Source organism: Capricornis sumatraensis, chromosome 16, assembly GCF_032405125.1.
Source record: "Capricornis sumatraensis isolate serow.1 chromosome 16, serow.2, whole genome shotgun sequence".
NCBI lineage: Eukaryota > Metazoa > Chordata > Mammalia > Artiodactyla > Bovidae > Capricornis > Capricornis sumatraensis.
In genome coordinates, this window is record NC_091084.1 from 9,076,217 (window position 1) to 9,148,305 (window position 72,089).

The window sequence follows — 72,089 nt, forward strand, 5'->3', positions numbered from 1 at the left end:
TGGCTCAAGTTATGTGTTCTTTATTGCAAAATTCAGGCTTAAATTGAAGAAAGTAGGGAAAAGCACTAGACCATTAAGATATAATCTAAATCAATCCCTTATGCTCATACAGTGGAAGTGATGAATAGATTCAAAGGATAGAGTACCTGAAGTACTATGAACTTCTGTTCATAAAACTGTACAAGAGGCAGTGACGAAAACCATCCTAGTCAAGTGAGCCTTAGGAAGCATTACTGAGAACAAAGTTAGTGGAAGTGATAGAATGCCAGCTGAGCTATTTTAAATCTTAAAAGATGATGTTGTTAAAGTATGACACTCAATATGCCAGCAAATTTGGAAAGCTCATCAGTGGCCACAGTACTGGAAAAGGTCAGTTTTCATTCAAATCCCAAAGAAGGGCCATGCCAAAGAATGTTTGAACTACCATACAATTGGGCTCATTTCACAGGCTAGTAAGGTAATGCTCAAAATTCTTCAACCTAGGCTTCAACAGTACATGAACCAAAAACTTCTACATGTACAAGCTGGATTTAGATAAGGCAGAGGAATCAAATATCAAATTGCCAACATCCTTTGGATCACAGGAAAAGCAAGGGAATCCCAGATAAACATTTACTTCTGCTTCACTGACTATGCTAAAGCCTTTGACTCTGTGGATCACAACAAACTGTGGAAAATTCTTCAAGAGATGGGAATACCAGACCACCTTACTTGCCTCTTGAGAAACCTGTATGCAGGTCAAGAAGCAACAGTTAGAATGGGACATTGAATTAAGGACTGTTTCCAAATTGGGAAAGGAGTACATCAAGGCTGTATATTGTCATCCTGCTTATTTAACTTAAATGGAGAGTACATCATGTGAAATGCTGGATGGATGAAGAACAAGCTGGAATCAAGATTACTAGCAGAAATATCAATAATCTCAGATATGCAGAAGCAGATGTTACAACCCTTATGGCAGGAAGCACAGAGAAATAAAAGAGCCTCTTGATAAGGGTGAAAGAGGAGAGTGAAGAATTTGGCTTAGAATTCTACATTCAAAAAACTAAGACCATGGCATTCAATCCTATCACTTCATGTCAGAGAGATGGGGAAAAAATGGAAACAGTGACAAACTTTCTTTTCTTGGGCTCCAAAATCACTGAGATTGTGACTCCAGCCATGAAATTAAAACATACTTGCTCTTTGGAAGGAAAGCTTTGATGAGCCTAGACTGCATATTAAAAAGCAGAAACATCACTTTGCTGACAAAGATCTGTATAGTCAAAGCTATGGTTTTTCCAGTAGTCATGTATGGATGTGAGAGTTGGACCATAAAGAACGCTGAACACCAAAGAATTGATTCTTTTGAAATGGTGCTGGAGAAGACTCTTGAGTCCCTTGGACAGCAAGGAGATCAGACCAGTCAATCCTAAAGGAAATCAACCCTGAATATTCATTGGAAGGACTGATGCTGAAGCTTCAATACTTTGGCCACCTGCTGTGATGTCCTGACTCACTGGAAAAGACCCTGATGCTGTGAAAGATTGAGGGCTGGAGAGAAAGGGCAACAGAGGATAAGATGGTAGGTTGGCATCACTGACTCAGTGAACATGAGTTTGAGCAAACTCGGGGATAGTAAAGAACAGGGAAGCCTGGTGTGGTGCAGTCCATAGGGTTGCAAAGAGTCAAACACGACTGAGTGACTCAACTGAATTGAACTTAAATTGGCTGAGAAGGCTTTACAAATAGCTGAGGCTTTACAAATAAATGAGGATACAAATAACTAGGTACAAACAATTTGAGGTAAGCCATATCTAAGGGATGAGTAAGATTTTTGTAGATAAGGAAAATGGAGGAGATTTGATTCCTTACTTCTTTATTTTTATAACAGAGGAAATGGAGACCTGGACAAGGTTAAGCAATTTGCCCAAAGAAGACAGAGGTATCTCTTGTTTTGTGTCTTATTATTATATTGAATTTATTCAATTTAGGTTCTAATTGATTGTTATTGTTTTTTAAAATGAGAATGATCTGGTACAAACTAGAGGAAGAACATTTCTATAAATAATTATACACAGTTTGAGATGACTGAGCGACTGAACTGAACTGAACTGAACTGAGATTTTCATGATTGGAAAGCAGTGTATTTCTCTGATGAAGAGTTGATGTGGCCTTGCTTGAGTCAAGCACTTTTGTGATTCATGTTGCATTGCCCTCTGTTGTAATATAAAGTTGATTCATTCTCAGAGTTCCTAAATGTAGTAACCCAAAGCCAGAAATGATGAAAAATTTTTATTTTAGCATTGTCTTAAAAATAGAAGTAAATATTGTTATTTTTCTGAAGTTTAAAATAGTATGTATGACATTCCAATCCGTGCTAATTATGAAGAATTTGACCATAAAAATCTAGCTATTTATAATTAGCAGACTTAATGATGTAGTCATAGAATTTTAGAGTGAAAGAGACTTAATATATAATTTATACCAGTGGTTCTTACTTCTTTTTAAGATTGTGGGTCACTCTGTATATCAAGATTTTGTACCATATTCTGTTGGATAGATATGCATATATATATATATATATATATATATATATAATATATTTATAGTGTATATATATGTTAAGTTTTAGCCACTTTAAAGATAGCCAAACTTTATTCATAAAAACATCTGATCAGTTTTGACTTTGGAAAATAGCACTTGAAAGACTTTTAAGAAGCAGTTGATTAACATACAGGCAGACCTTTACTTCAGTCATTCAAATAATTATCTTTCTTTACTAATACAAAACAAAGAATACGAGAATAAAAGTCAAAATCAATCGATCCTGTAAATAGCTAGCTATTTGTTCTTGATGTTATCACTTAACTCACTTACTTTCTTGTCAGTAAACTAAAAAACTTGTGTAGCAGGAAGAAATTTGGAAATCAAATTCAAGTGCCTAAAAATAGAGATGTTAATACATAGGAACACCTTCCAAACCTCAAATCTTAATTTACATATGGATTTTTTGATAGCATTTAGTAATTTTCATCATTTTCAGGGTTTTGTCAGACACAAAGTCTATCATTTAGCTAAAAAGACAAAGCTAACATACAAAACAATGCGGAAGGTACTGATTAGTATCAATGCATATATGAGTTCCCTTGTAAAGGCAGAGGAAGTCTACTTGCCTAAGTTCATGAGACTCATTGGTGGCAGATCTGGATGTGAACATAAACAGCTGTGTCTTCACTAAAACATAAACGACTATTAAAGGCAAAGTCATTGTCAACAGAGGTGGCTGGAGAGGCTCTTTGCTCATGCTGATAATTGAGCTGCCTATTAAAGAGGAAGATCTTGTGGGGAAAGTAGACTATCAGGTAATTTGAAGAGCATGGACAGATTTCACAAGGAGCTGAACACTGTTTATATTAATGTAGGCAGTGTAATAATAGATATAGAGTCTTCTTGGCATTCAGTTTTCTCTCATAGAAATCATATTATTTTTAATCATAGAACATTACCCAGATCTGTGCTCTCTCTAAAATATCTTTCCAACAATGGGCTGATACTCCTCCCCTTCTAACACTGCAGCTTAGCATGTCTCAGATGGAACTCTGTGCTCTTTCTGCTCCATGTAGCTCCCAATTTTTTAAAGAGAACTAGTGGAGAAGGCAATGGCACCCCACTCCAGTGCTCTTGCCTGGAAAATCCCATGGATGGAGGAGCCTGATAGACTGCAGTCCATGGGGTCGCTAAGAGTTGGACACGACTGAGCGACTTCACGTTCACTTTTCACTTTCATGCATTGGAGAAGGAAATGGCAACCCACTCCAGTGTTATTGCTTGGAGAATCCCAGGGACAGGGGAGCCATGAAGCGACTTAGCAGCAGCAGCAGCAGCAGTGGAAGAAGATCGTGTCAATAAGACTCTCTTCAGCTCTAAAACACTACAAGAATATAAGATTGGAGAAGGTAATGGCCACAGCATGTCTTTTTGAGTGTGTGTGGTATTCCTTATCCAAAAAATTAATGATAGTGAAATTTTCAAGTTCTTTGCAGCAAACATTACATTCTTATTTCCTTCTCCTATCACTGTGAAAAAGTGTACCTGTAGAGGTTTCCTCTTTGGGTAAATTTTGTGTATGTTATTTAAAAATATCAATTATATTTCTTTTCCTGGTTGCACATAAAACATTTTTTTACATTATGTAAAGTCCACTTATGGAAAACACAAAAACTCATTGCTTTGTCTTACTAAAATTCACAATGGGAATATTAGTACTTTTGTGAGGAATTTTAGATATCATTTCAAACGTCAAGTTCAAAAATAACAAATGAGTGGCAAATGTATGTCAGAAATATAAATAAGTTTAGTAGTTTTTTTTTTATCTGCTCAGACCTTAAGCTCTTTGTTCACATCCTATAATATAATTTTTTTTTCAAATTATGTTACTTTTCTCTGAGTCTCTTCCTCTGGACTGTGAGCCTCCAGGAGCCAGTGAGTTCTTTGTTATCTCAGCCCTTGAAATAGTTACTGCCTATAATAGGGAGGGGGAGAGGGAAGAAGGGGATGGTAGATGAATGGATGGATGGATATATAGATAGATGAACAAATGAGTAAAGGACATGAAGGGTGAGGGGGAAAATTCTGCTTAGCAAAATTTATTTTTAAAGAATCTTATTTTATTAATATGCATCCAAACATGCTGTGCATAAAATAATTTTTCACATTGACTAAAATATTATTTCAATAAATAATTTAAGATGCCTTAGTTTGCAAGATGCAAGGATATACTTGAATTACCTTAAAGATAAGAATGTTTATTTTTAGGATGTGTGTGTGTTAGTTGCCTAGTCATGTCTGACTCTTTGTGATCCCATGAACTGTAGCCTGCCAGGCTCCTCTGTTCATGGAATTCTCCAGGCAAGAATACTGGAGTTGGTTGCCATTCCCTTCTCCAGGGGATCGTCCCAATCTAGGAATTGAATATGGGTCTCTTGCGTCACAGGCAGATTCTTTACCATCTGAACCACCAGGGAAGCCTTTATTTTTAGGAAAGTAAGTGGAAACTTCCAAATTTCTAAAGGGGAAAGTTATAATATGTATTAACTTTAAATTTAAGATTGCCTTAATTAATGGAGTCATAAACCGTAGTTTTACATATTTTACTGATTACTTCCCCAAACCTACTATTTTTTCATCATTTTATCTGGAATAACTTTAAAAATTCTTGAGTTGTTGTTTTCTCATCTAGAGAATAATTATATATTCTAGTCATTGTAAAGTTTAAATAAGAGCTTTTATTAAAAAGAATTAAAGTTCGGTGACTGGGTATTATTGGTCTAAACTATAATGTTAGTTTCTTTCTCCATTTCTCTACTTAAAAAAAAAAGGATAATTATATTTTGACTGTGTCACATCTGATTTGATGTTCTCAATAATAAATTATGTGAATGGATTGTGAAAACTTAACAGTTTCATAAATATTTGCTTGGTACTGATTACTGATACCAAACATTCAAGGTAGTAGCTAAACAAGGACCCAGAAACTTTTGGTAGTGTCCTTTTTTTTTCTTTTTTTAAAATCAAATCAGATTCATCTGAGTGCTCAAAAGTGAAGATTACATGCAAACCAAAATAAAATACAATCTATAGTCAAATATTTAAAACAAATCCCAAAGTGAGTGACATGAAGTCGCTCAGCTGTGTCTGACTCTTTGTGACCCCATGGACTGTAGCCTACCATGCTCTTCCGTCCATGGGATTTTCCAGGCAAGACTACTGGAGTGGGTTGCCATTTCCTTCTCCAAAACAAATCCCAAGTGAACTTTAATTTAAAAATAGGTGAAAAATTGCCATTTATGTTTTTAGGAATTTCTGTAAAAGTTCACTGCGTTTTTGATTTCTCAATAGGAAGTTGTCTTTCATTGCTTACTTCAGATCAAGCAGAAAATTCCATTTCCAATAGTGTGTCATTATGAATAGCTTTATAATTGTTTCCAGTTTATATTAAAAAAAATAACAGCGGGGGTGCAGTACCAGCCCCTACAGACCCAAAGGGGTGAGAGCAGTCCTCAGTATCTGACCAAGCTGTCTCAGGAGGGTATGGATAGCTTCCATGACCAGGAGGTCAACTGATGGATGTGGGAACCCACCCTGCTGTCCTTGGAAGGCGGAGAAAGCTTCTAAGACTGGGAAAGCTGTCAGTGGGTGCTGAAAACTGTGTCTCTGTTCCAGAAGGACATAGATAACTCCCTACAGGGAAATCTTCCAGTGGGGAAACATCTGCCCTGCTCTTGCTGTCGGGAAATTCACCAGTGAGCACCAAAACCTGTCCTGCTGTCCTGGGAAGCTTTAGAAATCTTTCATGACTGAGAAATCTGGCCCTGAGTGCTGGAACCTTGCTGTTCCTGGAGGGTGTGGATTGCTCTCACTACTTGACAATCCACTAGCGGTGCCAGAATCTGCCTTGCTATCCTGGGAGTACACAGAAAACTCTTGCTACTAGGAAATCTGCCAGTGGGTGCCAGAATATGTGCCACTGTCCCAGGGGGGTGCAGATACCCCCACCCCCAACTAGGAAATTCATCCACAGGAAGAGCTGAAACCATAGATGAGCCCCAGGGGCTTTGTGGCCAAGGAAGAAGAGCTGAAATCTCTCCTTGTGGCTGCACAAAGTGTGGAGTTACTCCTGTGCTTATACCTAAATTCAACACCTGCAAAATATCCAAAAGGACATCAGGTGCTGTTATAGCTAAGTCTGGCATTAGTAGCTAGCTGTGGGTCTTGTGGGCATGTGCACTTGGGAGTAGGGCAGATCAGGGCTTGAGTTGCCTCTATAGCTCCTGCAGTGGTGTAGGTGCATACCTCCTGCCATACAGGGACCTAACCTCAGTGTACCTGCACCAGTGGCCCAGTGAAAGCAGTGCTTGAGAGTCACCAGGGCCAATTTCTGGCACATCCACAGTTAAAGTGGGTCTGAGAGCAGTGCCAAAACTGTATACTTTGTGAATCTGTACATCGGGAGAAAGGGGACAGAACAGAGCACATTCACAGGTGAACAGCTTCAAAGGAGGAAAACTCAGTGACTTCTCTCCCAGTGGGAGTGCTCTAATCCTGCTTATCTTGAATGCAGATCAGAATCACAGCTAAAAATAGATCGGGGGGCTTCTACTTCAACAACCAGGGAGCACACTCAATGCCTGATGGAAGTGAAAACCACAGAGCAAAGGGGAAGCCCTGCTCAATATCTAGGGCAGGCTATAATCACCATGCCGTCAATTAAAATCCCCCAACAAGGGGATTCCCATCAAGGGGCTTCCCAGGTGGCACTAGTGGTAAAGAACCTGCCTTCAGTGCCAGAGATATAAGAGACATGGATTTGATCCCTGGATTGGGAAGATGCCCTGAAGGAGGGCATGGCAACCCACTCCAGTATTCTTGCCTGGAGAATCCCATGGACAGAAGAGTCTGGCAGGCTATAGTCCACAGGGTTGCACAGAGTCAGACACAACTGAAGCAACTTAGCATGTATCAAGGAGTATAAGCCTCTGAAAAACTTCATCCACCAGAAGGTAGACACTAGAAGCAAGAGAAATGGTGATCCCACAGCCTGTGGAAAGATCACAACCACAGTAAGTTTGACAAAATGAGATGGCAAAAAAATATGTTGCAGATGAAAGAGCAAGATAAAAATCTAGGAGAATGACTGAAGAGGAGACAAGCAATCTACTTGATAAAGAATTCAGGGTAATGATAGTAAAGATGATCCTTAGATCAATGAAATAGAAAGGAAGCACAGATTGAGAAGATACAAGAAAAGCTTAACAATCACCTAGAAGAACTAAAGAACAAACAAAAAGAGATGAACAAAAGAGTAACTGAAATGAATAATACACTAGAATGAATCAATAGTAGATTAACTGAGACAGAAGAACAGATAAATGAGCTGGAATACAAAATGATGGAAATCACTGCTCTGGGAGAGAGTAAAGAAAAAAGAAAAAAAGAAATAAGGACAGTCTTAGTGACCTCTGGGGCAACATTAAAAGCACAGACATTCAAATTATAGAGGTCCCAGAAGAAGAAGAAAAAGAGCCTGAAAAAATATTTGAACAAACCATAGTCAAAAATTTCCCTATCATGGGAAAGGAAATAGATACTTAAGTCCAGGAAGCACTGAGTTCCACACAGGATAAACCTAAGGAGGAATATGCTGAGATACATATTAATCAAACTATTAAAAATTAAATACAAAGAAGAAATGTTAAAAGCAGCAAGGAAAAAACAACTAATACCCTCTATGAGAAAACCTGAATGAATCTTTTGGCCAACCCAATACAAGATAATCCCCATAAAGGTTATCAGCTGATTTTTCAGCTGAAACTCTGCAGGCCAGAAGGGATGGGCATATTATAAGTGATGAAGGGGAAAAAACCTGCACCTAAGACTATTCTATGCAGCAAGGCTCTCGTTCAAATTTGAGAGAAATCAAAAGCTTTACAGATAAGAAAAAGCTAAGAGAATTCAGCACCACCATGCCAGCTTTACAAGAATTGCTAAAAGCAAGAAACCCAAGAGAAGAGAATGAAAGAGGAAGAGAAGAAAAGAGACCTATAAAAACAAGCTGAAAGCAATTAAGAAAATGGCAATAGAGCATATATATCAATAATTACCTTAAATGTCAATGAATGAAATGCTTTCCAACCAAAAAATAGACTGACTGAATGTATGTAAAAATAAGACCTATTTATATGCTGTTGACAAGAGACCCACATCACACATATAGGCTGAAAGTGAGGGGATGGGAAAAGATATTCCATGCAATTGGAAATCAAAAGAAACCTGGATCAGCAATACTCTTATCACACACAAGATATTTTAAAATAAAGACTGTTACAAGAGACAAAGGACACTACATAATGATCAAGGGATCAGTCCAAGAATAAGATATAACAATTGTAAATATTTATGCAACAACATAGGAGCACCTCAGTATATAAGACAACTGCTAAAAGCCATAAAAGGGGAAACTGTAACAGAATAATTTTGGGAGACTTTAAAACCCCACTTACACCAAGGAAAGATCATCCAGATGGAAAATCAGCAAGGAAACACAAGCTCTAAATAACAGACTAGACCAAATACAATTGATTGCTATTTATAGGACATTCCATCTGAAAGCAGCAGAATACAATTTCAAGTGTACAAAGAACATTCTGCAGGATGGACCACATCTGGGGTCACAAATCAAGCCTTGGTAAATTTAGGAAAATTAAAATAATATCAAGCATCTTTTTCAACCACAATACTATGAGTTTAGAAATCAATTACAGAGAAAAATCTGTTAAAAACTCAAACACACGGAGGCTAAATAATGTTACTAAACAACTGATGAATCACTGAAGAAATCAAAGAGGAAATTAAAAAATACCTAGAAATAGATGACAATATATATAGGACAATGCATGGTATGCAGCTAAAGCAGTTCTAAGAGGGACATTTATAGCAATACAATCTTACTTTAAGAAACAAGAAATATCTCAAGTATACAACCTAACCTTAAACCTAAAGTAATTAGAGGAAGAAGAAAAAACAAAACTCAAAGTTAGCAGAGGGAAAGAAATCACAAAAATCATAGCAGCAGAACTAACTGAAATAGAAACAAAGGAAACAATACAAAACATCAATGAAACAAAATGCTGGTTTTCTTGAGAAGATAAATCAAGAAAAAAGGGAGAGTACTCAAATCAACAAAATTAGAAATGAAAAAGGAAAAGTTACAACTGACACCACAGAAACAGGAAGGATCATAAAAGGCTACTACAAGCAACTATTAATATATGCTAATAAAATGGGTAACCTGGAAGAAAGAGACAAATTCTTAGAAAGGTACAACCTTCCAAGACTGAACCAGGAAGAAATAGAAAATATAAACATACCAATCACAAGTACTGAAATAAAAACTGTGGTAAAAAATCTTCTAACAAATGAAAGTCCAGGACCAGATGGCTTCACAGGTGAATTCTATCAAATACTTAGAGAAGAGTTAACATCTATTTTTCTCAAACTCTTCCAAAAATTTCAGAGAAGAAACACTCCAAAGCTCATTCTATGAGGCCACTATTACCCTGATACCAAGACCAAACAAAGATATCATGCAAAAAAGAAAATTAAAGGCCAGTATCACTGACGGACATAGACACAAATATCCTCAACAAAACACTAGCAAACAGAATCCAACAAAACATTAAAAGGATCATATACCATAGGGAAGTGGGATTTATCCCAGGGATGTAAGGATTCTTCAACATACACAAATCAATCAATATAATACATCATATTAACAAACTGAAGAATTAAAACCATATGAGCATGTTAATCAATGCAGAAAAAGCTTTTGACAAAATTTAATACTTATTTATGATAAAAATTCTCCAAAAAGTGAACAGAGGGAACCTGTGCTGTGCTGTAATTAGTTACTCAGTCGTGTCTGACTGTTTGTGACCCCATGGACTGCAACCTGCTAGACTCCTCTGTCCATGGGGATTCTCCAGGCAAGAATACTGGAGTGGGTTGCCATGCCTCCTCCAGGGGATCTTCCCAATTCAGGAATAAATCCTGGGTCTAATGCATTGCAGGCGGATTCTTCACCAGCTGAGCTGCCAGGGAACCTACCTCAACATAATAAAGGCCATATATGAAAAACCTACAACAGACAGTGTCAAATGGTGAAAAACTGAAATAATTTCCCATAAGATCAAGAACAGGACAAGGATGTCCACTCTCACCACTGTTATTCAACATAGTTTTGAAAGTCCTAGCTATGATAATCAAAGAAGAAAAAGAAATAAAAGCAATCCAAATTGGAAAAGAAGTAAAAGTCAGTTTGCAGTTGACGTGATACTATACATAGAAAATCCTAAAGGTGCTGTGTGAAAACTACTAAAGCTCATCAATGAATTTGGTAAAGTTTCAGGATAGTAAATTAACACATGGAAATCTCTTGCATTCTTATACGACAACAACAAAAGATCAAACATAGAAATTAAGGAAACAATCCCAGTTACCATTGCAATAAAAAGAATAAAATACCTGGGAATAAAGCTACCTAAAGAGGCAAAAGACCTGGACATAGAAAACTATATGACACTGATGAAAGAAATGAAAGAGGGCAGAAGGAGAAGAGGGCATCAGAGGATGAGATAGTTGGATGGCATTACTGATGCAAAGGACATAAACTTGGTCAAACTTCAGGAGATGGTGAGGCAGAGGGATGCCTGGCATGCTGCAGTCCATGGGGTTGCAAAGAGCTGGAGATGACTGGATGACTGAACAACAACAAAACAAATAGATATACCATGTTTCTGGATTGGAAGAATTTTAATATTGTGAAAATGATTATACTATCCAAAGCAGTCCATAGATTCAGTCCAATCGCTCTCAAATTATCAATGGCCTTTTCCACAGAATTAGAACAATATTTTTACAATTTGTATGGAAACACAAAAGACCCTGAAAAAGCCAAAGCAATCTTGAGAAAGAAAAATGGAGTTAGAGGTATCAGGTCCCTTGATTTTAGACAATAGTATAAAGCTACAATAATCAAGACAGAATGGTACTGGCACAAAAATAGAAATACAGACCAATGGAACAGGATAGACAGCCCAAAGAAAAATCTTCATACCTATGGTCACCTAACCTGCAACAATACAAGCAAGAATATAAATGGAGAAAAGAAAATCTCTTCAATAAGTAGTGCTGGGAAAACAGGACAGCTATATGTAAAAGAACAAAATTAGAACACTCCCTAATACCATACACAAAAATAAGCTCAAAATGGATTAAAGATCTAAATGCATGGCCAGATACTATAAAACTTTTAGAGAAAAACATAAATTGCAGCAAGATCTTTTCTGATCCATCCATTTACTAGAGTAGTGAAAATAAGAAAAAAAAAATAAACAAATGGGACCTAATTACACTTAACAGCTTCTGCACAGCCAAGGAAACTAGAAACCAAATGAAAAGACAACCCTCAAACTGAGAGAAAATATTTGCAAATGAAGCAACCAACAAGGTATTAACATCCAAAATACACAAAGAGCTCATTCAACTCAATACCAAAAGAACAAATAATCCAATCAAAAAGTAGGAGGAAGAGCTAAACAGACATTTCTCCAAAGGAGACATACAGATAGTTGAAAAGTACATGAAAAAATGCTCAACATCACTAATTATTTTGAGAAATGAAAATCAAGACTACAATGAAGTATCACCTCACACCAATCAGAATGACCACCATCAAAAAAAATCTACAAACAATAAACACTGGAGAGGGTATGGGAAAAAGGGAACCCTCCTACACTGTTGGTGGGAATGCAAATTGGTACAGCCACTATGGAGGGTCTTTAAAAAACTAAACATAGATCTACCATATGACCCAGCTATCCTACTCCTGGGTATATTCCTGGAAAAAACATAACTCCAGAAGATACAGTCACCCTAATGTTCACTGCAGCATTATTTACAATAGGTAAGAAATGGAAGCAATTTGAATATTCATCATCAGAGGAATGGATAAAGAAGATGTGGTATATATATACAACGGAATATTGTTCAGCTATAGAAAGGATAAAATTAACATCATTTACAGCAACATGGATGGAGTTAGAGATTGTCTTCCTGAGTGAAATAAGACACAGAAAGACAAGTGTCATATGATATCACTAAATGTGGAATCTAAGAAAAGGAGATACAAGTGAATTTGTTTATAAAACAAGAGTCATAGGTGTAGAAAGCAAACATGGCTACCATAGGGTAAGAGGGGACAAAAGAGAAACTGTGAGATTGGGATTGACATACATACACTACTATATATAAAATAGATAACTAATAAGAACCTATTCTGTAGCACTGGAAACTCTACTCAATACTCTGTAATGGCCTATATAGGAAAAGAATCTAAAAAAGAAGTAGATATCTGTATATGTATAAGTACGTCACTTGGATGTATACCTGAAACTAACACAATGTTGTAAATCAACTATGCTCCATTAAAAATTTAAAAAATAAATACATTCACCTTAGGGGGCAAAAATGGCCCACTAGAATAATGTGAATTATTTGTATAGTTGCTTCATGTCTTTGGGCCTTGTGCAAAGAGAAGAATCTCTACTGAGCAAGAAGGGCAAAGATTAAAAAGCTGGAGCCAGAAACAATCTTATGGTTTAGATATTATCTTTTTCAGATTTCTTTTTGAATTATCTTTTCCAAGCAGTTATAGCCAAAGTATTCAAGAAACTAGGATTATTTAAGTAATTAAATTACAAGGACATGGCAGGTATAACATGGAATTATAACTCAGGTGGTAGGACCTAGATCTGAGGCAGTATTTAAATGAGGAAGACACTACTATAAGGATTTTGAGCTTCGTCGGAACTTGGCACGTGTACAACTTAGTGTAGCAGGCTAGCCACTGATGCTTTAGTGTGAAGAAAAAAAATCCACTGTTTAGAAATCCCTCTGTGTTCCTGAGCAGGTTGTAGTTTCCACACTGTAAACAATTGTGCTAGCCATACCTTGATGCTGACTATTTTAGGACAGAGTAACTAAAGGAAATTAAATTTATACCCTTTAATGAGTGAGTATTAGAATATTGACCTTTTCATGAATAGAAGCACTAGCTGCTGGACACCAAATAAAAACAAAATCCCACACTTCTTTTGTTCATATATTTTTAGTAAAAAAAGTGTTGTATCTAGTAGCACCCTAGTAGTGGAAGAGTTTCTTTCAATGAAATAATCTGATTTTCTTTAAAAAGACTGATCAGTTTTGATTTACCCTAGAAACCGGAAAAACAAATTTTTGGTTGCGAAAAATTTTCACTGATGAACTCAGATAATTTTTCCTTATATTTTGTAGACTCAACATTTTTTATCTGGCCCAAACAATTTATTTACATGTGAAAATAAAATTAACTTTTATACAGTTCTCAAATAGCTTCTTTATCTTTTAAGGAATAAAAATTCATAATTATTTAAAATATGAAATTATTTAAATTTTGTTTTTTCACTATGAAACACAAATTATCATAAAAAAGCTGGACAAATAAAGAATTCAGTGATCATTTGTCTCTAGACAGTGAGATTATAGGTTAGTATATTTGTGTTTACTCACTGTCTTTCACATATTCACATACTCATTTTTCCAAAATAGTGATTTAGAACATGATATGGACTTTTAAAAAATGTAATACTATATCTTGAATATCTTTCTGTATCAATTAAAAATTCTTCTATAATATTTAAGTGGCTTATATTAATGTACCACAAGTTTTAAAAGACTGTTATTAGGCTTTATCATTTTTCATTTTCATTTAGGTTTTTTTATTGTTTTAAAAATAAAGACTGCTAAATTTGAAGATATATTCATGCTGATTTCCATCAGCATAAATTCCAAGAAAGGGACTTGCTGGTTCAAAAAATACCTACTTAGACATTTTTGTTTTGGTTTATACAGCCAATTGCCCTCCGGAAATGTTATAGCATGAATTATCTCTAAGTAAAACCATATGAAATATGTCATTTTTATGTGGCGCTGATGGTGGTCTTGTTTAATTAAAAACACCAACAAGAAGTTTCCACTGTAAGAAAGTAGGAAAAAGGGAGGAAAAAGACAATGGTCATAGAGCAAACATTGGAAAGATCGCTTTCAATATCAGGCCAAGACCTACTCTTACAGTTTGGAATAGACTTTCTTAGCAGATGAGGCAAATTATGATAGACCATAGGTGAGATTTTGCTTTGCCTTTTGAAAATCTCATTCTCTCAAAGCCTTTCTTTCCCCTACTTTTCTTTAATTTGCCTCTCTTATTTAGATAGTCTTTCCTCCATAAACGGCACCATTGACATTTGGCTAGTAATCCCTGGAAGGTCTTTCCAATGTGAAGCTCATGAGTACTTCAGGTCACAGGCCAGGGACAATGGTACCTTGGGATGGTAACATGCATTTCACCACTGACCCGTTAGCTGATCAGTTATAGGAATCCTGACATCACCTTGTATTTTAAAAGAGCTAACTTTTTAAATCCACTAATATAGGTCTTTATTCGGAGAAGGCAATGGCACCCCACTCCAGTACTCTTGCCTGGAAAATCCCATTGATGGAGGAACCTGGTAGGCTGCAGTCCATGAGGTCGCTAAGAGTCGGACACGATTGGAAAACTTCACTTTCCCTTTTCAGTTTCATGCACTGGAGAAGGAAATGGCAACCCACTCCAGTGTTCTTACCTGGAGAATCCCAGGGACGGGGGAGCCTGGTGGGAGGCCGTCTATGGGGTCGCACAGAATCGGACACACTGAAGCGACTTAGCAGCAGCAGCAGCAGCAGCAGCAGCAGCAGCAGCAGCAGCAGCAGCAGCAGCAGCAGCAGCAGCAGCAGCAGCAGCAGCAGCAGCATAGATCTTTATTATCATTTCAGGACATAATAGGAGTTATTTCTTTTCACTATTTAACTGCTAACTTCTTACACAAAATTATCAATTTTAGAGAGTACTGTCGTAAATACAGTAGCCTATCATTTATTACCTCTTATAATTCTCAAAATTTGGTATGGGATCGACAGCAACAGGCTCACCTGGGCACTTGTCAGGAATGTAAATTTTCAGACCCTATTCCACTCCTACTGAATCAGAAACTTTGGGTATAGGGTTCCAGCTCTGTTTCAACAAGACTTCCAGGATTCTGATGCAAACTGAAGTTGAAGAACCACAGATTTAAGACAATATTCAGGTTTCCAGGAGTCTTTGTTAGTCAAGATGATTTTGGAAGATGACATTTATTAGTAAGAAAGTCCTCTCTCTCCAGGTATTCAAATTAGTTGCGGCAAACAAAGCTTCAAAGATAACTTTAAAATATATGTAAGATAAAGCACTTCTCACTGGAAGATAATAGGAAAATTGTTACTTCTAAAATTACTGGGGCTGAAAAGTGGTGTTAGGAACATTTTGATGTTATACTCCTCATTTAGCTGAGCACAGCTGAAAGAATGTTTCCCATTAGTTCTCCTTGTTTTCCCAGGGGTTAGCTATACCCTCCCCACCAGGTTTCTGGTTATTATGAGTAAAAGGTTTGACATCATCATTCATTCAATTGCTTTCACTTGCAAAAACATAAAATACCCTGAGAGAAGCTAACCTCATTAGCATCTCCTTAGAAGCATTATCCAGTTAAGACAATAGGATGATTGTTTGATCTGTCAAGGAATCTTTGCTTGGGTTAAGAAACAAGGTTAATATCTCCTTGGAAAAATGAGGTTGCTGCTAATATTTACAGGGAGCTATGTAGCATATCGATTGTAAGACAAAACTGCTAAGGTATGTGTGGCATAAGATATATGTGGCTGCTATGCTGTACTTTTGAATCAGGTGAAAGGGTCCCAGGAAAAATCAGCTATCCAGTGAGAACAAGGACCTCTTTTATCAGTTTTCCTAATCAGAACTTTCCTAAGGACCACAGACGAAACTTTGGGAATGCATAGGTTTTGAGCAGTAGAAGAAGGAAAGCCAGTTAAATGAGTCAAGGGAGGGGTGAAGACTTGTTGCTTGAACACTAGGTCTTGAGACGGTTCTGACAAACTGCCCACACACTTTCAGTTCTCTGGGGTGTGGTCAGAGCTACATCTCGCTACATTTGTGAACTGAGGGCAGGAGGAGCCATGATTACTAAAAGAAAGGGAGAGCAGCAGGTGTATATAATAGCACTTTTTTTGTAGCCGTCACTGAATTTCATTTTAAGCACAATCTGCATTGCGGAAAATGATTGACACAATCTACTGAAATCTACATGATAAAAAGAAGAAATTAAGTATTATACTTAAGAGAATAGAAAATCATATTTGAAAAGAATTTTAAGAGAAAATTATATTTCCGAAGGCACATTAATAACAATATTCAAAATAGATCTTGATACACTGAAACTGGAACTGACTGGGTGATGTAAAATTAGAAATTTCCTGTTTACTGAAGAGTCTCTATTTGCTGAAGAACTGTTTATTTTTATATATTTAAATGCAGATAGAGCTTGATTCTTTTAATTATTCTATCTAAATAACAACTTGTAATAGTTACATAAAGCTTAGGATTGATTTCAGAAATTGTCTATTGGGATTTTTCTGACAAGGAGTGAAGGGAAAAGAAACCAATATTTATTAGCAGAAAAAAGTTTCCCAATAAGTTTTTCACCATATTTAGCTCTTAATATCAATATTTATTGGTATTTGGGAAGTCACCTCATAGGATATATTAAAATTCATAAAATGTTTAAAAAAGAAGATGGGCATTGGGCATTGATTTTTCTTCTGAAAGACGAATGTCAAAATGAGAATTTTGTTCTCAGTGATTCCAAGGTACAACCCTTTCTGTTAAACAATGATTTATGAATAAAAACTTAAAAGTATCCTTGGAGGATAATCATAATATGGTTACATTTTAAGTTGTCATGAAGATAGAAGTGAAAATACAGGTGAAAAGTCCAGAATAATGTCTGAAATATAATAAAATCTTTCCTTTGCACATCTCTAGGGACAAGAACTCCTTCTTTAACTCTGTTCTTGTACATTTTGGACTTTTGATGAATTCTTGCTTATTTATTGACAGTTGTGGCTATTAAAATGGAGTTTTGCATTGTAAGTGGCTCAGAAAGGAATTGGAAGAGCTGAAAGTCATGCAGAGCATGACTGAGTAAAATGATCACAAGTCTAGTTTGGTAACTATTAAACATCTAGTTTCAAGGGATTAGATCAGATAGACAGACAATAGGTTCAAGGTATTAGATCTGATAGACAGAGTGCCTGAAAAACTATGGATGGAGGTTCATAACATTGTACAGGAGGTGGTGATCAAAATAACCCCCAAGAAAAAGAATGCAAGAAGGCAAAATGGTTATCTGAGGAGGCCTTACAAATAGCTGAGAAAAGAATAGAAGTGAAAGGTAAAGGAGAAAAGGAAAGATATATCCACCTGAATGCAGAGTTCCAAAGAATAGCAAGGGGAGATAAGAAAGCCTTCCTAAGTGAACAATCAAAGAAATAGAGGAAAACATTAGAATAGGAAAGACTAGAGATCTCTCCAAGAATATTAGAGATACCAAGGGAACATATCATACAAAGATGGGCATAATAAAGGACAGAAATAGTAAGGGCCTAACAGAAGCAGAAGATATTAAGAGGTGGCAAGAATACACAGAAAAACTGTACAAAAAAGATGTTAATGATCCAGATAACCATGATGGTGTGATCACTTACCTAGAGCCAGACATCTTGGAATGCCTTCGCAAGTGGGCTTTAGGAAGCATCACTGTGAATAAAGCTAGTGGAGGTGATGGAATTCTGGCTAAGTTATTTCAAATATTAAAAAATGATGCTGTGAAGGTGCTGCACTCAATATGCAAGCAAATTTGGAAAACTCAGCAGTGGCCACAGGACTGGAAAATGTCGGTTTTTATTCCAATCCCAAAGAAAGGCAATGCCAAAGAATGTTCAAACTACCACACAACTGCACTCATTTCTCATGCTATCAAGGTATTGTTCAAAATCCTCTAAGCTAGGCTTCAATAGTATGTGAACCAAGAACTTCCAGATATTCAAGTTGGATTTGGAAAAGGCAGAGGAACCAGATATCAAATTGCCAACATCCATTGGATCATAGAAAAAGCAAGAAGGGTTCCAGAAAAACATCTACTTTTGCCTCATTGACTACACTAAATTCTTTGACTATGTGGATCATAACAACCTGTGGAAAATTCTTCAAGAAATGGGAATACCAGACCACCTTACCTGCTTCCTGAGAAGTCTGTATGCAGATCTGGAAGCAACAGTTAGAACTGGACATGGAACAGTGGGCTGGTTCCAAATTGGGACAGGAGTATGTCAAGGCTGTATGTTGTCATCCTGTTATTTAGCTTACATGTATGCATCATGCATGATGAAGCACAAGCTGGAATCAAGATTACTAGGAGAAATATAAGTAACCTCAGATATGCAGATAACACCACCCTTATGGCAGAAAGCTAAGAGGAACTAAAGAACCTCTTGATAAGGATGAAAGAGGAGAGTGAAAAAGCTGGTTTAAAATGCAGCGTTCAAAAAATGAAGATCCGGGCATCAAGTCCCATCACTTCACAACAAATAGATGTGGAAGCAATGGAAACAGTGACAGACTTTATTTTCTTGGGCTCCAAAATCACTGCAGATGGTGACTGTGGCCATAAAATTAAAAGATGCTTGCTCCTTGGAAGAAAAGCTATGACCAACCTAGACAGCATACTAAAAAGCTAAGACATTTCTTTGCCAATAAATGTTTATCTAGTCAAAGCAATGGTTTTTCCGGTAGTCATGTATAGATGTGAGTTGGAATATAAAGAAGGCTGAGCACCGAAGAATTGATGCTTTTAAACTGTAGTGTTGGAGAAGACTCTTGAGACCCCATTGGACTGCAAGGAGAACAAACCAGTCAACCTTAAAAGAAATCAACCCTGAATACTCTTTGGAAGGACTGATGCTGAAGCTCCAATACTTTGGCCACCTCATGAGAAAAACTGACTCATTGGAAAAGACCCTGATGCTTGGAAAGACTGAAGGCAGAAGAAAAAGGGGACAAGAGAGTATGAGATAGTTGGATGGCATCACTGACTTAATGGACATGAGTTTGAGGAAGGTCTGGGAGATAGTGAAGGACAGGCAAGCCTGGCGTGCTGCAGTTTGTGGAGTCGCAAAGAGTCTGACAAAACTGAGAGACTAAACAACAACAAAAGCATCTCAGGCTTTGGCAGAAAGTAAATTGCATAAGCTCATGGGATTTATGTGGTTATGTCAGTTATTTTGGGGGCTGTGAGAACGAAGATTTTTCCCCCAACTCCCTTATGTTTAACAAGTCTCATAATTTTTTGGTTTTGTGTTTTGGCATTTTCTACTGAGAAACTCAACTAATTCACATATCCTGAACACACACATACACAAACAGACTAATATAGACAAAATATATTTATTAATTACATGCATATAAACTAGATTTTACACATATATATAAAATTTGTTGTTGTAGAGTTGCTAAGTCATATACAACTCTTTGCAACCCCATGGACTGAAGCGTATCAGTCTTCCCCTGTCCTTCACTATCTTCTGGAGTTTGTTCAAACTTATGTCCATTGTGTCAATGATGTCATCCAGCCATCTCATCCTTTGTATACAAATAAATACATATAAACTAAACATATAAACTAAATAAAAACTACATATACATATATGAAATTGTATATATAAACTCTAATATATATAAATTAACTAAATATAATGTAAAAACAAACTATGTTGATTCTATGTCCATATCATGTTTATCTACATATTCATTATAACTGGGTGTTTTGGGAAGGTTCTAGGAATTGTGCCAGAGATATAAGATGAATAAAATATAGTTCTGCCCTCATGAAATAAAGAAATGTATAGTATAGTGTTTATATCTGACATAGCAGATGTGTAACAAAGAGAAATAATGGTAGAGAAAAGAGCAGTCCTGCATAATAGGTTTTTGGACACAGTTATATTGCTTTCACTTCTCGGCCTTTTGTCTAAGATCCAGCGTAGTTCGGGGGCTTCCCTTGTGGCTCAGTGGTAAAGAATCTTCCTGCCAATGCAGAAGATGCAAGAGACGCAGTTTCGATCCCTGGGTTGGGAAGATCTGCTGGAGTAGGAAAATGGCAACCTGCTCCAATATTGTTGCCTGAAAAATTCCATAGGCAGAGGAGCCTGGTAGGCTACAATCCATGAGGCTGCAGAGAGTTGAACATGACTGGGTGACTGAGCACACAAGGCTTTATAGGCTAGGTGACAATAAACTTTTATGATGATTAGTAGTTCAACAAAACAAAAAGGATTGGGGAGGGATCAAAAGAATAACATGATAAAAGTCATGATAGTATGACAGCACATGGCTTGCTTTTGGGTGGAGCTGCATGACTATGGCTTGAATAAAGAAATTTGTGTTGAAAGGGTTGTAACAGCAGAAGATGAACCTGAAAATGAACTGAAGAATTGCCTACCCTGAGCTAAAAATGGTTGGTACTATAATCCAGAGGCAAATACGCTGTAGGCAAGGTGAATGAAAAATTGCCTTTCTTTCAGAAATTTAAATTGGAAATTGAAAGGGACATAAACAAGCAGACTTAAGGTTAAGACAGATTGTGAAGAGAAGTCTAAACTGATGCATCTCAAATTGTAATGTGTGTAAGACTGGCCTGGAGACCTTGAAAGAATGCAGATTATGACTTGGTGTGTCTGGGGAAGCCTAGGCTGCTGGCTTGCAGGCCATGATTTGAGCAGTGAGGGATCACCCTAAGAAGACTGCACAGAGAATTCAGTCCTGGTGTGAATGGTCCAGAGTGGGCTAACTGGGAGCTGTGGACCATTAGGCCTTTCTGAACTTGGGAAGAGGAGCTGAATTAGCAGGAGGAATAGACACAGATGTGAGAGAGTGACTAAGATGACCGAGTAGAAAGACCCTGAACTTAGCTCCTATTGTGAGCACACCAAAATTACTACTATCTGTAGACAACCATCTTTGAAAAAGATGGGAACCTACTAGAAAAGATCTTCTACAACTAAAGACACAAAGAAGGAACCACAATGAGACAGGTAGGAGGAGTGGACTTGAGATATAATCAAATCCCATATCCATGGGTAGGCAACCCACAGACGAGAATAATTATTTGCAGAGGTTCTCCCATAAGAGAGTTCTGAGCCCCACATTGGGCTCCTGCACTGGGAAAATAAGACCCCAGAGCATTTGGATTTGAAAGCCAATGGACCTAATTTTGGGAACCCCACAGGATTGGGGGAAATAGAGACTTCAACCTTAAAGGGTGCCCCTAAAATTTCATACACACTGGTATCCATGACAAGAGCAGCAATTTGACAGGAGCCTGGGTCAGACCTACTTGCTGTTCTTAGAAAGACTTGTGGAGTCAGGAATCTTACTCTGGGGACAGACACTGATGTCAGTTATACTAGGCAACATTTTATCATGTGAACACTTCTGCTGGTGGCTACCATCTTAGTTCATTAGTGCCAAGACATGGCCTCACCCAACAGCCTCTAGGTGTCAGTGCTGGGATGTCTCAGGCTGAACAGCTAATTGGGCAGTGATACAGCCCCACCCATCAGCAAACAGGCCTCCTGAGCCCACACATGTCCCTAGACATGGCCCTGCCCACCAGAGGGCCAAACCACAGTTCTACCCTCCAGTGGACAAACACTGACCCTTCCCTCCAGGAAGCCTGAACTAGCTTCTAGACCAATCTCACTCATCAGGTGGAGGACACCAGTTACAAAACAAAACAAAAATATAAGCTTGCAGCTTGCAGACTCAGTACATTCACAGAAGGTCACAACCTACCCTTGAACAAGCTGAGCCCTGGCCTTGTTCTGCAGTAGTAGGTCAATGCAAATTTTGGGACACCCTGGACCCTATACCCAACTGTATCAGAAATCGGCCAATCCCCACCAACAATCTTTGGGATCTCTAGACCCTCCACACAGACTCCAGGATACAGCTCTATCTGCCAGTAGTCCAGGACTAACCCCATGACCTGACGTTGAACTCCCCTGGGCAGAAAACAGCTCTGAAGTCTTCAGGACCCTGACTTTACCCAGCAGTGAGCTAGCGGTAACCCTAGGGCCCGCTACGGTTCTTCAGCCAGCCACCTTGTGACCAGGCCCCATTAAATAGCAGCCAGCAGCATCCACACAAGGCAGAGCTTGTTAACCAATCAGGCTAGGAGCCAACCAAGTCTACCAGATTGCCAATATTGCTAGCTACAACAGAAGGATCCACACAACCCTGCTTAGGGGAAACCCCTAGAGCATATAGCTTGGGTGATGAATGGGGAGGGCACTGCTGGGATGCACAGGATGTCTTCTAGAGAAGGCTACTTCTCTAGGGTTGGGAAATGTAACTAACCTACCACATACATAAAAAGATAAACAGCAATGTAGGCAAAATGAGGCTCCAGATGAACATGTTTCAGATGAAGGAGCAAAATTAAACCCCCAAAGAATTAAGTGAAAGAGAAATAGACAGTCTATTTAAGAAGCAATTCAGAGTAATAATTGTAAAGGTGATCAAAGAACTTGGAAGAAGAATAGATATAAAGGGGGAGAAGTTAAAGGTTTTTAACATACAGTTAGAAAATATAAGAACAACTAAACAGAGATGAAGAACACAAAATCAGAAATAAAAACTATGCTAGATGGAACCAATAGTAGAGTAAATGATACAGGAAAATGGATCAGTGAGCTAGAAGGTAGAGTAGTGAAAATCACTACCAGTAAACAGAAAGATGGCAGAAAGTGAAGAGGAATTTAAAAGCCTCTTGATGAAAGTGAAAGAGGAGAGTGAAAAAGTCGGCTTAAAGCTCAACATTCAGAAAACGAAGATCATGGCATCTGGTCCCATCACTTCTTGGGAAATAGATGAGGAAACAGTGGAAATAGTGTCAGACTTTATTTTTTTTTGGCTCCAAAATCACTGCAGATGGTGATTGCAGCCATAAAATTAAAAGATGCCTACTCCTTGGAAGAAAAGTTATGACCAACCTAGATAGCATATTGAAGAGCAGAGACATTACTTTGCCAACAAAGGTTCATCTAGTCAAGGTTATGGTTTTTCCAGTGGTTATGTATGGATGTGAGAGTTGGACTGTGAGGAAAGCTGAGTGTCAAAGAATTGATGCTTTTGAACTGTGGTGATGGAGAAGACTCTTGAGAGTCCTTTGGACTGTAAGGAGATCCAACCAGTCCATTCTAAAGGAGATCAGTCCTGGGTGTTCATTGGAAGGACTGATGCTGAAGCTGAAACTCCAATACTTTGGCCACCTGATGCAAAGAGTTGACTCATTGGAAAACACCCTGATGCTGGGAGGGATTGGGGGCAGGAGGAGAAGAGGACGACAGAGGATAAGATGGCTGGATGGCATCACCGACTCAATGGACATGAATTTGGGTAAACTCTGGGAGTTGGTGATGGACAGGGAGGCCTGGGGTGCTGCGATTCGTGGGGTTGCAAAGAGTCAGACATGAATGAGCGGCTGAACTGAACTGAACTGAACATAAGAGTACGTAAATGTGAGGCAAATGCTAAATATGAGGCAAATGCTAACAGATATAAAGAACTGACAGTAACACAATAATAGTAGGGGCTACTTTAACGTGTTGCATCAATGGATAGATCATTCAGATGAAATAAAAAAGACACATTAGATCAAATAGACTTAATACACATATATAGATATTTCATCTAAAAGAGGCAGAATGCACATTCTTTTCTAGTGCATATGGAACATTCTCCAGGATAGATCACATGTTAGGCCACAAAACCAATCTCGGTAAATTTAAAATTCAATTAATAATTCAATTGTATCAAGTATCTTTTTACACAATGCCATAATAGTAGAAATTAACTACAAGAAAAAAGAAACTGCAAAAAATACAAATATAGGGACTTCCCTCATGGCCCAGTGGTTGAGAATCTGCTTTGTAATGCAGAGGATGTGGGTTCAATCCCTGGGTGGGAAACCATGATCCCACATACTGTGGAGCAACTAATACTGTGTGCTGCAACTATTGAGCCCACCTGCCACAACTAGGGAGTCTGTGTGCCACAGTGAAAGGCCCCACATAATGAAACATAGATTCTGCATGCCACAACTAAGACCCGACATAGCCAAATAAATACAAACCTGTAAAGCTAATCAGTATGCTTCTAAATAATCAATGGATTACTGAAGAAGTCAAGGAAGAAATTTTAAAAACACGTAGATAATAGTGACAACAAAAACACAATGATCCAAAATGTATAAGATGCAGCAAAGGCATTTCTAAGAGGGAAGTTTATAGCAACACAAGAAAAATCTCAAATAACCAAGCTTATCTTAATCCTAAAACAACTAGAGAAATAAAGAACAAAAAAGTCCAATGTTAGTAGAAGGAAAGAAATAATAAAGATCAGAGCAGAAATAAATGACACAAAGTCTAAAAACTTGCAAAAGATCAGTGGAACTAAAAGCTGCTTTTTTGAAAAGGTAAATTGATAAACCTTTCACCAGACTCATCAAGAATAAAGGAAAGACAGAAATCAATAAAATCAGAAATGAAATAGGAGAAGCTACAACCAACACCAATAAGAAAGCTGAGCACTGAAGAATTGATGTTTTTGAACTGTGGTGTTGGAGAAGTCTCTTGAGAGTCCTGCGGACTACAAGGAGATCCAACCAATCCCTCCTAAAGGAAATTGGTCCTGAATAGTCATTGGAAGGACTGATGCTGAAGCTGAAGCTCCAATACTTTGGCCACCTGATGCGAAGAACTGATTCCTTGGAAAAGACCCTGATGCTGGGAAAGATTGAAAGCGGGAAGAGAAGGGGATGACAGAGGATGAGATGGTTGTATGGCATCACTGACCCAATGAACATGAGTTTGAGCAATCTCCAGGTTTGGTGATGGACAAGGAATCGTGGCATGCTGTAGTCCATGGGGTAGCAAAGAGTGGGACATGACTGAACTACTGAACTGAACTGAATTGAACAACCAACACCACAGAAATGCAAAAGATCATGAGTCTAGTATGAACAACTATATTCCAATAAAGTAGACAACCTAGAATAAATGGACAATGTCTTAAAAATGTATAATCTAATCAGGAAGAAATAGAAAATATGAACAGAGAAATTACCAGTAATAAAATTGAATCAGTAATTAAAAAGCTTTAAATGAACAAAAGTCCAGGACCAAATGGATTCATAGTTGAATTCTACTAAACATTTAGAAAAGCATTGACCCCTAATCTTGTGAACTATTCTAGAAAATTTTCAGAGGAAGGACATCTCCAAAGGCATTCTATGATGTGACCCTAATTCCAAAACCAGACAAAGATATCCAAAAAAAGAAAAGAAAATTGGAGGCCAATATCACTGATGAACATGGATGAAAAATCGTCGATAAAATAATAGCAAACTAAATGTAACAGTACGTTAAAAGGATCATACACCATTGTCATGTGGGATTGGTCCTAGAGATACAAGGATTTTTAAATATACACAAATTAACTAATATGATATACCACATTAACAAATTGAAGAGTAAAACTATATGATCATCTCAGTAGATACAGAAAAAGCTTTTGATAAAATTCAACATCGATTTATGAAAAAAACTCTCCAGAAACTGTGTATAGAGGAAACCTAAGAAAGAAAGAAAGTGAAGTCGCTCAGCTGTGTCTGACTCTTTGAGGACTGTAACCTACCAGGCTTCTCTGTCCATGGGATTTTTTAGGCAAGGATACTGGAGTGGGTTGCCATTTCCTTCTCCAGGGGATCTTCCCAACCCAGGGACTGAATCCAGGTCTCCTGCATTGCAGGCAGATGCTTTACCATATGAACCACCAGGGAAACCTAGAAACCTACCTCAACATAATAAAGGTCACATATGACTGAGCTAGAGCTAACATTATACTCAATGGTGAAAATATGAAAGTATTTTCTCTAAGATCAGGAACAAGAAAAGAATGTCCATTCTTACCATTTTTATTCAACATAGTTTGGAAGTCCTTGCCACTACAATCAGAGAAGAAAACGAAATAAGAGGGATTCACATTGGAAAGAAAGAAGTCAAACTGATACTGTTTTGTAGACAACATGAATCTATAAATAGAAAACTACTAAGCTCATCACTGAATTTGGTAGAACTGCAGGATACAAAAGTAACATACATAAATTTCCTGCATTTCTATACACTAACAATGAATCATCAGAAAGAAAATTAAGGAAACAATCCCATTTACCATTGCATTAAAAATATTAAACGACCTAGGAATAAACTTACTTAAGGCAGCAAAAACCTGTACTCTAAAAACTTTAAAACATTGAAGAAATTGAAGATGACACAAACAGATGGAAAGATACAGTGTTCTTGGATTGGAAGAAACAATGCTGCTAAAATTACCATATTACCTAAGGTGGTCTACATATTAAATGCAATCCCTATCAAGTTACCAATAATGGCACTTTTCACAGAAGTAGAACAAATAATTTAAAAATTTGCATGGAAACACAAACCTCATATAGCAAAAATATTCTTGAGAAAGAAGAACAGAACTGGAGGAAACATACTCTTTGACTTCAGACTATGCTACAAAGCTATGGTAATTAAAATAGTATGGTACTGGCACAAAAACAGACACAGAGACAAATGCAGCAGGATAGAAAGCCCAGAAATAAACACACACTTATGATCAATTAATCTATGTTAAAAGAGGCAAGAATATACAATGGACTCTTTCTAATAAGTGGTGCTGGTGCTGTGAAAACTGGACAGCTACAAGAAAAGGAATGAAATCAGAACAACCCCTAACATATACAAAAAAAAAAAAACTCAAGATGGATCAAAAACCTACATGTAAGATCAACTACTATAAAACTCCTAAAGGAAAACATAGGGAGAACATTCTTTGACAAAAATTGCATCAATATATTTTTGGATCTCTCTCCTAAAGTAAAGAAAATAAAAGCAAAAAATAGATTAATGGGATCTAATTAATCTTAAAACATTTTGCATAGCAAAGGAAACTATTGACAAAATTAAAAGACAGCTTACTGAATGGGAGGAAATATTTGGAAAGATATGACTGATAAGAGATCAATATCCAATGTATATAAATAGCTCATACAATCAGCATCACAAAAATCCCCCCAAAATCTGATTAAAAATGGGCAGAAGAACTGTATAGACATTCTTCCAAAGAGGAAATGCAATCGGCCAACAGGCATATGAAAAGATGCTCAACATCACTGATCTTCTGGGAGATGCAAATCAAAACCACAATGAAGTATCACCTCACATCTGTCAGAACTGCTGTCATCAAAAAGAACACATAGAACAAATGTTGGTGAGAATGTTGATAAAAGGGAACCCTTGTACTCTGTTGGTGGAGATGTAAATTGGTTCAGTCACTATGGAAAACAGTATTGAGGTTGCTCAGAAAATTAAAATTACAGCTACTATATGACTCAACAATTCCACTCCTGGGTATATATGTGAAAAAAACCCCAAAACACTAATTTGAAAAGATACATGTGCCCCAGTGTTCATAGCAGCATTATTTACAATTTCCAAGATGTGGAAGCAACCTAAGTGACCATCAACAGATAAACGTGCAAAAGAGGTCTGGTATACATACACAGTAGAATACTACTCAACCATAAAAAGAATGAAATTTTGCCATTCTCAGCAACATGAATAGACTTGGAGGGCATTATGCTGCATGAAATAAGTTGGACAGAGAAAGACAAAAGTTATCATTTATATATATAATCTAAAAAATCCAACAAATAGTGAATATAACAAAAAGGAAACAGGCTCACGAAACAAACTAGTGGTTACCAGCAGGGAGAACATGGGACAGGCAATATTGAGGGGAGAAAGTGGGAAGTACAAATTATTGGGTGTAAGATAGGCTCAAGGATGTTTTGTACCATGTGGGGAATATAGCCAATACTTTGTAATAACTGTAAATGGAAAGTAACCTTTAAAATTGTATGTATATAAAAAGGAATAGACACAGAGGCAAGCAGGAAATGTTAGAAGAAAAATTAATTATAAAAAATTATTAAAATTTCATGGTGGGAGCAGTCTCATATAATGAATGGTTATTGTTGCTGTGGTTTTAGTTGCTAAGTTGTGTCCAGATCTTTTATGTCCGCGTGGACTGTAGTTTGCCAGGCTCCTCTGTCCATGGGATTTCCCAGGCAAAAATACTGGAAAGAACTGTCATTTCCTTTCTCCAGGGGATTTTTCTGACCCAGGGATCAAACAGGCATCTTGTGCATTGCAGGAAGATTCTTTACCACTGAGCCACCAGGGAAGCTACTATATAACTAATGATTCATAATAATTTTGCAGGTCCTAAAATAGCATGATGAAGATTAGTAAAACTTTTTTTCCAAAATACATGAGTGTACTGTGGGATAGGGTGATGTTTACATGTTGTACTTTCGCAAATGACGAACTGTTACTGATCCCTGTTCCTTAAGCCCAGTGCTTTGAAATTAAGCTTTGATCCACTTTCAGTTGATAGACGTTTTCTCATTCTTTGAACTCCAGAGTCTTCCCATGACCTTGATACTCAGAGAGCTCTCTGCCACTCATCTTGCCTCCTCTTCATCTATCAAAATAAACTAATATTTTATTATTCTGCATTTATTCCACTTCAATCACCCTGTTGACATAGAAGACATCCTGAAATGGCTGGCCCTCACCCTGTCTAAGCAAATCTCCCCACAAGTGCTGTGAATTCCATCTTTCTTCCCCCGTTTCAGGATTTAACTTCTTTGGTTACCTCATCCTCTCCTTATATCTTAAATCTCTCTCTTCAAAGAGTCTTTTCCATCTCCATTCAAATGTGTTCCAATATCTTTATGTCAAGAATAGTCTCTGGCAGTTCCCTTCAGCTACTGCCCTCTTGTCTTTCTTTTACACTATATTTGATGTGTCCTCAGCCAAGTGGCTCAGTGGTAAAGAATCTGCCTGCTAATGCAGGAGATGTAAGACATGTGGGTCTTAGCCCTGGGTCATGAAAATCACCTGGAGAAGGAAATGTCAACCTGCTTCAGTACTCTTGCCTGGAAACTTCTGTGGACAGAGTAGCCTGGCGGGCTATAGTCCACAGGGTCCCAAAGAGTAGGACACAACTGAGTGTGCATCCATGGATGCACACTCTCTCAGTCACGTTATTAAGCCACTGAAATTTGATTTATACCCCCTTCCTAAAATGACTTAAGTAAAATGACTCTTGCCAAGTCACTGATAAACTGTTAAATGACACGGGCAGTTAAATGCCTTGTTCTATTGACGTTTGATTCATTTTAATGTCAAAGTGTCCTTTCTCTCTCATCAGTTCAGTTCAGTTGAGTTCAGTCAGTCATGTCTGACTCTTTGTGACCCCATGAATCACAGCATGCCAGGACTCTATGTCCATCACCAACTCCCGGAGTTTACCCAAACTCATGTCCATCGAGTTGGTGATGCCATCCAGCCATTTCATCCTCTGTTGTACCCCTCTCCTCCTGCCTCCAATCTCCCCTGGCACCAGGGTCTTTTCCAATGAGTCAAGTCTTCGCATCAGGTGGCCAAAGTATTGGAGTTTCAGCTTCAGCATCAGTCTTTCCAATGAACACCCAGGACTGATCTCCTTTAGAATGGACTGGTTGGATCTCCTTGAAGTCCAAGGGACTCTCAAGAGTATTCTCCAACACCACAGTTCAAAAGCATCAATTCTTCGGCCCTCAGCTTTCTTCACAGTCCAACTCTCACATCCATACATGACCACTGGAAAAACCATAGCCTTGACTAGATGGACCTTTGTTGGCAAGATAATATCTCTGCTTTTGAATATGCTATCTAGGTTGGTTATAACTTTCCTTCCAAGGAGTAAGAAGAGGCTCCTTTACCTGCTTCTGGTGAGAGCACTTTCTTCTATTCCTTTTTGACTTTGATTAAGTTCCTCCTTAGACTTTAAAATTTTTCCCTCTTAGTCTCCCAAATTTGTTTCCCAGGCATAAAGCATGTGGGTATTATATGTATTTTAGGGTTCTTAGGAATAAGGGGGATTGTAGTAATGTAACTGTATACTCTTGACACAGTTTGGACTCCGTAACTAGAACTAGTAGAGGAAGTATGGTTGTTAGAACTTTAGCCTAGGAATCAATCAGACTTTGTGTGTCCCACTTCTGCCACTGTTCAGCTTGCAGCTTTGGGGAAATCCCTCAACCTGTTTTCCTTTATTTCTCCATCTGTAAGATAGAAATCAAAGTAATACCTGCTTCATAATGTGAGTATTCAGTGATGTGGTATGCTTAAAGCACTTAGTACATACAGTACCTGGTAAGTAAGTTCTTAATTATTATTAGCTATTTTTATCTTATTCATTTGGCCATAAAATGTCCCTAAACCAGCTTTAATAATCCATTTGACATTTATTGACTGAACCCAAGCCTTTCCAACCTTTAATTAAAATGTTTTTTTTTTCTAATTTTTTTCTTTGAGTAGCTAATCTATCTTTTAAAAACAATTTGAATAATGTGAACACACTTGCGGTTTCTAATTCATTTTCCTCTGATCTCTTCTGCTGAGTGAAGGACATCCCTCCATTCTACTACTTACTTTGGTAAAGAAACCAGGTATACTCTCATTTTTGGAATTTTTGAAACCACTCAACAGGAATGTAGGGTGGTAAATATGCACTGGAACTGGGAACCAGAAGCCAAGATTCACATCCATGCTCCTCCACCAACTCATCATATGACTTTGGTCAACACCTACCCTTCTGGGTTTTAGTTTCTACAACTAAGAAATGAAAATATATGCTTCTAATATAAAGCACATAGAGAAAACATCTAAAATTATGAATTGTGAAAATTAGTAAATTTCCAAGTTATAAACATGCTACAAATATGAGATGTACCTAAAACTGCTTTATTTACTCTAGGTACTTTAGCATCTTGATAATGTAAATTTTGGTTATTATCACAAAATAAGTTTATATACTTTATGGCTCATTTAACTATGTTACTATAACTTCCTATCTTCACTTAATCTGGCTCTTATTTCTAACCCTTTGATTGCCCCTAGTTCTCTACTCCAATTGTTTTGAGTATTTTCATCTCAAGGCTTCAAAATTTTTCAAATAATGATTTTCTCTTTTGTCTTAATGGCACATTGAAGAAAAATCAAAACAAATACTGTCTTTATAGACATAGAACTAAAAACAAAAAGCCCAAACCCAATATAACAATAAAAGCCATAGCTATTAGTTAAAAGCATTGCCTCTTGAAAACAAAATCATGCCTTTTCTTGGTTCCAATATAATACTTTAAAATTGGAAGAGAAAAAAAGACAGGCTGATTGATGCAAGTACATTTTTGGTAAACACATTCTCTCTTAATGAACAATATTGGCTGATGAATTTCCACCAACTGCTGCTGCTGCTGCGAAGTCGCTTTAGTCATGTCCGACTCTGTGCGACCCCACAGACGGCAGCCCACCAGGCTACCCCGTCCCTGGGATTCTCCAGGCAAGAACACTGGAGTGAGTTGCCATTTCCTTCTCCAATGGATGAAAATGAAAAGTGAAAGGGAAGTCGCTCAGTCGTGTCTGACTCTTCGCGACCCCATGGACTGCAGCCTACCAGGCTCCTCCGTCCATGGGATTTTCCAGTATCTAAGCCAATCCTAATTACACTGGCACTAAGGATGTTCTCACAGTTGATTCAAATTTGGATTGCACGTGACTATGCCACTTTGTTTTGTGTTATGTATAATCAACTGAATGAACAGAATATGAACTACATTTAACACATGCAGTTTAACAAGGAGGAAGATGATTTTGCCCGCAGTGACTTAAGATTTATCTCTGATAGGTTTTCAGTCAGCTAAACTTAGAAGCTTATAATTTTCTACCAATTTAAGCTAAGTTTTCTCCAATGAAAAGTGCATTGGGGGTGGGTGGGTGGAGATCCTCTGTTAACTTTGCACTCAAAATTTGCCAGTGTGGGAATTTATGCATTTGCACTTCATGTTCATTTTTTTTTTTTAATGCAAGAACAATGTCATGAACTTGAAATGGGTCATAGTGTTCTTCTGTCTTTTCCTTAGCTTATAACTTACCAAAATAGTGGATGTTTTGCAAAGATCATTAAATGGAATTTTTGTCTTTAGCCATGTATTTCTTATTTGCAGAAAATCTTACTTGCTCTTTCTCCAGCTAGAAATTCTCTCTCTCATATACTTTTATTTTTGGAGCTTTTTTATGGCATGTTTCACTTGCTATTTTAACATAGATACCTATAGATATTTTATTTTCCTCATTATAATGTAAAACAGCCTTGAGAAAAGATGCTCTATACACATAATACTTCCAGTATCTTGAATGGATGAGGTGCTTAAAAGATAGAATACACAAAGAAGTCAATAAATATCTACATTGAATAACAGCAACAAGAACTTTATAGTACCTGAGAGGAGACAGAAAGATCTAGTGAAAAATGTCCCTTGACTTGAATAAAAAACCAAGCACTGCTGTTTTCTGGTTACTAAGGAGTCTAAGAGTTGTGATCTTAGTCAACATGCTTATTCTGTTTTTTTCTTTAAATTATTGGGGTATAATTTACAACGCTTTTTTAGTTTCAGGTGTACAGCATAGTGCATTTTTTTTTTAATTTTATGTCTATCTCCCAGGGGAAAGAAACTGTAAGTCAGGAGATATACGTCAGGGTGTTTGTTAACTTGAAAATGCTATATAAATGTAAGAATCAAACCATATGTGAAGGAGAATCTGGAACTTTTGCTAATGTCCACATTTAGTTGAATTTGAAGTCCTTAGGAGAAATTTATGAGCCTTTTATTAAATATCTGGAAGAATGCCTTCTTAGAGCAGACACTCAGTACATATTTGGTGAATTGAATTATTGATAACTTCAACTATTGAAAGGGTTCCCTTTCGATAGTTGGGTCAAGGGAACTATGCTTTGAGTGGGAACACAGGAATAAGAGTGGACAGCTAGCATGGGACTTTGTGATGGTCTTTGAATTGTGCTCAGATTACAATTCCACAGAGCTTTGGATCATTCCACAGAGTTGTTAGGAAGAGTTGTGTAGGATTTTACCCAGAGCTCTCAGCAGGGATCATTTCTTGAATTGCTCAATAGGAATGTGCTCAGAAATTACCCTTGAGATATCCAGCTACTAGAAATCTGAAAGCTGTCCCAGAGGCAAGAAATGCCCCAAATTTACAGTGATTAAGGAAAGCAGATGCTGCAGGCAGTTTTCATTGGTGGTTGCTGCCAAATACAGTCATAGCAGTTGTTAAGATCTATACCTTTATTTAGTTTATTCAAGAACTATTTATTGAATGCCTATACTGAGCCAAAGAGTGTTAAGACACAAGGATTCAGGTGAGGGCAAGGAGGATGAAAATTTCTGCCATCATGGATAAATCTTGTTGTTGTTGTTGTCATTGCTGTTCAGCTGTCAAATCATGTCTGACTCTCTGCAACTGCATGGACTGCAGCAAGCTAGGATCTTCTGTCCTCTACTGTCTCCTGGAGTTTGCTCAGATTCATGTCCATTGAGTTGTTGATCTCATCAAACCATCTCATCCCCTGTCATCTCTTCTCCTCCTGCCCTCAATCTTTCCCAGGATGAGGGTCTTTTACAGTGAGTCAGTTCTTTGCATCAGGTGGCCAAAGTATTGGAGCTTCAGCTTCAGCATCCGTTCTTCCAATGAATATTCAGGGTTGATTTCCTTTAGGATTGATTGGTTTGATGTCTGTGCAGTCCAAGGGACTCTCAAGAGTCTTCTCCAACATTACAGTTGGAAAGTTTCAGTTCTTCAGTGCTCAGTTTTCTTTATGGTCCAACATATCCATACATGACCACTGAAAAAACCACAGCTTTGACCAGATGGACCTTTGTCAGAAAAGAGATGGCTCTGCTTTTAAATATATTGTCTAGGTTTTTCACAGCTTTCCTTCCAAGGAGCAAACCTCTTTTAAATTTCATGGCTGCAGTCACCATCTACAGTGATTTGGGAGACCAAGAAAATAAAGTCTGTAATTGCTTCCTTATTTTCCCCTTCTATTTGCCATGAAGTGATGGGATCAGATGCCATGGTCTTAGTTTTTTTAATGTTGAGTTTCAAGCCAGTTTTTTCCATTCTCCTCTTTCACCTTCATCAAGTGGCTCTTTAGTTCGTCTTCACTTTCTATCATAAGGGTGGTGTCATCTGAATATCTGAGGTTGTTGATACTTCTTCTGGTAATCTTGATTCCAGCTTGTTATTCATGCAGTCTCACATTTCACATGATGTGTTCTGCATAGAAGTTAAGTAAGCAGGGTGACAATATACAGCCTTGATGTGCTCCTTTCCAAATTTGGAACCAGTCCATTGTTCCATGTCCTGTTCTACCTGTTGCTTCTTGACCTGCATACAGGTTTCTCAGGGGACAAGTAAGATGGTCTGGTACTTCCATCTCTTTAAGAATTTTCCACAGTTTGTTGTGATTCACAAAATCTTATTGTAGTCAATGAAGCAGAAGTACCTATTTTTCTGAACTCCCACCTTTCTCCATAATTCAATGAATGCTAGCAATCTGAGCTCTGGTTCTTCTGTTCTTTCTAAACTGAAAGTGTACATCTGGAAGTTCTCAGTTCACATACGGCTGAAGCCTAGCTTGAAGGGTTTTGCGCATAACATTGCTAGCATGTGAAATGAGCACAATCGTACATTAGGTTGAACATTCTTTCTCATTGCCCTTCTTTGGGATTGGAATGTAAACTTTTCCAGTCCTGTGGCCACTGCTGAGCTTTCCAAATTTGCTGACATATTGAGTGCAGCACTTTAACATTATCATCTTTTAGGATTTGAAATAGCTCAGCTGGAAATCTATCACCTCCAATAGCTCTGTTAATAGTAACACTTCATAAAGTGCACTTGACTACACAGTCCAGGATGTTCAGTTGTAGGTGAATGACCACAGCATCATGGTTATCTGGGTCATCAAGACGTTTTTTGTACAGTTCTTCTGTGTATTCTTGTCACCTCTTCTTAATTTCATCTGCTTCTGTTAGGTCCTTACTCTTTCTGTCCTTTATAGTAACCATTCTTGCATGAAATGTTCCCTTGATATGTCTAATTTTCTTGAGAGATATCTAGTCTTTTCCATTCTACTTTTTCCTTAATTATTTTTTTTTTTGCATTGTTCATTTAAAAAGGCCTTCTTACTACTCCTTATTGTCTGGAACTCTGGATTCAGTTGGTTATATCTTTCCCTTTCTCCATTGCCTTCTGCTTCTCCTTTTTCCTTGGCTATTTGTAAAGGCCCCTCAGAAAACCACTTTGCCTTCTTGCCTTTCTTATTCTTTCGGATGATTTTGGTCACTATAGTTCTTCAGGCACTCTGTCTACTAGATCTAATCCCTTGAAACTATTCATCACCTTCACTGTATAATCATAAAGGATTTGATTGAGGTCATACCTGAATGGCCTAGTGGTTTTTTTTTTTTTCTGACTTTCTTCAATTAAACCTAATTTTGCAATAAGTTGCTCATGATCTGAGCCACAGTCAGCACCCGGTCTTGTTTTTGATGACTGTGTAGAGCTTCTCCATCTGCAACTACAAAGAACATAATCAATCTGATTTCAATATTGGCCACCTAATGATGTCCTGTGTCCAAAATACTGTAGTGGATTGCCATTTCCTCCTTCAGTGGACCACGTCCATGTGTAGTGTTGTTTCTTGTGTTGTAGGAAAGGAGTTTTGCTTTGAACAGAATGTTTTCTTGACAAAACTCTGTTAATATTTTGTACTGCATGGCCAAATTTTCCTGTCATTCCAGGTGTCTCCTGACTTCCTACTTTTGCATTCGAGTCCCCTGTAATGAAAAAAACATCTTTTTTGTGTGTGTGTGATTCTACAGGGCCTTGTGGGTATTCATAAACTGGTCAACTTCAGCTTCTTCAAAATCAGTATTTGGGCCATAGACTTGGATTACTGTGATGTTGAATGGTTTTCCTTGGAAATGAACAAAGATTATTCTGTCATTTTTGAAGTTGCACCCACGTACTACATTTTAGACTTTTATTGAGTATGAGGACTACTCTGTTTCTTCTAAGAGATTCTTGTCCACAGCAGTATAATGGCCATCTGAATTAAATTCACCTATGCCTGTCCATTTTAGTTCATTGATTCTTAAAATGTCGATGTTCACTCCTGCCGTCACCTGCTTGTTGCTGTTTAGTTGTTCAGTCATCTCTGACTTTGTGACCCCATGAACTGCAGCTTGCCAGGGTTCCCTGTCCTAGACCATCTTCCAGAGTTTGCTCAAATTAAGGTCCATTCAGTCGGTGATGGCATCCAACCATCTCATCCTCTGTTGCCCCCTTCTCCTCCTGCCCTCAGTCTTTCCCAGGATCAGAGTCTTTTCCAATGAGTTGGCTCTTCACATCAGGTGGCCAAAGTAGTGGAGCTTCAGCTTCAGTATCAATCCTTCCAATGAATATTCAGGACTGATCTCCTTTAGGGTTGACTGGTCTCCATGCAGTCCAAGGGACTCTCAAGAGTCTTCTCCAGTATCACAATTTGAAAGCAGCAATTCTTCAGCACTCAGCCTTCTTTATGGTCTAACACTCACATGTGTACATGACTACTGAAAAAATCCTACCTTTGTCAGTAATATGTCTTTTTCTTTTAATAGGCTGTAGATTTGTCATAGCTTTAGTTTCATGGCTGCAGTCACCATTCTCAGTGACTTTGGAGCCCAAGAAAATAGTTTGTCACTGTTTCCGTGGTTTCTCCATCCAATTGCCATGAAGTTTGTTGTGATACATACAGTCAAAGGCTTTAGAGTAGCCAATGAAGCAGAAGTAGATGTTTTTCTGGAATTCTCTTGTTTTTTTTTTTTTTTTTCTATGATCCAGAAGATGCTGGCAATTTGTTCTCTGGTTCCTCTGCCTTTTCATATCTAGCCTGGACATCTGGAAGTTCTTGGTTCATGTACTGTTGAAGCCTAGCTTGAAGGAGTTTGAGCATTACCTTGCTAGCAAGTGAAATGAGTACAATCATGTGGTAGTTTGAGCATTCTTTGGCATTGCCTTTCTTTGGGATTGGAATGAAAACTGACCTTTTCGAGTCCTGTGGCCACTGGACTGAGTTTTCCAAATTTTCTGACATATTGAGTGTAATACTTTCACAGCATCATCTTTTAGGATTTGAAATAGTTCACTGGAATTCCATCACCTCTACTAGCTTTATATGTAGTGATACCCCAAAGGCCCACCTGACTTCATACTCCAGGATGTCTGGCTCTAGGTGAGTGATCACACTACATGGTTATCTGGGTCATTAAGATCTTTTCTGTATAGTTCATTTTTGTATTCTTGCTACCTCTTCTTAATCTCTTATGCTTCTGTTAGGTCCATACCTTTTCTGTCTTTTATTGTGTCCATCTTTGCATGAAACGTTCCCTTGATATCTCTAATTTTTTTGAAGAAATTTCTAGTTTTTTCCATTTTATTATTTTCCTCTATTTCTTTGCATTATTCATTTAAGAAGGCTTTCTTATCTCTCCTTGCTATTCTTTGGAACTCTGCATTCAGCTGTATGTATCTTTCCTTTTCTTTGCGTTTCACCTGTCTTCCTTTCTCAGCTATTCCCTGTTGATCCAGGAAAGAGACTGAGAACCCCCAGGGAATTTGACTCTGAAGGCCAGTTGGATTTGATTACAGAATTTCCATAGGACTGGGGAAACAGATTCTTGGAAGGCACAAACAAAACCTTGTGAGCACCAGGATCCAGGAGAAAGGATCAGTGACCCCACAAGAGACCAAGCCATACTTACCTGTGAGTGTTTGGGATTCTCTGGTGGAGGTCTGTGCCAATAGTGGCTTGCTGCATGATCAAAGAAACTGACTACAGCAGTCCTGGGAGGCACAGCATGCTAACATAAGTCCTTTTGGAGGAGGTCACCATTACCTCAATATTCTCCAAGCCAGGCTTCAACAGTATGTGAACTGTGAAATTCCAGATGTTTAAGCTAGATTTACAAAAGGCAGAGGAACCAGAGATCAAATTGCCAACATCCATTGGATCACTGAAAAAGCAAGAGAGTTCCAGAAAACATCTACTTCTGCTTTGTTGATTATGCCAAAGCCATTGACTGTGTGGATCACAATAAACTGGAAAATTCTGAAAGAGATGGGAATACCAGAACACTTGACCTCTCTTCTGAGAAATCTATATGCAGGCCAAAAAAGCAACAGTTAGAACTGGACATGAAACAACAGGCTGGTTCCAAATTGGGAAAGGAGTACTTCAAGGCTGTATTTTGTCACCCTGCTTATTTAACTTATATGGAAAGTACATCATGAGAAATGTTGGACTGGATGAAGCACAAGCTGGAATCAAGATTGCCAGGAGATACATCAATAACTTCAGATATGCAGATGACACCACCCTTATGACAAAGCAAAGAAGAACTAAAGAGCCTCTTGATGAAGGTGAAAGAGGAGAGTGAAAAAGTTGGCTTAAAACTAAACATTCAAAAAACTAAGATCATGGCATCTGGTCCCATCACTTCATGGCAAATAGATAGGAAAACAGTGACATACTTTATTTTTGGGGCTCCAAAATGACTGCAGATGTGACTGCAGCCATGAAGTTAAAAGACATTTGCTCTTTGGAAAAACTCTATGACCAACATAGACAGCATATTAAAAAGCAGAGACATTAGTTTGCTGACAAAGGTCCATCTAGTCAAAGCTTTGGTTTTTCCAGTAGTCTTGTATGGATGTGAGAGTTAGGCTATAAAGAAAGCTGAGTGCTGAAGAACTGAGGCTTTTGAACTGTGATGTTGCAGAAGACTCTTGAGAGTCCCTTGGACTGCAAGGAGATCAAACCAGTCAATCCTAAAGGAAATCAGTCCTGAATATTCATTGAAAGGACTGATGTTGAAGCTGAAACTCCAATACTTTGTCCACCTGATGCAAAGAACTAACTGATTTGAAAAGACCTTGATGCTGGGAAAGATTGAAGGAGGAGAAGAAGGGGATGACAGAGGATGAGATGGTTGTATGGCATCACTGACATGATGGACATGAGTTTGAGCAAGCTCCGGGAGTTGGCAATGGACAGGGAAGCCTGGCATGTTGTAGTCCATGGGGTTGCAAAGAGTCAGACAAAACTGAGTGACTGAACTGAACTGAACTGAACCATTATCCCTACCATAGTTTGGACTCAGGTCAAACTACAGGGAGGGAACACATCCCCATCCATCAGCAGAAAATTGGTTTAAAGATTTACAGAGCATGGCCTTGCCCACCAGAGCAAGACTCAGTTTTCCCCACAGCCAGTCCCTCCCATTAGGAAGCTTCTACAAACCTCTTATCCTCATTCATCAGAGGGTAGACAGAATGAAAACCACAATTACAGGAATCTAACTAAACTGATTTCCTGCTTGGCCACATCCAATTTACCTTGATTCATGAACTTAACATCACACGTTCCTATGAAATATTATTCTTTACAGCATCTGACTCTATTTTCACCATCAGACACATCTATAAATGAGTTTTGTTTCCACTCTGGCCCAGCTAGTTCATTCTTTCTGAATCTATTAGTAATTGTTTTCACTCTTTCCTAGTAGCATATTGGACACCTTCTGCCCTAGGGTGCTCATCCTCTGGTGTCATATTTTTGCCTGAAATTTCACGGTGTTCTCTTGGCAAAAACACTTGATTGGGTTGCCATTTCCAGTAGACCATATTTTGTCAGAAATCTTCATATGACCCATCCATCTTGGGTGGCTCTGTATGGCATGGATCATAGCTTCCTTGAATTATGCAAACCCCTTTAATCCATGAAAGGGCAAAACTCCTTAGAAACAGCTATTGGAACTTACTGTCACTAGAAGGTGAGGTTAGTAGATATCTCATCCACAAATGGAACACAGTGACAGATACACCTATGAAGGAAAAGCAGAGGTCTCTCCACCATCTCATCGTGAAACACCCTGACATGCATGGAGATCATTGATTTTTAAAAATAAACATGTTTTCCTAAAAAAAAAGTTATGACTTGATTCTCATGTCAACTAATATTGATGAATTTTCACATCTGTGTGCAGTTTTTTTCTCTAACATTACTTATCACTTTCTGGCTTATATTATAGTTAACTTTTCTTAAAGGAAGCCACTGGTCTTCCCAGTGGCACATGTGGTAAAGAACCTACCTGCCAATACAGAAGATGTTAAAGACATCGGTTCAATCCCTGGGTCGGGAAGATCCACGGAGGAGGGCCTGGAAAGCTACCCCATTATTCTTGCATGGAGAATCCCATGGACAGAGGAACCTGGTGGGGCTCAGGGTCCACAGGGTTTCAAAGAGTCAGACATGATTGAAGCAACTTTGCATGCACACAAAGGGAGGATAGACTAGAATTAATCAAAATTGTCATCATTGCTGGAAACTCTATATTTAAAGATCTCCATGTTATTAAAGAAGTCTAAAATAGTTTTTAAAAAGTTGAGTGACTCAGTAACATTCTCTTCCCATGGCCTCTTGACATTACTTTGACCTACAGTGAACTCCCTTGGACTTTTAGACATCATTATTCAGTATTCATTATTGTACCTTGTAATGATGCCAAAAAATTTGAGAAGGCATGAAATACTTATGGGATGGAAGTGCATTCCATAGACTCTTGAGTATCACTCCAAGAAGTTGAATGTACATAAACTAATAGACCTGGTGTTAATTAAATAAAAAATATTTTTTTCTGAAAAGATTTATCATTCAGAATGTGTGCCTACATACTAGATTTATTGGTTATAAGCTCCAGATTAAGAGCATGAACTTGAGGTAAGTCTGCTTGAATTTCTACATTTATTAGTTATGTGATGTTGGGAGTTTACAGATTAGAACTCTACAGATAAAGAAACTGAGGTTCAGAGAGATAATTTTTGGTACCTACCTTGTAAGTTATTAGAAGGATAAAATAGTGCAATTAAAGCACTTAGCATAGTGCTGATATCTTAATAAACATATGTAACTTTTCAATGATGGAGATACTACTTTTTCTAGTCATTTATGTCTAAGTGTATTTTGGTTAATTCCCTGCCAGATACTGGTTTCATTACCATTCTATACCATTTTAATGATTATGAACAGTGGTGTTTAAATATTTTAAACTCTTTTAAAACCTTTTTATGGCTTATTTAAAGGGCTTCTGATGTTTGAATCTCCTGTCTGCTAAATATTTTTACAAATTTTTGAATGAAAAAGACAAAAATATGGTTAACCTTGCTAGAGGCATTTCTATTAATGATATTTAGTAGTTCAACTTGACTATTAACCTTAACTTCCATATAACCTTGAAAATGTAAATTCTTGTATGTATCAATCAATGTTCACTGAGGATTCCCTGTGAGCCAGTTATGTACACAGCAGAGAGTTGCTTAATTTAACAGTAGAGGTTTAAGTTGGCTCCAAGTTCAAAATGAGTTCATGGGTCTAGAATAGAGAGTGATAACAAATTCTTCCTTCAAGGATGCCCTAAAAGTAAGAATAATTTATGAAGACATCTGTTTGACATGCCAGTTCTCATATTTTTATTTGCAAGTGACAGAAAAATCAACACTCACTGGCTAAAGCCACAATGCAAACAAGACCACAATAACAAAAAGGAAACTTATTGGCTCACTCAATTGAAAATTCAAGGTTCAGCATAATCCTAGGACTCAAGCTATATCATTGAAAACTTGTTTCTCTACATCTCTCATTCCTGCTTTCCAACTTATTCTGTTCCACAGATCACAAAGGCTACAAAATAGCCATCAATAGCTCATATCTATATCCTCCCATGTATAAGTTGATAGAAAAGGGGGTACCTTCCCAATATTTCTGGGTTAATATGGATCACACATATATCTCTAAGCCAGTTACTGTGAATGGGTGGACTCAGTATGCTGATGAACTTCTCCTGGGTTATTTATGCTACCCCTGAGACAAGCGTCTTTCCCAAGGGCCATACAGGGTGAAATGAGGTAGAAGAGGAGCATTGTAGAAAAGTATGGGTATTCTCCCTAGAATAAGGGAGAATATATGATCAATAGGCAAACGGAAGGAGAAGGCAATGGCATCCCACTCCAGTACTCTTGCCTGGAAAATCCCATGGATGGAGGAGCCTGGTGGGCTGCAGTCCATGGGGTCGCTAAGAGTCAGACACGACTGAGCGACTTCACTTTCACTTTTCACTTTCACACGTTGGAGAAGGAAATGGCAACCCACTCCAGTGTTCTTGCCTGGAGAATCCTAGGGACGGGGGAGCCTGGTGGGCTGCCGTCTCTGGGGTCGCACAGAGTCGGACATGACTGAAGCAACTTAGCAGCAGCAGCAGCAGCAGGCAAAAGGGAAGTATTTATATTAAGACTGAACCTATTATATATACTGTAGATTCTACAATGTAGAGTAAATTCTGCCCTGAGTGGGAACTTAAATTAGGTGGCTATAAATGCCCTTTCCAATTCTAAAATTTGTGTGATATTTGTGATTTCATGGAAATGGTGTTCATAAATCAGTATCTGTAAGAACAGAAAAAATGCTTAAAATAATAGCTATGTTGTAGCAGATTTGATAGTCAGTTCTAAAGTTTAACAAATCATACTATAAATACAAGAGAAAAATTATTTTTTATCATAATTTTCCCATTAAAAAAAAAACCCAAAACACCAGACACTGGTTCATAATAAGGAGTCAGTTATGGTGGTTGCATTCAGTTCAGTTCAGTTCAGTCGCTCAGTCTTGTCCAACTCTTTGCGACCCCATGAATCGCAGCATGCCAGGCCTCGCTGTTCACCACCAACACCCAGAGTTCACTCAGACTCACGTCCATCGAGTCCGTGATGCCATCCAGCCATCTCATCCTCGGTCGTCCCCTTCTCCTCCTGCCCCGAATCCCTCCCAGCATCAGAGTCTTTTCCAATGAGTCAACTCTTCACATGAGGTAGCCAAAGTACTGGAGCTTCAGCTTCAGCATCATTCCTTCCAAAGAAATCCCAGAGTTGATCTCCTTCAGAATGGACTGGTTGGATCTTCTTGCAGTCCAAGGGACTCTCAAGAGTTTTCTCCAATACCACAGTTCAAAAGCATCAATTCTTCGGCGCTCAGCCTTCTTCACAGTCCAACTCTCACATCCATACATGACCACAGGAAAAACCATAGCCTTGACTAGGCAGACCTTAGTCGGCAAAGTAATGTCTCTGCTTTTGAATATACTATCTAGGTTGGTCATAACTTTTCTTCTAAGGAGTAAGCGTCTTTTAATTTCATGGCTGCAGTCACCATCTGCAGTGATTTTGGAGCCCCCCAAAATAAAGGTGGTTGCATTAGTTTTTGGCAAATCATAGATTCTCCATAAAACATAGTATAATAGTGTTGAAGATGAATTGCCATAACTCTTTCTTCAAAGATCTTTGAATATGCCTTTAATTTCAGAAAGAATAAAATATATGTAGGTAACATTTGAGTACCTCAAATGTGGTAGCCACTGCCTCTTGAGGTTCACATATATTACACAGTGAATTCTATCCCTAACCTTATGAACAGAGTAATATGATTATTCTCATATCAGACATGAGAAAGCTGAGGGACAGAGAGATTAAATAACAAATAATGTGGCTTATAAATTATATATTATGTATGTATATATTATACATGTGTATATAATATGTATAAACCTATTTTCAATGCTATGTGATATGGTAACAGTTCAGATTGTCAAAGAACAAAGAAGACTAAATTATGATTTAATCACAATGAATAAGTACTTTAATGCTGGGCTGGATGAAGTACAAGCTGGAATCAAGTTTGCCGGGAGAAATATCAATAACCTCAGACATGCAGATGACACCACCTTTATAGCAGAAAGTGAAGAACTAAAGAGCCTCTTGATGAAAGTGAAAGATAAAAGTGAAAAAGTTGGCTTAAAATTCAACATTCAGAAAACTAAGATCACGGCATCCGGTCCCATTATGCCATGGCAAATAGGTGGGAAAACAATGGAAACGGTGTGAGACTTTACTTTTGAGGGGTTCTAAAATCATTGCAGATGGTGTCTGCAGCCATGAGATTGAAAGATGCTTGCTCCTTGGAAGAAAAGTTGTAACCAACCTAGATAGTGTATTAAAAAGCAGAGATATTACTTTGCTGACAAAGGTCCATCTAGTCAAGGCTATGGTTTTTCCAGTAGTCGTGTGTGGATGTGAAAGTTGGACTATAAAGAAAGCTGAGCCCTGAAGAATTGATGCTTTTGAACTGTGGTGTTGGTGAAGACTCTTGAGAGTCCCTTGGACTGCAAGGAGATCAAACCAGTCCAACCTAAAGGAAATCAGTCCTGAATATTCATTGGAAGGACTGATGCTGAGGCTGAAACTCCAATACTCTGGCCACCTGATGTGAAGAAATGATTCCTTGGAAAAGACTGTGATCCTGGAAAGATTGAGGGCAGGAGGAGAAGGGGACAACAGAGGATGAGATGGTTGCATGGCATCACCAACTCGATGAATGTGAGACTTTGAGCAAGCTCTGGGAGTTGGTGATGGACAGGGAAGCCTGGCATGCTGCAGTCCACGGGGTGGAAAAAGTTGGACATGACTGAGCGACTGAACTGAAATAAACTAAGTACGTTAATATTTTGTATTTTATTGATGTTGCATTTGTTAGTACCATACAATCAGTTCAGTTCAGTCACTCAGTTGTGTCCAACTCTTTGCTGCCTCATGGACTGCAGCACGCCAGGCTTCCCTGTCCATCACCAACTCCGAGAGCATGTCAGACTTTTGTCCATTGAGTAAGTGATGCCATCCAGCCATCTCATTCTCTGTCGTCCCCTTCTCCTGTCTTCAATACCATACAATAATGTACTATATGTTGCTATTTTTCAAAGCTTTATTTTGACAATCAGGAGTTTAATCATTTTGTATTAAACAGCTTCTTACTAAGAATTACAAAACATATAATACTTTACAGTCTTGAGTGACTCATTTATAAGTAATTTTAAGGAAATATTTAGAAAATCAGTTCTTGAATTTTATAAAATTATGTTGAATAACAGATGACAGAATATTTTTGACTGTGGGATGCAAATGATGTAGAGATAAAATAAGCTTTAAAATAATTCCCTTATTCCTTTTGTACTACAATGCCTTTCAGTTCTTCAATCTATTATTCATATGCATTTCTGTCATTTATAATGTTTTAAAAATGATTTTATAATGTTGAAAAAAACAGTGTTTAGAAATACTTTGAGATTAAAAAATTATTTTATTTATTATTAACTGATTATTGAGTGCTGTAGAGTATTGATTTGATTTCTGTCATATATCAACAAGTATTAGTTATAGGTGTGCATACATCCCCTCTCTCTTGAACCTCCCTCTCACCTTTCCCATCCCTCTTTGTTGTTATAGAACCCCTGTTTGAATTCTCTGAACTTTGAGATCTTTTTAAAACAAAGTCAGAGGAGCACATACAGACTTTGACCAAACTGGAAAGCCCCAAAAGTTGTGTCCCAACAGTCTGGGTAAAAAATGCAAAAGTCAGTAAAAAAACTCAGTAAAAACATTAAACCTACTACCTTGTCAGTTTACCAACATGTACTCCAATAAATATTTTGAACAAAGGTTCTTATATTGGGCTAGGAAGTAGTAGATTGTAAGGGTTGAAGTCTGGAACTGGACTTGTTATCCACTTCATGGCAAACTGGATTCTATCACTGGTGGTAAACAGATTGTTGATAATTCTTGGTCAGTCAGTTCAGTCACTTAGTCATATCCAACTCTTTGCTACCCCATGAACTGTGACATGCCAGGCTTGCCTGTCCATCACCATCTCCCAGAGCTTGCTCAAACTCATGCCCATCGAGTCAGTGATACCATCCAACCATGTCATCTTCTGTCGTCCCCTTCTCCTCCTGCCCTCAATCTGTCCCAGGGTCATGGTCTTTTCCAAAGAGTCAGTTCTATGCATCAGGTGGCCAAAGATTGTAGCTTCAGCTTCAGCATCAGTCCTTCCAAAGACTATTCAGGACTGATTTCCTTTAGGATGGACTGGTTGGATCTACTTGCTGTCCAAGGGACTCTCAAGAGGCTTCTCCAACACCACAGTTCAAAATCATTAATTCTTTGGTGCTCACTTTTCTTTATGGTCTAACTCTCACATCCATACATGACTACTGGAAAAACCATAGCCTTGACTAGATGGACCTTTGTTGGCAAAGTAATGTCTCTGCTGTTTAATAAGTTGTCTAGGTTGATCATAGCTTTTCTTCCAAGTAGCTTCTTTTAATTTCATGGCTGCAGTCACTATCTACAGTGATTTTAGAGCCCAAGAAAATAAAATCTGTCCCAGTTTCCATTGCTTCCCCATCTATTTGTTATGAAGTGCTGGGACTGGATGTCATGATCTCAGTTTTTTTAATGTTGAGATTTAAGTCAGGTTTTTCACACTCCTCCTTCAATTTCATCACGAGGCTCTTTAGTACCTCTTTGCTTTCTGCTGTAAGGGTGGTGTCATCTACATTTTTCTCCCAGAATACTTGATTTCATATGGTGTTTCATCCAGTCCAGCATTTCACCTGATGTACTCTGCATAGAAGTTAAATAAGCAGGGTGACAATATACAGCCTTGATGTACTCCTTTCTTAATTTCAAACCAGTCTGTTGTTCCATGTCCAGTTCTAACTGTTGTTTCTTGACCTGCATACAGGTTTCTCAGGAGGCAGGTAAGGTAGGCTGGTATTCCCATCTCTTCAAGAATTTTCCAGTTTGTTGTGATCCACACAGTCAAAGGCTTAAGTGTAGTCAATGAATTAGAAGTAGATGATTTTCTGGAATTCTCTTGCTTTTTCTATGATCCAATAGATGTTGGCAATTTGATTTTTGGTTCCTCAGCTTTTTCTAAATCCTGCTTGAACATCTGGAATTCTTGGCTCACGTATTGTTGAAGCCTAACTTGGAGAATTTTGAGCATTACTTTGCTAACCTGTGAGATGAATGTGATTTGGGGTAGTTTGAACATTCTTTGGCATTGCCTTTCTTTGGGATTGGATTGAAAACTGACGTTTTCCAACCCTGTGGCCACTGCTGAGTTTTCCAAACTTGCTGGCATATTGAGTGCAGCACTTTAACAGCATTATCTCTTAGGATTTGAAATAGCTCAACTGGAATTCTATCACCTCCACTAGCTTTGTTCGTAGTGATGCTTCCTAAGGCCCACTTGACTTCACTCTCCAGGACGTCTGGCTCTAGGTGAGTGATCACACCATCGTGGTTATCTGGGTCACTAAGATTTTTTTTGTACAGTTCTTTTGTGTATTCTTGCCAGCTCTTCTTAGTATCTTTTGCTTCTGTTAGGTCCTTACAGTTTCTGTCTTTTATTGTGCCCATCTTTGCATGAAATATTTCCTTGGTGTCTCTAATTTTCTTTTTTTTTTTTTTCCCTGTTTATTTTATTTTATTTTTTTTTAAAATCTTTAATTCTTACATGTGTTCCCAAACATGAAACCCCCTCCCACCTCCCTCCCCATAACATCTCTGTGGGTGATCCCCATGCACCAGCCCCAAGCATGCTGTATCCTGCGTCAGACATAGACTGGTGATTCAATTCTTACATGATAGTATACATGATAGAATGCCATTCTCCCAAATCATCCCGCCCTCTCCCTCTCTCTCTGAGTCCAAAAGTCCGTTATACACAGCTGTGTCTTTTTTCCTGTCTTGCATACAGGGTCGTCATTGCCATCTTTCTAAATTCCATATATATGTGTTAGTATACTGTATTGGTGTTTTTCTTTCTGGCTTACTTCACTCTGTATAATCGGCTCCAGTTTCATCCATCTCATCAGAACTTATTCAAATGAATTCTTTTTAACGGCTGAGTAATACTCCATTGTGTACATGTACCAAAGCTTTCTTATCCATTCATCTGCTGATGGACATCTAGGTTGTTTCCATGTCCTGGCTATTATAAACAGTGCTGCGATGAACATTGGGGTACATGTGTCTCTTTCAATTCTGGTTTCCTCGGTGTGTATACCCAGCAGTGGGATTGCTGGGTCATAAGGTAGTTCTATTTGCAATTTTTTAAGGAATCTCCACACTGTTCTCCATAGTGGCTGTACTAGTTTGCATTCCCACCAACAGTGTAGGAGGGTTCCCTTTTCTCCACACCCTCTCCAGCATTTATTGCTTGCAGATTTTTGGATCGCAGCCATTCTGACTGGTGTGAAGTGGTACCTCATTGTGGTTTTGATTTGCATTTCTCTGATAATGAGTGATGTTGAGCATCTTTTCATGTGTTTGTTAGCCATCCGTATGTCTTCTTTGGAGAAATGTCTATTTAGTTCTTTGGCCCATTTTTTGATTGGGTCGTTTATTTTTCTGGAATTGAGCTGCATAAGTTGCTTGTATATTTTTGAGATTAGTTGTTTGTCAGTTGCTTCATTTGCTATTATTTTCTCCCATTCAGAAGGCTGTCTTTTCACCTTGCGTATATTTTCCTTTGTTGTGCAGAAGCTTTTAATTTTAATTAGATCCCATTTGTTTATTTTTGCTTTTATTTCCAGAATTCTGGGAGGTGGATCATAGAGGATCCTGCTGTGATTTATGTCTGAGAGTGTTTTGCCTATATTCTCCTCTAGGAGTTTTATAGTTTCTGGTCTTACATTTAGATCTTTAATCCATTTTGAGTTTATTTTTGTGTGCGGTGTTAGAAAGTGATCTAGTTTCATTCTTTTACAAGTGGTTGACCAGTTTTCCCAGCACCACTTGTTAAAGAGATTGTCTTTACTCCATTGTATATTCTTGCCTCCTTTGTCAAAGATAAGGTGTCCATATGTGTGTGGATTTATCTCTGGGCTTTCTATTTTGTTCCATTGATCTATATGTCTGTCTTTGTGCCAGTACCATACTGTTTTGATGACTGTGGCTTTGTAGTAGAGCCTGAAGTCAGGCAAGTTGATTCCTCCAGTTCCATTCTTCTTTCTCAAGATTGCTTTGGCTATTCGAGGTTTTTTGTATTTCCATACAAATCTTGAAATTATTTGTTCTAGTTCTGTGAAAAATATGGCTGGTAGCTTGATAGGGATTGCGTTGAATTTGTAAATTGCTTTGGGTAGTATACTCATTTTCACTATATTGATTCTTCCAATCCATGAACATGGTATATTTCTCCATCTATTAGTGTCCTCTTTGATTTCTTTCATCAGTGTTTTATAGTTTTCTATATATAGGTCTTTAGTTTCTTTGGGTAGATATATTCCTAAGTATTTTATTCTTTTTGTTGCAATGGTGAATGGAATTGTTTCCTTAATTTCTTTTCCTACTTTCTCATTATTAGTGTATAGGAATGCAAGGGATTTCTGTGTGTTGATTTTATATCATGCAACTTTACTATATTCATTGATGAGCTCTAGTAATTTTCTGGTGGAGTCTTTAGGGTTTTCCATGTAGAGGATCATGTCATCTGCAAACAGTGAGAGTTTTACTTCTTCTTTTCCAATTTGGATTCCTTTTATTTCTTTTTCTGCTCTGATTGCTGTGGCCAAAACTTCCAGAACTATGTTGAATAGTAGCGGTGAAAGTGGACACCCTTGTCTTGTTCCTGACTTTAGGGGAAATGCTTTCAATTTTTCACCATTAAGGATAATGTTTGCTGTGGGTTTGTCATATATAGCTTTTATTATGTTGAGGTATGTTCCTTCTATTCCTGCTTTCTGGAGAGTTTTTATCATAAATGGATGTTGAATTTTGTCAAAGGCCTTCTCTGCATCTATTGAGATAATCATATGGTTTTTATTTTTCAATTTGTTAATGTGGTGAATTACATTGATTGATTTGCAGATATTGAAGAATCCTTGCATCCCTGGGATAAAGCCCACTTGGTCATGGTGTATGATCTTTTTAATATGTTGTTGGATTCTGATTGCTAGAATTTTGTTGAGGATTTTTGCATCTATGTTCATCAGTGATATTGGCCTGTAGTTTTCTTTTTTTGTGACATCTTTGTCAGGTTTTGGTATTAGGGTGATGGTGGCCTCATAGAATGAGTTTGGAAGTTTACCTTCCTCTGCAATTTTCTGGAAGAGTTTGAGTAGGATAGGTGTTAGCTCTTCTCGAAATTTTTGGTAGAATTCAGCTGTGAAGCCGTCTGGACCTGGGCTTTTGTTTGCTGGAAGATTTCTGATTACAGTTTCAATTTCCGTGCTGGTGATGGGTCTGTTAAGATTTTCTATTTCTTCCTGGTTCAGTTTTGGAAAATTGTACTTTTCTAAGAATTTATCCATTTCTTCCACATTGTCCATTTTATTGGCATACAACTGCTGATAGTAGTCTCTTATGATCTTTTGTATTTCTGTGTTGTCTGTTGTGATCTCTCCATTTTCATTTCTAATTTTATTGATTTGATTTTTCTCTCTTTGCTTCTTGATGAGTCTGGCTAGTGGTTTGTCAATTTTATTTATCCTTTCAAAGAACCAGCTTTTGGCCTTGTTGATTTTTGCTATGGTCTCTTTTGTTTCTTTAGCATTTATTTCTGCCCTAATTTTTAAGATTTCTTTCCTTCTACTAACTCTGGGGTTCTCCAATTCTTCCTTTTCTAGTTGCTTTCGTTGTAGAGTTAGGTTATTTATTTGACTTTTTTCTTGTTTCTTGAGGTATGCCTGTATTGCTATGAACTTTCCTCTTAGCACTGCTTTTATAGTGTCCCACAGGTTTTGGGTTGTTGTGTTTTCATTTTCATTAGTTTCTATGCATATTTTGATTTCTTTTTTGATTTCTTCTGTGATTTGTTGGTTATTCAGAAGTGTGTTGTTCAACCTCCATATGTTGGAATTTTTAGTAGTTTTTCTCCTGTAATTGAGATCTAATCTTAATGCATTATGGTCAGAAAAGATGCTTGGAATGATTTCGATTTTTTTGAATTTATCAAGTTTAGATTTATGGCCCAGGATGTGATCTATCCTGGAGAAGGTTCCATGAGCACTTGAAAAAAAGGTGAAATTCATTGTTTTGGGGTGAAATGCCCTATAGATATCAATTAGGTCTAATTGATCTAATGTATCATTTAAAGTTTGCATTTCTTTGCTAATTTTCTGTTTAGTTGATCTGTCCATAGGTGTGAGTGGGGTATTAAAGTCTCCCACTATTATTGTGTTATTGTTGATTTCCCCTTTCATACTTGTTAGCATTTGTCTTACATATTGCGGTGCTCCTATATTGGGTGCATATATATTTATAATTGTTATATCTTCTTCTTGGATTGATCCTTTGATCACTATGTAGTGGCCTTCTTTGTCTCTTTTCACAGCCTTTGTTTTAAAGTCTATTTTATCAGATATGAGTATTGCCACTCCTGCTTTCTTTTGGTCTCTATTTGCGTGGTATATCTTATTCCAGCCCTTCACTTTCAGTCTATATGTGTCCCTTGTTTTGAGGTGGGTCTCTTGTAAGCAGCATATAGAGGGGTCTTGTTTTTGTATCCATTTGGCCAGTCTTTGCCTTTTGGTTGGGGCGTTCAACCCATTTACGTTTAAGGTAATTATTGATAAGTATGATCCCGTTACCATTTACTTTATTGTTTTGGGTTCGGGTTTATACACCCTTTTCGGTTTCCTGTCTAGAGAATATCCTTTAGAATTTGTTGGAGAGCTGGTTTGGTGGTGCTGAATTCTCTCAGCTTTTGCTTGTCTGTAAAGCTTTTGATTTCTCCTTCGTATTTGAATGAGATCCTTGCTGGGTACAGTAATCTGGGCTGTAGGTTATTGTCTTTCATCACTTTAAGTATGTCTTGCCATTCCCTCCTGGCCTGAAGAGTTTCTATTGAAAGATCAGCTGTTATCCTTATGGGAATCCCCTTGTGTGTTATTTGTTGTTTTTCCCTTGCTGCTTTTAATATTTGTTCTTTGTGTTTGACCTTTGTTAATTTAATTAATATGTGTCTTGGGGTGTTTCGCCTTGGGTTTATCCTATTTGGAACTCTCTGTGTTTCTTGGACTTGGGTGATTATTTCCTTCCCCATTTTAGGGAAGTTTTCAACTATTATCTCCTCAAGAATTTTCTCATGATCTTTCTTTCTGTCTTCTTCTTCTGGGACTCCTATAATTCGAATGTTGGAGCGTTTCATATTGTCCTGGAGGTCTCTGAGATTGTCCTCGTTTCTTTTAATTCGTATTTCTTGTTTCCTCTCTGATTCATTTATTTCTACCATTCTATCTTCTATTTCACTAATCCTATCTTCTGCCTCCGTTATTCTACTATTTGTTGCCTCCAGAGTGTTTCTGATCTCATTTATTGCATTATTCATTATATTTTGACTCTTTTTTATTTCTTCTAGGTCCTTGTTAAACCTTTCTTGCATCTTCTCAATCCTTGTCTCTAGGCTATTTATCTGTGATTCCATTTTGATTTCAAGATTTTGGATCATTTTCACTATCAATATTCGGAATTCCTTCTCAGGTAGATTCCCTACTTCTTCCTCTTTTGTTTGGTTTGGTGGGCAACTCTCCTGTTCCTTTACCTGCTGAGTATTCCTCTGTCTCTTCATCTTGGTTATATTGCTGCGTTTGGGGTGGTCTTTTTATATTCTGGTAATTTGTGGAGTTCTCTTTATTATGGAGCTTCCTCACTGTGGGTGGGGTTCTATCAGTGGCTTGTCAAGGTTTCCTGGTTAGGGAGGCTTGTGTTGGAGTTCTGGTGGGTGGAGCTGGGTTTCTTCTCTCTGGAGTGCAGTGGAGTGACCAGCGATGGGTTATGAGACATCAAAGGTTTTGGAATAATTTTGAGCTGCCTGTATATTCAAGCTCAGGGGAGTGTTCCTGTGTTGCTGGAGAATTTGAGTGATATGTCTTGTTTTGGAACTTGTTGGCCCTTGGGTGGAGCTTGGTTTCAGTGTAAGTATGAAGGCATTTGATGAGCTCCTATTGCTTAATGTTCCCTGAATTCAAGAGTTCTCTAATGTTTTCAGGCTTTGTATTTAAGCCTCCTGCTTCTGGTCTTCAGTTTTTACAGTAGCCTCTAGACTTCTCCATCTATACCGCACCGATGATAAAACATCTAGGTTAAAGATGAAAAGTTTCTCCACATTGAGGGACACTCAGAGAGGTTCACTGAGTTACAAGGAGAAGAGAAGATGGAGGGGGTAGTTAGAGGTAACTGGAATGAGATGCGGTGTGATCAAAAGAGGAGAGAGCAAGCTAGGCAGTAGTCACTTCCATATGTGCGCTCTATAGTCTGGCCCGCTCAGGTATTTACGGAGTTATACAGGGAAGAGGAGAGGGAGGAAGTAGACAGAGGTGACCAGGAGGATAAGAGAGAGGAATGAGAAGGAGAGAGACAAATCCTGCCAGTAACCAGTTCCTTAGGTGTTCTCCACTGTCTGGAACACACAGAGATTCACAGAGTTGGATAGAGAAGAGATGGGGGAGAAAAGAGACAGAGGCCACCTGGTGGAGAAAAAGGAGAGTCCATAGGAGAAGAGAGTGGTCAAGCCAGTAATCTCGCTCTCAGGTAAACTTGGGTAGTGAAGTTTGGGTTTTTAAATGAACATAATTGACAACAAAAACCTAAGAGCAAAGGTTAAAAATCTAGAGTAGAGGTTGGATTTTCAAAAATACAATATTAAAGAAAAGAAGCAGAAGGAAAAAGCAGGAAAGAAAGAAAGAAAAAAAACCAAGAATTATTAAAAAAAACAAGCAAACAAAAAAAACAAAACAAACAAACAAAAAAAACCCCACCAACAACCATCCAAAGGCTATATATGGTGTTTGCCTTAAAAAAAAAAAAAAAGTCTTTTTTTAAAAAAATAGTAATAATAGGTTATAGTAATAAAAATTAGAGGAGAAATAGAAGATTTAACAATTAAAAAAAAGGTTAGAAAAAAAAAGAAGAAAAAAAAAGAAAAAAAAAAAGGAATGATTTTTAAAATAGTAAAAATATATCTGGGTCTTTTTGATGTTTTGGGCCGTGTGGGATCACTTCCAAGGTGGTTCCCTCTGTTTAACTTCTTCCATTTGCTGGTTTTTCAGGCTCACTAGTTCAGTCGCGCTGTGGGGAGGGGGAATGCCGCAAACAAATAGCGCTGTCGTGTGCTCACAGTGTCACAGCCCCACTTGACCTGTCCCTTCTCGCGGCGCACAAACCGCTCCGGCTCTACGATGCACAGCCGGGAACCGTCTGGGGCCGGCCCTAGGCTGCGTGCACTTCCCGGTCCAAGCCGCTCATGTTTGGTGCTCAGGCAGCCCTCAGAGGCACAGATTCGGCTGGGACTGCGCTTTGTGCCCTTCCCAGGTCCGAGTAGCTCAGGAGTTTGGCGAGCGTGATCGCCGCGGCTTGTCACCTTTTCTGTCGCTGCTGCTCAACTTTCTGGGTGGACCGTTGGCGTCCCCTGTGAGGCAGATTGTGACTGTCCAGCACCCCCAGAAGTCTTAGCAAAGAAGCCCGCTTGCAGTTAGGTAAGTAAAGTCTCTCCGGGTCTGCAATTGCCCCTTTCCAGTCCTTACGGCTCTGGCTGCCTGTCCCCGGCGGGGGATGATCTGCAGCCAGCTTTTCCCGTTCCGTCCTTTGTTCTGTGCTCGGTCCTGGCGGCGTCTTATGTTCGAGCTTTTCGTGCTGTAGCTATCACACAGTCTGGTTTGCTAGCGCAAGTTAGATCGTTCTGGTTGCGCGTGGGGCATTCCTGCCCGATTCTTACAAAGCACTGCAGCCCGCGCCTCCCGCGCGTCCCTGCCCTGCCCCCACTTCCCAATGGCGGATGCAGGCGTCTGTGCTGCTTTTCCGCTGGGGGAGTTACTGTTGGGCTTGTAATCTCTTGGTTTTAATTATTTCTTTATTTTTCCTTCCTGTTATGTTGCCCTCTGGGTTTCCAAGACTCGCCACAGACTCGGCAGGGAGAGTGTTTCCTGGTGTTTGGAAACCTCTCTTCTTAAAATTCCCTTCCCGGGACGGGCTTCCCTTCCCGGGACGGAGTTCCCTCCCCACCTCCTTTGTCTCCTTTTTCGTCGTTTATATTTTTTCCTACCTGTTTTTGAAGACAATGGTCTGCTTTTCTGGTTGCCTGCTGTCCTCTACCAGCCTACAGAGGTTGTTTTGTGGAGTTTGCTCAGCGTTGAAATGTTCTTTTGAGGAATTTGTGAGGGGGAAAGTGGTCTTCCCATCCTATTCCTCCGCCATCTTTATGCTCCTCCTCTAATTTTCTTGAAGAGATCTCTTGTCTTTCCCTTCTATTGCTTTTCTCTATTACTTTGCATTGATTACCGAGGAAGGCTTAATCTCTCTTTGCTATTCTTTGAAACTCCACTTTCAGATGGAGTTTATATCTTTCCTTCTCTGCTTTGCCTTTTGCTTCTCTTCTTTTCTCAGATATTTGTAAGGTCTCCACATACAATCATTTAGCCTTGTTGCATTTCTCTCTCTTGGGGATGGTTTTGATCACTGCTTACTGTGCAATTTCATAAGCTGGGTCCATAGTTCTTCAGCTTGTCTGTCTGTCAGATCTAATGCCTTGAATCTATTTGTCACTTCCACTGTATAATCATAAGGGATTTGATTTAGGTCATACCTGAATGGTCTAGTGGTTTTCACTACTTTCTTCAATTTAACTCTGAATTTTATAATAAGGAATTAATGATCTGAGCCACAGTCAGCTCCTGGTCTTGGTTTTCCTGACTTTATAGAGGTTCTCCATCTTTGGCTTCAAAGAATATAATCAATCTGATTTTGGTATCATCCATCTGGTGATGCCCATGTGTAGAGTCGTCTCTTGTGTTGTTGGATGACAGTGTTTGCTATGACCACTGTTTTCTCTTGGCAAAACTCAGTTAGCCTTTGCCCTGCTTCATTTTGTACTCCAAGGCCAAACTTACCTGTTACTCCAGGTATCTCTTGACTTATACTTTTGCATTCCAGTCCTATATGATGAAAAGACCATCTTTTTTTGGTGTGAGTTCTAGAAGCTCTTGTAGGTCTTCATAGAAGCATTCAGATTCAGCTTCACCAGCATAGACTAGCATGGATTAGTATGATATGGAATGGTTTACCTTGGAAACAAACAGAGATCATTCTGTCACTTTTGAGATTGCACCCAAGTACTGCATTTCAGACTCTTATGTTGACTATGAGGGCTACTCCATTTCTTCTAAGGGATTCTTGCCCATAGTAGTAGATGTAATGGTCATCTGGGTTAAATTCACCCATTCTAGTTCATTTTAGTTCAGTGATTCCTAAAACATTGACATTCACTCTTGCCATCTCCTGTTTGACCACTTCCAATTTACCTTGATTTATGGACCTGACATTCTAGGTTCCTATGCAATATTGTTCTTTACAGCACTGGACCTTGCTTCCATCACCAGTCACATCCACAACTGGGTGTTGTTTTGCTTTGGCTCCACTTGTTCATTCTTTCTGGAGCTATTTCCCCCCTTCTTCTCCAGTAGCATTTTGGGCACCTACCAACCTGGGAGTTCATCTTTCAGTATCATATCTTTTTGCCTTGTCATGCTGTTCATGGAGTTGTCAAGACAAGAATATTGAAATGGTTTGCAATTCCCTTCTTGAGTGGACCACATTTTGTCAGAACTCTCCTCCATGACCCATTCATATTGGGTGGCCCTAGTTTCATTGAGTTAGACAAGTTTCTGACCCAAGTGATCAGTTTGGTTAGTTCTGTAACTGTGGTTTCCATTCTGTCTGCCCTCTGAGGGATAAGAATAGGAGGCTTGTGGAAGCTCCCTCTTAGGAGGGGCTTCCTGTGGGGAAATATAGGTCTTGTTCTGATGGTAGGGCCATGCTTAGTAAATCTTTAATCCAATTTTCTGTTGATGAGTGGGGCTGTGTTACCTCCCTGTATTTTGTCCTGAGGCCAAACTGTGGTAGGGGTAATGGCGATCATGGCGAACTCCTTCAAAAAGACTCATGCCAGGACTGTTGTATTCAGTGCCTCTGACCCCACAGTAGGTCACTGTTGACTCATGCCTCTGCCAGAGACTCCTGGACACTCACAGGTAAGTTTGGCTCAGTCTCTTGTGGGGGTCACTGCTCCTTTCTCCTGGACCCTGGTATGCACAAGGTTTTATTTCTGCCCTCCAAGAGTCTGTTTCCCCAGTCCTGTGGAAGCCTGGAATCAAATCCCACTGGCCTTCAAAGTCAAATTCCCTGGGGCTTCTCAAGTCCCTTTGCTGGGTCCCCAGGTTGGGAAATGTTGTGGGCCCTAGAACTTTCACAACAGCATAATAACTTCTTTGATATAATTTGGTATAATATTTCACAGTGTGTGCTGTTAATAGCAGTGCAATTGTTATGACTTTTACTGATAGTATTCTGGGATGGGTTCTTTGTGGAAAGGAAGGAACTAATAGTGAAATGTCTCAGTGAGAGAGTTAATTCTTAGGTAGGTAGATAAGAAAGAAGTTCAGGGCTCTTGAGGAGGAGGAGTCCAGAGACCTTGAGGAGAAAAGGGTCCAGGGTTCTTGAGGAGGAGAAAAAGACAATTTTTTTTTTCTACATTGCTTTCAGTCACATAAGATTTTTTTTTCTTAAACTATGAGTTGTTACGATGGCAATCCTTAAGACTAACTTTCTTTAAGTCCAAAGCTAATAATTATACCAGGAAGCAATTCATATTGCTCAATATAAATTGATTTTTTTTTGTAAGTTCTGTACCAATTATTATATAACAACAAGGTATCTTGCTTGAGGACAAGTTTCTCCTTTTTAACTAGAACCTTCTGACTAATCTTGTTGCCTTAAGATGATTGCTGTGAGAGGGGGTCAGGTAGCATCTTTCTATTGTTTGTTCTAATCTTGTTAATTTAAGATGTATTTTGTGGGAGTGTGTCTGGTAAAAGTATATAGGGCCTTGATAAGACTAGCTCCATCCCCATTGTGATGTCTATGTCAGAAATTTCCTCTGTTCTTTTTCACTGTAATAAAACTTGGACCACACAAAAGCTCTTAGTGATCAAGCCTGGTCCTTGGTCCTGAAGCTAAATCTTCTTTGGAGATAATGAATCTGACATTGTTCACTAGTAAGCTATCATCAGCATTTTAGAGGTATAGGAGGAATTGTAACTATTCTCTTGCTTGGAGAATATCATGGATGGAGAAGCCTGGTGGGCTACAGTCTATGGGGTTGCAGAGTTGGACATGACAGAGGAGACTTAGCACAGCTGAGCACAGCACATGGACTTATAAGAGGAAATGATTAGTCAAATCTGTTAATCACCAATTTAAAGAAAAGCATGAGACTACTATCAGCAATTATATGCCAATAAAATGGACAACGTGGAAGAAATGGACAAATTCTTAGAAAAGTACAACTTTCCAAAACTGAACCAGGAAGAAATAGAAAATCTTAACAGACCCATCACAAGCACGGAAATTGAAACTGTGATCAGAAATCTTCCAGCAAACAAAAGCCCAGGTCCAGACAGCTTCACAGCTGAATTCTACCAAAAATTTCGAGAAGAGCAAACACCTATCCTACTCAAACTCTTCCAGAAAATTGCAGAGGAAGGTAAACTTCCAAACTCATTCTATGAGGCCACCATCACCCTAATACCAAAACCTGACAAAGATACTACAAAATAAGAAAACTACAGGCCAATATCACTGATGAACATAGACGCAAAAATCCTCAACAAAATTCTAGCAATCAGAATCCAACAACACATTAAAAAGATCATACACCATGACCAAGTGGGCTTTATCCCAGGGATGCAAGGATTCTTCAATATCTGCAAATCAATCAATGTAATTCACCACATTAACAAATTGAAAAATAAAAGCCATATGATTATCTCAATAGATGCAGAGAAGGCCTTTGACAAAATTCAACATCCATTTATGATAAAAACTCTCCAGAAAGCAGGAATAGAAGGAACATACCTCAACATAATAAAAGCTATATATGACAAACCCACAGCAAACATTATCCTCAATGGTGAAAAATTGAAAGCATTTCCCCTAAAGTCAGGAACAAGACAAGGGTGCCCACTTTCACTGCTACTATTCAACATAGTTCTGGAAGTTTTGGCCACAGCAATCAGAGCAGAAAAAGAAATAAAAGGAACCCAAATTGGAAAAGAAGAAATAAAACTTTCACTGTTTGCAGATGACATGATCCTCTACATAGAAAACCCTAAAGACTCCACCAGAAAATTACTAGAGCTAATCATGAATATAGTAAAGTTGCAGGATATAAAATCAACACACAGAAATCCCTTGCATTCCTATATGCTAATAATGAGAAAGTAGAAAAAGAAATTAAGGAAACAATTCCATTCACCATTGCAACGAAAAGAATAAAATACTTAGGAATATATCTACCTAAAGAAACTAAAGACCTATATATAGAAAACTATAAAACACTGATGAAAGAAATCAAAGAGGACACTAATAGATGGAGAAATATACCATGTTCATGGATCGGAAGAATCAATATAGTGAAAATGAGTATACTACCCAAAGCAATTTACAAATTCAATGCAATCCCTATCAAGCTACCAGCCATATTTTTCACAGAACTAGAACAAATAATTTCAAGATTTGTATGGAAATACAAAAAACCTCGAATAGCCAAAGCAATCTTGAGAAAGAAGAATGGAACTGGAGGAATCAACTTGCCTGACTTCAGGCTCTACTACAAAGCCACAGTCATCAAGACAGTATGGTACTGGCACAAAGACAGACATATAGATCAATGGAACAAAATAGAAAGCCCAGAGATAAATCCACACACCTATGGACACCTTATCTTTGACAAAGGAGGCAAGAATATACAATGGAGTAAAGACAATCTCTTTAACAAGTGGTGCAGGGAAAACTGGTCAACCACTTGTAAAAGAATTAATCTAGATCACTTTCTAACACCGCACACAAAAATAAACTCAAAATGGATTAAAGATCTAAATGTAAGACCAGAAACTATAAAACTCCTAGAGGAGAACATAGGCAAAACACTCTCCGACATAAGCCACAGCAGGATCCTCTATGTTCCACCTCCCAGAATTCTGGAAATAAAAGCAAAATAAACAAATGGGATCTAATTAAAATTAAAAGCTTCTGCACAACAAAGGAAAATATAAGCAAGGTGAAAAGGCAGCCTTCTGAATGGGAGAAAATAATAGCAAATGAAACAACTGACAAACAACTAATCTCAGAAATATACAAGCAACTTATGCAGCTCAATTCCAGAAAAATAAACGACCCAATCAAAATAAGGGCCAAAGAACTAAATAGACATTTCTCCAAAGAAGACATACGGATGGCTAACAAACACATGAAAAGATGCTCAACATCACTCATTATTAGAGAAATGCAAATCAAAACCACAATGAGGTACCACTTCACACCAGTCAGAATGTCTGCGATCCAAAAATCTGCAAGCAATAAATGCTGGAGAGGGTGTGGAGAAAAGGGAATCCTCTTACACTGTTGGCGGGAATGCAAACTAGTACAGCCACTATGGAGAACAGTGTGGAGATTCCTTAAAAAATTGCAAATAGAACTGCCTTATGACCCAGCAATCCCACTGCTGGGCATACACACCGAGGAAACCAGAATTGAAAGAGACACATGTACCCCAATGTTCATAGCAGCACTGTTTATAATAGCCAGGACATGGAAACAACCTAGATGTCCATCAGCAGATGAATGGATAAGAAAGCTGTGGTACATATACACAATGGAGTATTACTCAGCCATTAAAAAGAATACATTTGAATCAGTTCTGATGAGATGGATGAAACTGGAGCCGATTATATAGAGTGAAGTAAGCCAGAAAGAAAAACCCCAATACAGTATACTAACACATATATACGAAATTTAGAAAGATGGCAATGACGACCCTGTATGCAAGACAGCAAAAAAGACACAGATGTGTATAACGGACTTTTGGACTCAGAGGGAGAGAGAGAGGGTGGGATGATTTGGGAGAATGGCATTGAAACATGTATACTATCATGTAAGAATCGAATCTCCAGTCTATGTCCGATGCAGGATACAGCATGCTTGGGGCTGGTGCACGGTGATGACCCAGAGAGATGTTATGGGGAGGGAGGTGGGAGGGGGGTTCATGTTTGGGAATGCATGTACACCCGTGGTGGATTCATGTCAATGTATGGCAAAACCAATACAGTATTGTAAAGTAAAAATAAAAATTAAAAAAAATTGACAAAAAGAAAAAAAGAAAAGCATGAGGGTCAAAGGGCCTCCTAAACATCATTTGAAAAAATTCTTTCCTCTTGCAGTTGGAGGACAAACACGGATTAAGATCAGGCACAGAATGGAACAATTTTATAGAAGGTTGAGTTCTAAGCCTAGACAAGTCTTCTACACTAATGTTAACCCTGCTAAGGAAGGAGTGGGATTTTGACACTTGGAATAAAGGTGTTTGGATAAAGACACTTGAGACCTTTGAGCCTCTAGACTCCTCTGAACCTTCTAGGTCTGCAAAAGAGGCCTATTACCCTTTGCTGGGATATAGAATATCCTTTCTCCCTTGCTTGGAAACTATGCAAAACAGTCAAGTAAGGCAATTCCTTCTAAGACAATGCTTTCTCTTATTAGATTCTGCCTCCATCTCCTTTCCTACCTGCTAGTCCATAATTGAGGTCAAATATTTGCATAATTCTGCTAAGGGAAGATAAATGGTCTTTCCTTAGGAGGAGCCAGGACCTGGCTTATGTGTACTACCAAGAAATAGAAGAGTCTGACTGGGAGGGAATCTTGAGAGTGCTAGATCAAGGGGGTGGAATATGAAGCTGGATTAGGAAAAGTTATCAATATGATGGTTTTTCATATACCACTCTGAGACCATAGGCAATGGTACTTACATAAAGCTGGCATCTATTTGAAAGGTTAGAGAAAAATATCCCTCATAAAATAAAGCAGAGATGCTACAACTTCCTTTTTCCAATTGAGAAAAGTGGGAATCCTAGAGTGGGTCTTTTACACAAGAAAAATTCACAAGCTTCCCACGCTCCTTCAGTTCAGTTCAGTTCAGTCGCTCAGTCGTGTCTGACTCTTTGCGACCCCATGAATCGCAGCACCCTAGGCCTCCCTGTCCATCATCATTTCCCGGAGTTCACTCAGACTCACGTCCATTGAGTCAGTGATGTCATCCAGCCATCTCATCCTCTGTTGTCCCCTTCTCCTACTGCCCCCAATCCCTCCCAGCATCAGAGTCTTTTCCAATGAGTCAACTCTTCGCATGAGGTGGCCACAGTACTGGAGTTTCAGCTTTAGCATCATTCCTTCCAAAGAAGTCCCAGGGCTGATCTCCTTCAGAATGGACTGGTTGGAACTCCTTGCAGTCCAAAGGACTCTCAAGAATCTTCTCCAACACTACAGTTCAAAAGCATCAATTCTTCAGCGCTCAGCTTTCTTTATAGTCCAACTCTCACATCCATACATGACTACTGGAAAAACCATAGCCTTGACTAGACAGACCTTAGTTGGCTAAGTAATGTCTCTGCTTTTGAATATACTATCTAGGTTGGTCATAACTTTTCTTCCAAGGAGCAAGCGTTTTTTAATTTCATGGCTGCAGTCACCATCTGCAGTGATTTTGGAGCCCCCCCCAAAATAAAGTCTGACACGGTTTCTACTGTTTCCCCATCTATTTTCCATGAAGTGATGGGACCAGATGCCATGATCTTCGTTTTCTGAATGTTGAGCTTTAAGCCAACTTTTTCACTCTCCTCTTTCACTTTCATCAAGAGGCTCTTTAGTTCCTCTTCACTTTCTGCCATAAGGGTGGTGTCATCTGCATATCTGAGGTTATTGATATTTCTCCCAACAATCTTGATTCCAGCTTGTGTTTCTTCCAGTCCAGCGTTTCTCATGATGTACTCTGCATAGAAGTTAAATAAGCAGGGTGACAATATACAGCCTTGATGTACTCCTTTTCCTATTTGGAGCCAGTCTGTTGTTCCATGTCCAGTTCAAACTGTTGCTTCCTGACCTGCATACAGATTTCTCAAGAGGCAGGTCAGGTGGTCTGGTATTCCCATCTCTCTCAGAATTTTCCACAGTTTATTGTGATCCATACAGTCAAAGGCTTTGGCAAAGTCAAGAATGCAGAAGTAGGTGTTTTTCTGGAATTCTCTTGCTTTCTCGATGATCAAACAGATGTTGGCAATTTGATCTCTGGTTCCTCTGCCTTTTCTAAAACCAGCTTGAACATTGGGGAGTTCACGGTTCACATATTGCTGAAGCCTGGCTTGGAGAATTTTGAGCATTACTTTACTAGCATGTGAGATGAGTGCAATTGTGCGGTAGTTTGAGCATTCTTTGGCATTGCCTTTCTTTGGGATTGGAATGAAAACTGACCTTTTCCAGTCCTGTGGCCACTGCTGAGTTTTCCAAATTGGCTGGTATATTGAGTGTAGTACTTTCACAGCATCATCTTTCAGGATTTGAAACAGCTCAACTGGAATTCCATCACCTCCACTAGCTTTGTTCATAGTGATGCTTTCTAAGGCCCGCTTGACTTCACATTCCAGGATGTCTGGCTCTAGATGAGTGATCACACCATCGTGATTATCTGGGTCATGAAGATCTTTTTTGTACAGTTCTTCTGTGTATTCTTGCCACCTCTTCTTAATATCTTCTGCTTCTGTTAGGTCCATACCATTTCTGTCCTTGATCGAGCCCATCTTTGCATGAAATGTTCCCTTGGTATCTCTAATTTTCTTGAAGAGATCTCTAGTCTTTCCCATTCTGTTGTTTTCCTCTATTTCTTTGCATTGATCAAGGCAATAAGGAATACACTGGTAAGGGAGCTGTGGCATCAAGAGCTCAGCATACTGTCAGAAGTTAGATCCCTAGTAGTGCTGTGGATTACAGGATCCTAAATACCTGAGGCCATGTGGCAACATTTAACCATCAAAGCAAGGCAGGAATGTGTAGCAGACACTATCATGCTTCACTCAGATGCCTTATTCTTCAATCATAATTTCCCCCAATTGTTGAGAATATTAGTTACTATTGGCACATAGCAATGTCCCTTGTCCTTAGAGAACTGAATCATTGAAGGTATAACTACCTTTCCCAGGAGACAAGATTTTGCCAGTGATTGACTGATAGCAGGGCATCTAAAGGTCTACTCTTTTGACTCAATTTGGGACAATTCTGAAGAGTCCTTGCTTCAAAACAGCCTGTTGCATTGGTTTAAGTCTCATTTGCAGCTTCATTAATGATGGATTACCAGAAACCTAACCAAGTAGGATACCTAAAGCAGTTGCTATGCCAGTTGTGGTATGTTTGCTAGAGCAGATTAACACTGCTTTGCCTACATGGTATGTGACTGCTGATTTGGTAAATACATTTTTACTTATCCATCATGAAGGAAGATCAGAAACAGATTCTATTCTCAGAGGAGAGTCAATAGTATACTTTCAACATCTTTCTTTAAGTGTCTATTTAAATCTGTCTTTAAGTGTCTCTCATAATTTAGTCCAAAGGGATCTCAATTATCTGGAAATTCTGCAAAAGATCAGTGTTCCTCCATACTGATTACATTATGTCAATAAAATCTGATGAGCAAGAGCTAGAGAGTGTTCTGGATGCTTTGGTAAAGCATTTGTGCTCAAGAAGGCAGGAGAAAAACCCTATAGAAATTCAGGGACATGTCATATTAGTGAGGTGTTTAGAGGTCTATGGTCTAGGGTTTATTTTTCTATCCTTTCCAGAATATGGGACAATTATTGTACCTGGAGAAGGAAATGGAAACCCATTCCAGTATGCGTGCCTGGAAAATTCCATGGATGGAGGGGCCTCGTAGGCTAGAGTTCACGGAGTCGCAAAGAGTCGAACATGACTGAGCAACTTCACTTTCACTTTCATTGTACCTTGTATTTCTACCCCTACAGAAGAAGCAGAAAGACTGGTAAGCTCTTTTGGGATTTTTGTGGCCCACATATTCTACTCTTGGATTACTTTAATGCTCAATTTATTTGGTGACATGAAAGGCTTCTCATTTGAGAAAGACTCAGATCAAGATCGAGAAAGGTCTAGTGCAACAGGTCTAGTTTGCAGTATGAGCAGTTCTGTTATTGGGGATAATCATTTTAGCAGATACCATATTCTAGGGTGGTAAAGAAAGATGCTGTCTGCAGTTTCTGTCAAGGCCACAAAGGAGAAACATAGCACAGACTCATAAAGTTCTAGAGTAAAGACAATCCTTATACATTTCACAAATGCTATGCACCAGTCACCATTCAAACAGCTCTTGGTATATTACTGGGCTGTAAGAGAAAGTGAGCATCTCACTATGGGGTCAAAGTAACCATGAACCTGAAACTGCCCATCATGATTTAGGTGTTGCCAGATACATAAACTCATTAAGCGAGGTAAATGAAAAGCTATTTATCACATAATGGGAATAGTACCTCATATGGTTTGCGTAGAGCTACAAGTAAACTGCATGAGCAACTGGCCCAGATACCCATCACATGTGACTATTATTGATGTTTATTTTCAGCCTAAATTTATATGCAAAGGGTAGGGGGATAGGGGAAGACTCCTCTATGAACAGATGATGAAGGAAGAAAAGGGTAAACCCAATCACAGATAGGTTGATTGAAAAATAGACAACAGATTCACTATAGTTCCCCTTGAAGGTGGGCCTGAAAAACAGTGAGATGAAATCCTCCTAGTTGACAGAGCTATGTGTGGAGAAAAAATTGGCCCAAGTTAAGAGTATATATGTAAACATGGGCAGTGGTAAATAGCTTAACAGGTTTTCCAGGGGGCCTGAAGGGAACAAAATTGCAAAGTGAAGGGTAAACCCAATCACATATTTGGGAAGAGACCTAGTAATGCAGGGGTCCCCAGCTCTGGGGTCATGGACAGGGACTGATCCGTGGCCTATTAGGAGCCAGGTTGCTCAGCAGGAGAGGAGCAGTGGGCAAGCAAGTGAAGCTTCATCTGCCACTCCCCATCACCTGCATTATTGCATTTCTGTCTGAACAGCACCCCTGCACCACAGCTCAGATTACCCGCCCCCACCCTCATCCATAGAAAAATTGTCTTCCATGAAACTGGTTCCTGGTGCCATAAAGGTCGGGTACTGCTGTGGTAAGAAACCTATGGAAGTGACCACAAGTGTGAGGATGTTTCTATTTTCCTTAAGGTGATACCATCTCTTGTTGTTTGCATTCTAGAGCTTCTCCATGGAACAAACTGAAGTTAGTCTTCAGACAAGACTACATTCTTGCTTGATTATTTTCTCCACCTTATCTAGCTTCACTCACCACCTCCCTTCCCCTTAACCAAAGAATGCTTCTTCAAATAAATATTTTTAACAAGGGTCCTGGAATCAAGTTGTTTCTACGGAGGCTGACCTACGACAGGAGCTGTTAGCATAGTAGTGGTATTTGGAGCCATGCCTGCTAATGACAAAACCTAAGAAGAATGAAGAGCAGGAATGACCCCAGAGAATAACAATAGTTAAAGAGCAGTAATGGGAGGTAAAGCCTTCCCAGGTGGCTCAGTGGTGAAGAATCCATCTGCCAAGAGCTGTGAGTTCAATCCCTGGCTCAGGAAGATCTCCTGGAATAAGAAATGGCAATCCATTCCAGTGTGCCTGGAAAATTCCATGGACAGAGGAGCCTGGCCAACTACAGTTCATGGGGTTGCAAAGAGCTGGGCACAACTGAATGTGTGCATGCGCACACACAAACACACTACACAGTAGAAGGAAGCACCTAGATGTTGAAAAGTAGCAAAGAAACAAAAAGAGTGTCACAGATGCCTAAAAGTAATGGTTTAAGAAAGAAAAGGTATTTGAAATGTCACGTGGGAAGAAAGTTGTAGCAGATGGTACTAGTGCATTTGCCAGATTTACTGGATGCTCTTTCACTTTGGAGGTTTGTCCCTGGGCAATTAGAGAGGACTTACCTGCAGGTCCTGATAGTTAATTAGCCCAATATCTTGCAGGGGCGAACTCCAAAATCTCCAGTCCTTCTCTTTACAATGAAACTGTGAGGGGAGAAAGCAAATTAGCCAAGATGGTGTGTTCAGGCTCTCTCACCCCAGTTTTGTAACTAATCACTATGCAGCAGCTGAGATCATTTAGATCATTTAGAACACTGCCCATGTGTAGCTTGGCCACAGGCTACATCGTGCTGGTTGTATATATGAGCTCCACCTAGAAAGGGGCAGTATTTCTGCTGCGTCACAGCTGCGCCTGTTGGATCAGCCACTAGAGGAGAGAATACAGCATGTCTACTGCTATGACTGCTGTGTCAGTCAGGAGAGAATACTGTTATGGCCGCTCTGACAGCCAAGAGAGAGGCTGTGTTGTGTTAGGTAAGGCTACGGCTGCTGCCTCAGCTGCTGTGCCAGCAGGGGAGAATAAATGTGTCTGCAGTTCCTATGGCTCTGCGTCTTCAGACCTCTTAGCTTGAGCCTTTCCTACTCTGGGTTCAGTGAAGAGTGTGGACAGTGTGAACAGGGAGACAGTTGGCACTGTGAGCAGGATTGTTAGTCCAGGAACAAACTCTACCGTACAGTTTATGTTTCACAGCTTCCTATGGGATCGGGTGGAAAAGGAAATGGCAATCCACTCTAGAATTCTTGCCTAGAGAATCCTGTGGAGAGAGGAGCCTGGTGGGCTGCTGTCTATGGGGCTGCACAGAGTTGGACACGACCGAAGCAATTTAGCAGCAGCAGCATGGGATCGGGACTCACTTAACTTCTTCCACTTTCCTATCCTACTTCTCTCACTTCCTTATAGACTCTTCCTGAGAGCCTGGGTTCCTTAGAAACCAAGTTTGATATTCTGATTCAGATGATGTTTCAAAGGCTTGCTAAAACAACCCAAGACTTCAAAGAAAGTAAGTGTTTTTAGGATTTGGAAAGTAGGATATAACTTCTAAAAGCAGGGAAAAGTCAGATTAGACTGGTTAGAAGAATAAATGGGAGGTGAGTTACAGAAGTCAATGGATTTAGACAAATATACCAACCATTCTGTTGTGAAACTGAGCAGAGCCATTGGGGTAGACTGATTTGAGGATGAGGTAAAGAGAGGTGTGTAAGTGTGCACGTGAGTGTGTGTATGTGTGTGCATGCAGATGTTGTAAGATGTCAGATTTTTGAGCATTCTATATTTAGAGAAAATAATCAACAAGAGGGAGAAATTGACAATCTTAGGAAAGAAGTGGAACCGGTGTCACTGAATACCTGTGTGATTCTCATAAAAATGCATGTGATTAAAAAAACCACAAACTTGGAATAAAGGATGAATGGAAACATTTTCTTTTTATATCTGGTAAAAGTACTTAAAGTATAGAACCACAAGTACTCAAATGCATCTAAACATTCTGAATAGAAAATATGGTTTTCAGTAAAGTGGTGAACTAGACCTTATGAATAATAGGTTGCTTATTGCCTGACTTGTGCCATATTAAATATATTTCTTGTTGCTAGGTATCAGATGTGATGACCTATATGGCAAGTGATGTGTGCTATTTTAGGAGTTTGCCAGTTACTAAAAAGCAGACTGATAATATTAATCAAATTGGGATGGATGAAGACGGCAAAAATATGGATGTGGAAAAAGAAACGAAATAAGAATGTGAATGTTTTAAACTAAGTTAATGTAAATTGTAAGTGACTGTGATAGGGGGTACTAAAAAGTTTAGACAATGAGCCTCGTCTCAATGATATTATAATTCTTATCATTTACTTTGAACCCTTGTTGTAAAGTCTAAAGATTATTTATAAAAGCACAGGCTTATCACTGAAATTTTTCCCTCTTATTTTCTTTCATCTGTAATTGCCAACTGGCCACAGTGGTCATTCATCTTATTTTCCATTATCTCCTTGTTATTTTTCCAAAAAGTCTCTCTTCTTAGTTCCAGGAACTCTTACCTATTTGCACATTTTCATCTTTTGGCTCAATTCAGGAAGTTTGCAAATTGACCATTCTTCATCATATTCATCTTCTCTCTTTTTTTTTTCCCTAGCATAATTGTTTTATTTATTTATTTAAATCTGTTTATTTTAATTGGAGGCTAATTACTTTAGAGTATTGTAGTGGTTTTTGCCAAACATTGACATGGATCTGCCATGGGTGCACATGTGCCCCCATCCTGAACCCCTCTCCCAACTCCCTCCCCATCCCATCCCTCAGGGTCATCCCAGTGCACCAGCCTTGAGCACCCTGTCTCATGCATTGAACCTGGACTGGCAATCTGTTTCACAGATACATGTTATCTGTGAAATAATATACATGTTTCAATGCCATGCTCCCAAATCACCCCACCCTCTCCCTCTCCCACAGAGTCCAAAAGACTATTCTAAACATCTGTGTCTCTTTTGCTGTCTCGCATATAGGGTTATCATTACCATCTTTCTAAATTCCATACATATGCGTTAGTATACTGTATTGGTGTTTTTCTTTCTGACTTACTTCACTCCAGTTTCATCCACCTCATTAGAACTGATTCAGATGTATTCTTTTTAATGGCCGAGTAATATTCCATTGTGAATATGCACCACAGCTTTCTTATCCATTCATCTGCTGATGGACATCTAGGTTGCTTCCATGTCCTGTCTATTGTAAACAGTGCTGTGATGAACATTGGGGTGCATGTGCCTGTTTCAATTCTGGTTTCCTTGGTGTGTATGCCCAGCAGTGGGATTGCTGGGTTATAAGGCAGTTCTATTTCCAGTGTTTTAAGGAATCTTCACACTGTTCTCCATAGTGGCTGTACTAGTTTGCATAACCACCAACAGTGTAGGAGGGTTCCCTTTTCTCCACACCCTCTCCAGCATTTATTGTTTGTAGACTTTTGGATACCAGCCATTCTGACCAGCGTGAGATGGTACCTCATTGTGGTTTTGATTTGCATTTCTCTGATAATGAGTGATGTTGAGCATCTTTTCATGTGTTTGTTAGCCATCTGTATGTCTTCTGTGGAGAAATGTCTGTTTAGTTCTTTGGCCCATTTTTTTGTACTGGGTCATTTATTTTTCTGGAATTGAGCTGCAGGAGTTGCTTGTATGTTTTTGAGATTAATTTTTTGTCTGTTGCTTCATTTGCTATTATTTTAAAAGCAAGTAGATATGTAAACACTGGCTCCAATGCTGGGGATGTCATGCTATCATCCAGTCTGAAATATGACAAGAACTATTAACTTCATGAGGATCATTCCTGTAATCTTTATACCCCATGATGTCAATTCACTTTTGTTTTCTCCTTGTCACTTCCATTATGTTATATTTAGAGAAGCAAGTGTGAAGACATAAAAGGCATCTGGCTCTCAAATTTTTGGTTGTTACTTGAACTGAAATGTTAAGTTTTGTATTTGCTCTGTGGGTCAATTGACTCAGATTCTGTCAGGCACCGGTGGGTCAGTCATTTTAAAGGCCACATGTTATCCAGTGAGAGTGTCCTGTCAGCTTTCCCCACTTCCTGCTACCATCTCAATACAGAGGTCATTCAGCGTGGCCTAGGTTGGAAGTGACCTTTCTATGATAGTCAGGTCTTGTAACTGTTTTCCTTACTTATTCTTTATAACAAAGATGATAATTGGTGAGTGTGAGATTTTTTAAGATAATCTTTCTGCTACAGAGTTTGGCAAGAAGCCTTTTGTTGCTGAACATTTTTATTCACTTTGTTATTACCAGGAACACTTAATGCTCTGTCACTGACTCTGTGGTTCCTTTTTAAGTCCCTTTGTTTCCAGAAATCAATACTAGTTATCTTTGGATGACTCTAGGGGTAAAAACCTTCCATGCATAAAAAAATTCATGGGAGGTACCAGTTAAATGTAAACTACAATGTTAGAAATTCTAGATTTTCAGTTTTCTGGAAAACTAGATGCATTTTCAGAATTACTCAAAGTATTAATGTATGTTAAAACTCCAGTCTGATGAACCTAGTAGATGTGGTCACCAAATAGCCAAGTGGAAGATGTAATACTTCTGCAAACCTTCCTTGTCTTCTACAGCTCTCTGCCCTATCCATCCCCTTCACTCTTTTTGCTGCAGTTGCACTCCTGCTCTAACCACCTATGTAGTTCCTAACTGAAAGTTGAATAAAATGTTATTCCTTCCTCATCTTCAGAGACCTAGAGTATAATGAAGGTGGGGAGAGATATCATATTCATAAATAACCACAGGATAACACATTGAATGTTCTGAAAATAGTAAATAAAAAGTACTCTGTATTGAGGATAAGATGACCAAAGAAGAGAAATTAAACCCAAACTGAGAGGGAGAAGGGATAAACTGAGCTTGTGTTCCTCTGGCCTCCCTCTTCTATATGGAAAACTCTGCTGCTGGCTTAGTCTTTCAAAATCCTTCCAGTTTTGTTTTGTTTTTTTACTATGGATATCCAACCCATTAGTGAAGCCTGTAGATCTATCTTCCTAAACACTGGCCTCTTCTCTCCAAGACTCCTCTCACTA